The sequence below is a fragment of the Lethenteron reissneri genome, unplaced genomic scaffold (genome assembly GCF_015708825.2).
Source record: "Lethenteron reissneri isolate LAM-NWPU_2019-01 unplaced genomic scaffold, ASM1570882v1 scaffold_1931, whole genome shotgun sequence".
NCBI lineage: Eukaryota > Metazoa > Chordata > Hyperoartia > Petromyzontiformes > Petromyzontidae > Lethenteron > Lethenteron reissneri.
In genome coordinates, this window is record NW_026891698.1 from 272,649 (window position 1) to 344,577 (window position 71,929).

Here is a 71,929-nt window from a genome sequence, read left to right on the forward strand (position 1 = left end):
CTATAGTGTGGTGGGGTGTCCAGGCCTAGTACCGTGCAGAGCCTCCGGCCTCGCCTAAATTGTCCACCCGGCTGAGGCTGGGTACTGGGGCCGTTACCCCCCCCCCCCCCCCCCGTGCTACAATAATACTGTCTAATCGCTATAATTTTATTATCTACCGACTCTATAATAGTAATTGCACACATTGGGGTGGGGGGGGGGGGAGTGAAGAGGACGTGAAACCTAGATGAATTTACCTCAGAGTCGCGTGTTAATGCGTGCGCATATTTTTAACGGGAATTAAAAATGGCGTCCACCCCGCATCGAATGCGTCGCTACCCGTTGCCAGGGGCAACCGCCGTGGAAAACCAAACGGACCAATCGTGTCTCGCAAATCCCTCACATTTCGTCCAATGAAACTGCGTATGGTCCGGCGACACACAGACAGACAGACACACACACAGACAGACAGACAGATTTGCGATTTTATATATATAGATAGACAACACGTTCTACTTAATAAAATAGACTTTTTAATACATGTTTTTTCTGACAACAGAGTGCAGCACAACATTAAATACGCAATACAATGACAATAGTTTAAAGCGATTTAAAACAGCCTGCCTCAGCAGCTTTCCCCCTCCTTTTTAAATCCTTTATATTAAGTTCGCTTGCGTGCTTGCTTGCTTACGACCGTGCAAACCTTTCGGTCGTTTTTTAACCCACTTCCCGTGATCCAATCGAGCTGACACACAGACCCGTTGTGCGAGACAATTAATGTTCGTGAAAAAAAATTCCAAAATTTTACACTGTTTAGGGAAAACTAATTAAATATTTAATTACCAATTGTTTAATACTGCAGACAATCATCTGACCCATAGGTGGCAGCCATCTCAAGCCAGAGGACGAGAGGACTCTAGCCGCCACGCATATAAAGGATTTAGAGTGAAAAACTTTGTTTTTACGGGTTATACTTATTTCTTCCTGATGAAGTTTTTTTGTTATTCTATTTTTGTTCTACGTGACTTTACCGAAAGACCCCAATAAAAAAAGTTATCCCGCGACTTTTTTTTATTTGGCCGTATGTTGTTGTTATTGCCCGCAATAAAACGGCTGGAAGCCGTAAGGAACTCAACACTCAATTGCCCTGTACAAGAATACGGAGTAAACCGTATGGGTTAACAGCGATGGGATGGCTGAGACATCCTCTACATTTGCATTTGCTTCGCGTAGTTGTTGTAGGATGTCACGAAATGACGTCACGGGGTACACGACCTCATCGGTGAACAAGTGACGTCACGCGACGCGGGCGTTCGGGAAAAAGGGCGGGAAACTCGCAACCGCAATGGCGGCGCAAGGAGGGGAGAGGGAGGAGAAGACGGCGATGAGGAGCCCTGAGGAGACGTCGGTGAGAGCGACTCCCTCGCCTCTGTCAGCACGATCAATCCACCACCTCACGACTCCTCTCTGCCTGCCTCTCTCTGCGTGCGAGTCTGTGTAAGGGTTCAGGATCTGTATCCATCCTGGAGGAATCCGATGAGCCGTGAAGCTCTTTGTCGCACCTCCACTGATCCGTTCTTCCACTGCGGTGGTGGCCGCCTAGCCAGCACCCCGCTCCAACCCGCAGTGGCCGAGTCGCTACTCGCCGCAGGCAGGGATATCAACATCGCAAGCAGCTGGGGTTGGCATCGTCCCCCTCCTGAGGGGAAATAAGTTCACGACTTTGGTTGCTGCGATGGCTGCTGTGGGAACGCGGCGGTCCAAACCTCCCCAGAGACGCGGCCTGCTGCTGAGGAGGGGACCGACTCTGTCCTCGGTGACCCCGCAGTGACAATCAACTTCGCCTTTAAAGCAATCAGTGGGAGCGTGTGGCATAGCTGTCAACCCATAATAATTATCAGTGCCCGACCTTATTAGGGTGCCAATTTAGACCTACAAAGTCCCATCACAAGGGAGAAACACAAACAAATAGACACATTTGTATTGCCCGTATTGAAACGCCTGTACACACCGCATGGACTTGAAAACTCAATTTCCCAGAACAAGAATACGGCTAAACCGTATGGGTTGACAGCGATGTTGTGGTGGTGGTGATTCCCTGTCTGTATTTCGATGCACAGAGCCACCGCTGTGGACTTGTCGCGATGCCGCTCGAGGCATTGGCGGGGCTGCGTTCTGAGTTTGGCAGCGGCCCCCTCGTGGTAGTGTCATTATAACTATCATAACTACTACTGTTACTACCACACCGTAGTATTATAACTATCATAACTACTACGGTTACTACCACACCATAGTATTATAACTATCATAACTACTACTGTTACTACCACACTGTAGTATTATAACTATAATAACTAATAATGTTACTACCACACCATAGTATTATAAATAGTATCACTACTACTGTTACTACCAGACCGTAGTATAATAACTACTACTGTTACTACCACACTGTAATATTATAACTACGTCTGTTACTACCACACAGTAGTATCATAACTACTGTTACTACCACACCGTAGTATTAGAACTGCCACTGTTACCACCACACCATAGTATTATAACTACTACTGTTACTACCACACAATAGTATTATAACTATTATCACTACTACTGTTACTACCACACCGTAGTATAACTACTGTTACTACCACACCGTAGTACTATCATAACTACTACTGTTACTACTACACCGTAGTATTATAACTAGTACAGTATCACTACTACTGTTACTACCACACCATAGTATTAAAATTAATATAACTACTACTGTTACTACCACACCGTAGTGTTATTACAACTACTTCTAGATTTGAAGCTTTCGTGATTGCAAAGATTCAAATTCTTAGGTTTTTTCGGTAAAATCACGTAGGTAAAACATTAAAATTAATCAAAGTAGAATAAAATAAATCACGACGTTTCGGAAGCAACACAAGCTTCCGTCTTCAGGTGGAACCGTCACGGCCCGACAGCTGTATCAAGTAAATGAGAGATTACAGGAGATACTACTCCGTATATATCAGGGGTCCTCAAACTTTTTAAACAGGGGGCCAGTTCACTGTCCCTCAGACCGTTGGAGGGCCGGACTATAGTTAAAAAAAAACTATGAACAAATTCCTATGCACACTGCATATATCTTATTTTGAAGTGAAGAAACAAAACGGGAACAAATACAATATTTAAAATGAAGAAGTAAAGTTAAATCTACAAACTTCCCAGTATTTCAATGGGAACTATGGGCCTGCTTTTGGCTAATGAGATGGTCAATGTCCGGTTCCATATTTGTCACTGCTAGTCGTAACAAGTGATGCAAGTGTGCATCCATTAGTCTAGATCTGGTTGGAGTTTTCAAATGTTTCATTCTGGAAAAAGTCTGTTCACAGACATAAGTGCTGCCAAAGATGGTTGCCATTTTGAGTACATGGTTCCTGAGATGAGGATATGTCTCAGAGGGGAGAGATGCATAGAAATTATGAAGGCTGCTTGACTTGAATGCATCTTTCAGAGAGTCACAATTCTGCAGTTCAGCCAGTTCCATTTGGTAAATTGTATCCACATTTTCAATGTCAATAGAAAATGGGTTACGGAAATGCTGTATGTCCTGTTCATGGAGATGAAGCTCTTTAAATCCAAATTGGAACTCCTTTTGCAATTTTTCCAGTGAATCCACACGTTTTGTTTGGGAATGCAACCAATGGTTTTTCCGCTAACAGATTTTGAGTTGTGGGGAGATGGCAGAAGTTTTCCTCCTTCACTTGTTTGATGAGGAGGCCTAATTTTACTTCAAATGCTTTGACATGTGATTGCATATCACAGATGAGCTTCCCCTTTCCTTGAAGTTGCACATTTAAACTGTTGAGTAGCTCTGTTACATCTGTCAGAAAGGCAAGGTGCCATTTCCATTCTGCATCATTGAGCTCTGGTACTTCTTTGTTTTTTTAAAGCAGAAAAGCTGTAATCTGTGGATGTAAGTCATAGAAACGTTTCAAAACTCTCCCTCGACTCAGCCAACGGACTTCTGTGTGATACAGAACATCTTCATAGTCAACATTTAGCTCAGACAGAAATGCCTGAAATTGTCTGTGGTTTAGTGCATGAGCTCTAATGAAGTTAACACAAGATACCACAAATTTCATAACCGAGTCCCACTTCAGTGATTTACTACACAGCGCTTGTTGGTGGATGAGGCAATGTATGGCTATTGGATGAGAATGGTTATGTTTGTCCATCTCTTGGTTAATGCGAGCAATTACTCCTTTCTTAGACCCCACCATGCTAGGAGCACCATCAGTTGTCACACTGGCTAGTTTAGCCCAGTTCAGCTCCAAACCATTCACAGTTTGGCAAACCTTTTCATAGATATCCTCTCTTCTTGGTTCTTTCGGTAAAGTCACGTAGAAGGGAAGTAATAAAATAATAAAAATAAAACATAATAAAATAATTCTCACGACGTTTCGGCCACAACGCAAGCAGCCGTCCTCAGGTGAAAACCAGGTCTGTCGGGGAGACAGCGTCTGAATGAAACAGCACACGAGCTTGGAGCATATATAAGCTGGGTTGGAAACGGGGGAAAGAGCGCCTTGACAAAAGAATTTGCATATCAAGAGGAATTTAGCATATTTATGGGAAATGCAGGAATGTTATTAGCACTACATATGCAGCACGGGCATATGTAGTACTAATCACATTCCTGCATTTCCCATAAATATGCTAAATTCCTCTTGATATGCAAATTCTTTTGTCAAGGCGCTCTTTCCCCCGCTTCCAACCCAGCTTATATATGCTCCGAGCTCGTGTGCTGTTTCATTCAGACGCTGTCTCCCCGACAGACCTGGTTTTCACCTGAGGACGGCTGCTTGCGTTGTGGCCGAAACGTCGTGAGAATTATTTTATTACTTCCCTTCTATGTGACTTTACCAAAAGAACCAAGAAGATGAATCCCTGCAGTCACAAAAACTTTAAATCGAAAGATATCCTCTCCTGTAGTTGTTCCTTTGATGCTTTGCAGAGCAGCAAGCTCTTCTGTGACTTCGAAATAGTCATTCGTCCCACGAATAAAAATTTGAAGTTGTGCAGAATCACGAACATCATTGCTTTCGTCGAGTGCCAAGGAAAAATAGGAAAGTTTTTTTTGTGGAGTTTTGCAAATGCTGATGCAAATTTCTCCCATTTCTTCAATCCTCCGTGTAATTGTAGGTCCTAAAAGACTCACTGTACTAAATAAATCGGCCTTCTCTGGACACATCTCTTTGGCAACAGAAAGAAGGCATTCTTTAACAAATTCTCTCTCCACGAATGGTCTGCCAGTGCACGCTATTAGCTTGGCAACTTGAAAACTTGCTCGCAGTGATGAAATATTTAGCTGCTTCTGCTTCACAAAAGTATTTTGCTGAGTTGTTAATGTATTTTTCAGTTTTAATATTTTATCTTTTCTCACTTCTCCGACCAAACAAGCATATTTATTTTTATGTTGAGTTTCATAGTGTCGACGTAAATTGTATTCTTTGAACACAGACACTATATTCTGGAATATCAGACACACAGCTCTTTCCTTGCACTGCATGAAAAAGTAATCATAAGTCCACTGTTCTTTGAATATCCTACACTCCGAGTCAATTTTTCTCTTTCTTGACATCATTGTTTCCTAGGGAGTCAAAATTGCTATTAGTAAAATACCAATATATATACAGCGCTACAAAAACAATATACCAGCAATAACTTTTCCCACACAGAGACATACAGACTGCACTGCCCATCAATGCAGTCTGATTGGGGGGAACTCCGCCCCCTCTCCCTCTTCCACCAATGACCGTCCTTCTCATGTAGAAAAAAAGTAACAGACAGGCAGCGGCGGCAAAAACACCCGGCGGGCCGGATAAATGTCCTCGGCGGGCCGCATGTGGCCCGCGGGCCGTAGTTTGAGGACCCCTGGTATATATAATGGTTGAGAGGGGGGGGGGGCAGGTATGGCCCACTTTTTATTATTATGGTAAGGTGCGGTTTGAGACTATGAATAGACTGCATAACAAAAGACTGAGCCTTTATTATGGAGAGGTTCGGTTTGTGACTACGCCCAGCCTACATAATAAAAGTGTGAAAAAAGAAGAAAGCTAAACCTGGTAGAAAGCTAAACCTGGTGAAACAACTGGCTGTCCATCAGTAACCTGCAATAGTTTTCTGTCAAATAAGATGGTTCAAATAAGTGTAGTTAAATCTTTTTTGCATGGTTAATCACATCTTTCCAATAATTAAAGGTGCGGCTTGAGACTATGAATAGACTGCATAACAAAAGACTGAGCCTTTATTATGGAGAGGTTCCGTTTGTGACTACGCCTGGCCTGCATAACAAAAGTATGAAAAAAGAAAGCTTAACCTGGTAGAAAGCTAAACATGGTAAAACAAAACTGGCTGTCTATCAGTAACCTGTAATAGTTTTCTGTCAAATAAGATGGTCCAGATAAGTGTAGTTAAATCTTTTTTGCATGGTTAATCACATCTTTCCAATGATTACTCAGTTTGTAACCATCACGGTTGAAATTATGTCTGTGTTTGTATATTTGTATGGCTTCGTGTACAAACCTTTGATGGTAGCCAGGAGGTTTGCAGAGAACCTTGGTCTCGGAAAAGACAATTGCTACAACTCGGTGGGCTCTCATGAAATTGTCTTTTCCGAGACCAAGGTGCTTGTAAACGTACACGAAGCCATACAAATATACAAACACAGACATAATTTCAACCGTGATGATGGTTACAAACTGAGTAATCATTGGAAAGATGTGATTAACCATGCAAAAAAAATGTAACTACACTTATTTGGACCATCTTATTTGACAGAAAACTATTACAGGTTACTGATAGACAGCCAGTTTTGTTTTACCATGTTTAGCTTTCTACCAGGTTAAGCTTTCTTTTTTCACACTTTTGTTATGCAGGCCAGGTGTAGTCACAAACCGAACCTCTCCATAATAAAGGCTCAATCTTTTGTTATGCAGTCTTATTTATAGTCTCACGCCGCACCTTTAATCATTGGAAAGATGTGATTAACCATGCAAAAAAGATTTAACTACACTTATTTGAACCATCTTATTTGACAGAAAACTATTGCAGGTTACTGATGGACAGCCAGTTGTTTCACCAGGTTTAGCTTTCTACCAGGTTTAGCTTTCTTCTTTTTTCACACTTTTATTATGTAGGCTAAGCGTAGTCACAAACCGAACCTCTCCATAATAAAGGCTCAGTCTTTTGTTATGCAGTTTATTCATAGTCTCAAACCGCACCTTACCATAATAATAAAAAGTGGGCCATCCCTGCCCCTTCCCTCCCCCCCCCCCCTCAACCATCTAACCTATATAATTCATTTTTTGTCTGTCTGTCTGTCTGTCCGTCCGTCTGCGTACGCTCCCTTCCGGGGGATTTAGCTCTCGGACCGTGGGGTTCGCCGAGATTAAATTTTGCAGGTGGGCACAACCCCGGCCCGCGGTAAACTTAGGCATTTCCGATTTTTCATCTCTAAACTTTAAATCGGCCCGATTATCGATTTAGTGCGATTTCTCTTTAGTTATTTATTTAAACCTTTACTTATTTATTTAATATTGCCGGCCGGCGCGGACCACGGCGGTTGCCCCTGGCAACAGGTAGCAACAACTTCGCTGCGGGGTGGACGCCATTTTTAATTCTCGTTAAAAATATGCGCACGCATTAACACGCGACTCTGAGGTAAATTCATCAAAGTTTCACGTCCTCTTCACTCCCCTTCCACCCAATGTGTGCAATTACTATTATAGGGTCGGTAGATAATAAAATTATAGCGATTAGACAGTATTATTGTAGCGCGGGGGGGGGGGTAACGGCCCCAGCACCCAGCCTCAGCCGGGTGGGCAATCTAGGCGAGGCCGGAGGCTCTGCACAGTACTAGGCCTCGACACGCAACTCTGTCAGGTGACGACTTTGTGGTATAAACTCGATTACCCAGCGTTGCCCGGGGGAAAAATACGTTTAAAATCTTCTGAAAACTTTAAAACATAACATACCAATGAAAATACAACTGTGTAATTAAAATTCTAAACCCGACCGCGCCAAGAATCGATTCTCTGAATCGCGAAAAGGAATCGATGGTTGTAGATTAATTTAGAATCGCCTTATTTCCGTTTAATATAAGTTGGTTATAGAGTTGATATAAACTGCTACGAATGGGAAATATCCGGCGTTGACCGGGGCTAAAATATAATTAAAAACTCCTGAAAACTTTAAAACATAACATACGAATAAAAATAAAACTCTGTAATTAAAAATGAAAACCTCCTATGCGCCAGGAATCGATTCTTTGAATCGCGCAAAGGAATCATCGAAGGTTGTAGATTCATTTAGGATCGCCCTTAACATGTGGTGAGGGAGAGAGTGGTGAGGGAGAGAGTGGTGAGGGAGAGAGTGGTGAGGGAGAGAGTGGTGAGGGAGAGAGTGGTGAGTGGTGAGGGTGAGTGAGTGGTGAGGGTGAGTGGTGATTGGTGAGGGTGAGTGGGGAGGGTGAGTGGCGGTTGTTAATGGTGATTAGTGAGGGGTGAGTGGTGAGGGTGAGCGTGAGTGGTGAGGTTGAGTGGTGAGCAGTGAGGGTGAGTAGTGATTGGTGAGGGTGTGATTGGTGAGGATGAGTGGTGAGGGTGAGTAGTGAGGGTGAGTGGTTGTTGTGAGGGTGAGTTGTTGTTGTGAGGGTGAGTGGTGAGGGTGAGTGGTAAGAGTGAGTGGTGAGGGTGAGTGACGGTTGTGAGAGGTGATTAGTGAGTGGTGAGGGTGAGTGGTGAGGGTTAGTGGTGAGCATGAGTGGTGAGGGTGAGTGTTGAGCGTGAGTGGTGAGGGTGAGTGGTGATTGTTGAGGGTGTGATTGGTGAGGATGAGTGGTGAGTAGTGAGCGTGAGTGGTTAGGGTGAGTGGTGAGGGTGAGCGGTGAGGGTGAGCAGTGAGGGTGAGTGGTGATTGGTGAGGGTGTGATTGGTGAGGATGAGTGGTGAGTGGTCAGGGTGAGTGGTGAGGGTGAGTGGTGAGCGGTGAGTGTTGAGGGTGAGTGGTTAGGGTGAGTAGTGAGGGTGAGTGGTGAGCGTGAGTGGTGAGTGGTGAGCGTGACTGGTGAGGGAGAGTGGTGAGGGAGAGTGGTGAGGGAGAGTGGTGAGGGAGAGTAGTGAGTGGTGAGGGTGAGTGGTAAGTGGTGAGGGTGAGTGGTAAGTGGTGAGGGTGAGTGGTGATTGGTGAGGGTGAGTGGTGAGGGAGAGTGGTGAGGGAGAGTGGTGAGGGAGAGTGGTGAGGGAGAGTGGTGAGTGGTGAGGGTGAGTGGTAAGTGGTGAGGGTGAGTGGTGATTGGTGAGGGTGAGTGGTGAGGGTGAGTGGGGAGGGTGAGTGGCGGTTGTTAGTGGTGATTAGTGAGGGGTGAGTGGTGAGGGTGAGCGTGAGTGGTGAGGTTGAGTGGTGAGCAGTGAGGGTGAGTGGTGATTGGTGAGGGTGTGATTGGTGAGGATGAGTGGTGAGGGTGAGTAGTGAGGGTGAGTGGTTGTTGTGAGGGTGAGTGGTTGTTGTGAGGGTGCGTGGTGAGGGTGAGTGGTAAGAGTGAGTGGTGAGGGTGAGTGACGGTTGTGAGAGGTGATTAGTGAGTGGTGACAGTGAGCAGTGAGGGTGAGTGGTGATTGGTGAGGGTGCGATTGGTGAGGATGAGTAGTGAGGGTGAGTGGTTGTTGTGAGGGTGAGTGGTGAGGGTGAGTGATGAGGGTGAGTGGTGAGAGGTGAGGGTGAGTGTTGAGGGTGAGTGGTGAGTAGTGAGGGTGAGTGGTGAGCATGACTGGTGAGTGGTGAGGGAGAGTGGTGAGGGAGAGTGGTGAGGGTGAATGGTGAGGGTGAGTGGTGAGCGGTGAGGGTGAGTGGTTGTTGTGAGGGTGAGTGGTGAGAGTGAGTGGTGAGGGTGAGTGGTGAGGGTGAGTGGTGATTGTTGAGGGTGTGATTGGTGAGGATGAGTGGTGAGTAGTGAGGGTGAGTGGTGACGGTGAGTGGTGAGGGCCAGTGTTGAGGGTGAGTGGTGAGTGGTGAGGGTGAGTGGCGGTTATGAGTGGTGATTAGTGAAGGGTGAGTGGTGAGGGTGAGCGTGAGTGGTGAGGGTGAGCAGTGCGGGTGAGTGGTGATTGGTGAGGGTGTGATTGGTGAGGATGAGTGGTGAGTGGTCAGGGTGAGTGGTGAGGGTGAGTGGTTGTTGTGAGGGTGAGTGGTGAGGGTGAGTGGCGGTTGTGAGTGGTGATGGGTGAGTGGTGAGCGGTGAGGGGTGAGTGGTGAGGGTGAGTGGTGAGGGTTAGTGGAGAGTGGTGAGTGGTGATTGGTCAGTGGTGATTGGTGAGGATGAATGGTGAGTAGTGAGGGTGAAGTTGAGTGGTGAGGGTGAATGGTGAGAGTGAGTGGTGAGGGAGAGTGGTGAGTGAGAGTGGTGAGGGTTAGTGGTGAGGGTTAGTGGTGAGGGTGAGTGGTGATTGGTGAGTGGTGAGGGTGAGTGGTGAGTGGTGAGGGAGATTGGTGAGGGAGGTTGGTGAGTGGTGAGTTGTGAGGGTGAATGGTGAATAGTGAGTGGGAGTGGTGAGTGGTGAGGATGAGTGGTAAGGGTGAGTTGTGAGTGGTGAATGGTGAGGGTGAATGATGAGTACAGTCAATATGCACTGCTGTTATCATACCAGGTACCACCACCACAATATGTACTCCTCTCATCATAGCAGATACCACCACAGCAGTATGCACTGCTGTAATCATAGCAGGTACCAACACAGCAGTATGCACTGCTGTAGTGATAGCAGGTACAACCTCAGTCGGTATACACTGCTGTAGTGATAGTAGATACTGCTATCGAGTTGGTAGATACCGCTATAGTAAATACTAAAACAGTCAGTATATACCACTACAGTCAGTCAATACTGCTACAGTCAGTATATACTACTATACAGTCAGTACATACTGCTACGGTGAGTAGCTACTAGAGTCAGTAGATACTATTATAGAGTGAGTAGATACTGCTATAGATTTTGTAGTTACTACTATAGTCAGTGGATACAACTATAGAGTCAGCAGATACTATACAGTTAGTCGTTACGAGTATATAGTCGGTAGATACTACTGTAGGCCCAGTAAATACTACTATGGTCAGTAGTTATTACAGTCACTAAATACTACTACACAGTCAGTAGCTACTACTGGCTCAGTAGATACTACGGTACAGTCAGTAGATACTACTACAGAGTCAATAGATACCACTTCCTCTGTTGTATGTAAGGTGTTGTTAGTATTTATACCTACGAGGGGTAAAGATATTTTTTTGAGGGGGGGGGGGGAGACCACAATTTTCGGAAACCCCACACTTTCTACAACTTTTTGGACTTGTGAAAGCCTCTTATATATTTGTTGGTGGAGAAATGTACAAACAGCCCACCGGTCTTTGACAATACCTTAGTATCTGTGTATATATATGTAAGGTTTTTAAGAAATATATTTTTCACCCGGGCAAAGCCGGGTACTTCCGCTAGTTATATATACGGAGTGGTATCTCCTGTAATCTCTCATTTACTTGATACAGCTGTCGGGCTGTGACGGTTCCACCTGAAGACGGAAGCTTGTGTTGCTTCCGAAACGTCGTGATTTTTATTTTATTTTACTTTTATTAATTTTAATGTTTAACCTACGTGACTTTACCGAAGAAAAAACCTAAGAATATTACAACTACTGTTACTTCCACACCGTAGTATTATTATAACTACTACTGTTACTACCACACCGTTTTATTATAACTATTATAACTACTGTTACTACCACACCATAGTGTTATTATAACTACTACCACACCGTAGTATTATTAAAACTATTATAACTACTGTCATTACGACACCGTAGTATTATTATACTAAGTATAATAACTACCACCGTAGTATTATTATAACTACTGTTACTACCACACCGTTGTGTTATAACTAATACTGTTACTACCACACATTATAACTATTATAACTACTACTGTTACTATCACACCATAGTGTTATGATAACTATTATAACTGCTGCTGTTACTTCCACACCGTAGTAGTAGTGTAGTAGGTTCAATGAAATGTGGACGACGTAGTCGGAGGCACACTTATTTATTAACCATTTCACTCAATACAGGCCAAGGTACACAACACTCGAAGGGGTATCGGTCCCTTCACCCATCTAACAGGGAGATCCCACTATATCTATCCCGGCTAGCCTACTCCCAGGTCCTCCACTACAGAGCTAGGGGAGGCTAGCTGATCCAGCTCTGGCCAAGCTAGGATCACGGCACCCTTAGTCACCAGACCGGCTCTTACAAGAGCATCGGCTCTGAGCTCTCGGGGCCACGCCACTGGCTTGCCCTGGTCGGTCCTTAGAAGGACAGCGATCCAGGGGAGTCCCAGGGCCTATCTAGCCGGTCTTCTTTCTTCACTGGCTTAAGCTAAACACTCAACCCTGAGCCCACCGGCTCACCGCATTATATAGCAACTCCCCTCCCGAGGGGTGGGGCCGTGGGGGATCACAGCGCAGTTTCCCCCAGGCTAAACGATGCGGACGTGGATGTAAGCATCCTTCTGCGTGCGGGCATAACCACCCCTGGTGTGTTTGTTCGCCCTCCCGTAACACCTCCACAGTAGTATTATTACTATAACGATTATCACTACTACTGTTACTACCACACCGTAGTGTTATGATAAATATAACTACTACCACACCGTACTAGTATAACTATTATAACTACGACCTACTAGCACACCGTAGTGTTATTTTAACTACTACCACACCATAGTATTATTATAACTACTACTGTTACTACTATACCGTATTATTATAACTATTTTCACTATTTTTACTACCACACCGTAGTAGTCCGGCAAAAATAATCCCCTACCTCCTCGTCGTGCCGGACGGTAATGCTGTGGTGGGCAGTGCCATGGGGGGATGGCCAATTTGGATTGGCTTTTCCCCTCATGGCATTTGTAACCACCACAGCATTCAAATGAGGGCTCTGGATTGGTACGAGGGACTGGTAACCTCTCCACCTTCAATTAATTAAGACAAAACCACGGATAAAATATCTAATTAATAAGCTTGTGCCAGAGGCCCCGGGGGGACAGGCGTCTATGACGTTTCCTGGCCAAACCCCATTTGGCGGAGCCAGGAGATTGAATGTTTACCCTCGGGGCTCCTCCAGAAACAACAAAAAGCCACTACGGATGGCCACGTGGAATGTTCGAACACTCACTGTGGATGAGAGGCTGCCACTTCTCTGTCGGGAGCTGGACCGGTACCGCCTGGATCTCTGTGGTATTCAGGAGGTCCGTTGGACCGGCTCTGGCTCCTGCCTCAATGAGGGGTGGACAGTCCTCTACTCGGGGCAGGAGACTACCAAACAACAGGGAGTGACTTCTTCTGAACAAAAGAATGAAGGGGGCATGGGAGCTTGGTAGTGAGGTGTGGGAAGCTGTAAGCCCCAGGCTACTTTGGGCTCGCCTTCCCATCAACCGGAGGCAAGAAGTGGTGGTCGTGGTTACTTATGCCCCCCCCACGAAGACGAACATCCGTGGAGGAATGCAGGCAAGGCCGATGAGTCAGATGCCTTCTATGACCTCCTGTCACAGGTGCTAGCTAAAGTGGCCCCTCGGGATCGAGTCATCCTGTTGGGCGACTTCAATGCCCGAGTTGGTCATGATGGCACCTGGTCTGGAGTGATTGAAAAGCATGGGCCCGATCAGCCCAATAACAACGGTAGGAGGCTGCTAGATTTTTGTGCAGCTTATGGGCTTGTAATTACCAACACGCTTTTCCGGCATCGGCGCATCCACACAACGTCATGGATGCATGCCAGGTCCAAGCAAGAACATCTGCTGGACTACGTAGTGACAGAACAGCGGATGGTGGCCCATGTCCTTGACATCAGGACCTACCGTGGAGCGGATCTGCCCACTGACCATCGACTTGTCATCTGTAAGATGCGCCTGCCATTCTTCCACTCAGGTGGTGGGTGTACACCCAGGATGCCATTCAATCCTAAGGTGGCATGGTCTCAGCTAGCAGATGAAAGTTGCAAGCGAGAATTTAATCATCACTTGCAGCTGGGGTTGGCATCGCCCCCAACTCCTCCAGATGTCGAGGTTAAGGATTATGACTCATGCAGCTGCAATGGCTGCATTGGGTACACGGTCCAGACCTCCCAAGAGACCTTGGCTGACAGAGGAGGTGTTCAGGCTGGCAGAGAAAAAGCGACAGGTCCACTCATCGTCTACAGCATCCCATATCAGAGAATGAGGAGGCTTACCGCAGCCTTCGCTCGGAGGTTCGGAGAGCCGTGAGGCGCTGCAAGGATGGGTAGTGGTTGCGGGTTGCTGAGGAGATGGAGTCTGCCTTAATGGCCCGCGATCACAAATCATTTAAGTCCATTAAAAAAGTTACCTGCAGTGCCACACCTATTATCATCATTAGGGGAAAAACGATGATCCAATTTCCAACCCCCAGGAACAGGTTTGCAGATTTGCTGAGCATTTCTGTGAAGTCCTGGGGGAGGAGAAATCCCTCGGCATGGAAAACATCGTGGGACAAAGTGGGGATGACCCTGCTGAGGCTGCGGTGTCTCAAATATTGGAAGAAGAAGTAACCCCTTGTGAGTGGCTGGCTGAGGTGCCATCTTTTGAGGAAGTACTAAAGGCGATCCAGAGTCTGAGACCATTAAAGGCACCGGGCAGAGATGATCTCCCAAGCGAAATGCTGAGGGAGGGTGGCGTTTGTGCACAGACTGCCCTCCATGATATCATAACAACAGTCTGGACCACCGGACGGGTTCTGCAGGATTAGAAGGATGCCCTTGTGGTCCCCCTCTTTAAGAAGGGGGACCGCACAGACTATAAGAACTACAGGGGCATCTCACTCCTCAGTATGCCAGGAAGGTCCTGGCAAGGATTATTCAACATCGCCACGCCAGGCATGCTGAGGAGAGGCTTGCGGAGCCCCAATGCGGGCCAGTTTGGAGGTGGGTGCACTCATGGTGGAGACGATAGACCATCCAGAATAAAATCTGGATGGTCTAGCAGCAGAGGGTTTTAAGGAAAGCCGCTTGGTTGGTTTGATTAAAGATGTTGAATCAGTCTATCACCCACCTACAAACTGGCCCGATTTCTGTCTGAGACCTTGCAACCCTTCACTGGTAAGACCACCTCAGCATTACTTAACTCGGCTCACTTGATGTCTTAAATTAAGGACATCTTACTATCGCCAGGTGATTTGCTTGTCAGTTTCGATGTGGTATCTTTGTTTACCATTGTTCCTGTGCCTGACACCATTGCAATCATTGAAGATTTGGTCCAGCAAGGACTGAATGCTGATGTACCGGCCCTGGTTAGACACTGCCTCACCAACACTTCACCTGGAATTGAACATTCTACAAATAAGTTGAAGGTACTCCAATGGGTTCTCCCTTATTTCCAGTTGTAGCCAATATTTTCATGGAGAAATTTGAGACAGATGCCATCCAGGCATCCAGCCTACATCCTTGTGGAAGAGATAGGTAGATGATACATTCGTCATCTGGCCACATGGCCTACCAGCTCTGGACCAATTCTTCAACCACAAATTTCATACACCCAGCCATCAAATTCACCATGGAGGGGGAAAAGGATGGCACGTTACCATTATTGGATGTTTTAATCAAAAAGAGACCTGATGGCTCAATGAGACACTGTCTACAAGAAAGCCACCCATACGGATGCCTACCTAAAACCTGACTCCCACCACCATCCATCCCAGAAGAATTCCCTCATCAAAACTCTATACCATAGAGCTCGTTGTATTTCCGACCATCACCACCTCGCCAGTGAACACGGAGCACGTACACCAAGCCCTCAAGAAGAATGGATATTCAGACTACACAATCCGTAAAGAACCATCTGAGAACCCAATCAAAACCATCACCTTGCCATACATAGCAGGGGTCACCAAAAATATTTCCAAAATCATTAGCAAACACAAGATCCAGGTATGATTCAACACAGTTCATAAAATTCGTGATTTGATCCCATCTGTGAAGGATGTGATCCCTGACATGCAATACCCCATTGTCTACAAACTAAGCTGTGTCTGCGGCAGCAGTTACATTGGGGAAACTAAGCGACATGTCTCGGACCGGGTTCGTGAACATAAGGCAGATCTGAAACACGGTAGGACCAATATCTCAGCCGTGGATGATCATTGTTTTAACGCTGTGGGCATTGGAAGGACGTTATTAACCAGTTTAGGTCATAACTGGCTGTGTTGTTCTCTTCCTACCTACCTATGCTAGCAGTTATTTTTGACTCTGAGTTACATTCACTAACACAGCCACCGTTAACTGTGTTAGTAAATGGCAGCTTGCCATCCTTTTCCACCTCCATGTGGCGATGTCTCTTTCCGAGCTCTCTCCGAGTTTACATTTACAAGCAAATTTCTTACATACTAATCTCTTACAATACAATGGCCACGCCCACAGCTTCGTTTGTCAAGATTTATCCGATCTAACTGTTGTATATGTTGGATTATGATTTTGATAAAATTAATAAAAATTTATAATTTTCCGAAAAATGCGTAAATCGCATAAATTATGTTAATGTGTGTATTAATATGCATACATTATGATAACCACGGAGATAATCGTAGTAATTTATGCGAATGCTTGCGATTATGTTAATGTGTGCAGTTATGATAATTAAGCTTAGTTTCGTTTATCCAGAGTTGTATCAATCAGGATAACACGATTATCATTGATTAAACATTTACTGATTATCTTAGCGTTTATGTTCTGTTAGGTCTCCAATTTCATATCTCATCGCAGGCTACCGTTTTTAGGAATAAGACAGTTTTGCATGGACTTGGAAGGAACACTCGATATGCTTCTGTGTTAACAATTTTATTCTAAACAAACATGTGACATTCTAGCATGCAAGTCAAAAACATACGTCAATAAATTCATGAGCAAGATTATGCAATTAACGAAAATGAATGACTAAAACACTTATTCATTGGCGAGATTATACAATTAACTAAAATGAATGACTAAAACCCTTATTCACTGGCGAGATTATGCAATTAATTAACGAAATTGAATGTTTTATATTTATTATTTTATTACTTCCCTTCTACGTGACTTTACCGAAAGAACCAAGAAGATGAAATTGAATGACTAAAACTCTTCTAACAACCGTAATTTCTACTTTCCCACCAGACATCTCAGTAGTTCCCCCATGTATCGAGCACAACCGGCGACTGGCGGAGTTTTAAAACAGGCATGCGACGATATTCATATGAAGGCAATAAAAGCAACTTATTATACCCCAGAGGCGAAAGTATAGTCAATAGATTCATCGGCAAGTATAAAATCCTTTTAACGAAATGTTTGAGACAAGGGTGGGTGGATGCGTGTTGTGAGAGAGTATCGGCTCTGCTTTGATTAATTCTTCGGCGAGATTCTATGACAAATAAACCGGTTTGACAAGATATTCTCTCTAAACGGTACGATTCGTAATGAAGATTTCGAGAGTTTGAGTTTGCCTCGACGAATCTATTGATCGTCTATGCGATGAGCAGAACAAAAGAAAAAAAAATTAACCCGTAAAAACTAAATTTTTCACTATAAATCCTTTATATGCGTGTTCAATGGGCCACAACCCAGCCCACATTGGTCTTTGAAACGGGCGGCTAGAGTCCTCTCGTCCTCTGGCTTGAGATGGCTGCCACCGATGGGTCAGATGATTGCATTGCACCATTAAGCAATTGGTAATTAAATATAATATTTTTGTCCTAAACAGTGTAAAATTTTCGAAAAAAATTTTCACGAACATTAATTGTCACGCACAACGAGTCTGTGTGCAAAATGTCAGCTCGATTGGATCACGGGAAGTGGGTTAAAAAACGACCGAAAGATTTGCACGGTCGTAAGCAAGCAAGCAAGTGAACTTAATATAAAGGATTTAACAAGTAAACTCGTAAAAACTAAGTTTTTCACTATAAATCCTTTATATGCGTGGCGGCTAGAGTCTTCTTGTCCTCTGGCTTGAGATGGCTGCTACCTGTGGGTCAGATGATTGTCTGCCAGTATTAAGCAATTGGTAATTAAATATTTAATTTGTTTTCCCTAAACAGTGTAAAATTTTGGAATTTTTTTTTTCACGAAAATTATTTGTCACACACAACGAGTCTGTGTGGAAAATGTCAGCTCGATTGGATCACGGGAAGTGGGTTAAAAAACGAGCGAAAGATTTGCACGGTCCTAAGCAAGCAAGCGAACTTAATATAAAGGATTTAAAAATAAATTCGCCTGTGGAGGACGCGGGGATCGATCCCGCGACCTTTGGCATGGGAAGCGAGGGCGCTACCAACTGCGCTACTCCGCCACGGCATGTGGAGGGGTTACGCTCTGGGCTCTTACACTGTGACGTTCAGCCAAAGCCATGAATGAGTTCTATTTGAATATATGTAAAATAAAAAAATTTTAGTGTAAAATTTTGGGAATTTTTTTTCACGAACATTAATTGTCTCGCACAACGAGTCTGTGTGGAAAATGTCAGCTCGATTGGATCACGGGAAGTGGGTTAAAAAACGACCGAAAGATTTGCACGGTCGTAAGCAAGCAAGCACGCACGCAAGCACGCACGCAAGCAAGCGAACTTAATATAAAGGATTGAAAAAAGGCAAGGAAAATAACCTCACTCTTATAACCGACGGACTCTTAATCACTCGATGGGCCACGATTCCTCATGGCCAGCTGATGGTTCATGTAATTGATAATCAGTCTTCTGATAATTGACTAGGGTTGATACGATGGTATGGGTGAAACAGATAGTCTCATAGGTAAGTGAGGCGTCGATGCGTGCGTGTGTGGGTCTATGAGTGGGGGAAGTTGTGGGTACGAACGACTTTCGGAGAAGGACCCTCTGGCTTGAGCGGGCTGCGGTGAGCGGCTCGCTTTCCGACTCCTCCCTCGGCTGACCCCGTACGGTGACTGACGGCGCGGCCGCGCTCGTTCGGAAGGCTTTGACTCTCTTTCTCCACTGCTGGACGATTGTTGAGTCGGCACGATGCTCGCCGTCGCTCTGGACGTCTTGTCTGTTCTCACTGGGTGTTGATCAGTGTGTGTATCAAACACACTGCGCATTCGATAGCTCCTTCTCTCTCTTGGTGGCAGCCCCCGGCTTCTCCACTGCTGGACGATTGTTGAGTCGGCACGATGCTCGCCGTCGCTCTGGACGTCTTGTCTGTTCTCACTGGGTGTTGATCAGTGTGTGTATCAAACACACTGCGCATTCGATAGCTCCTTCTCTCTCTTGGTGGCAGCCCCCGGCTTCTCCACTGCTGGACGATTGTTGAGTCGGCACGATGCTCGCCGTCGCTCTGGACGTCTTGTCTGTTCTCACTGGGTGTGATCAGTGTGTGTATCAAACACACTGCGCATTCGATAGCTCCTTCTCTCTCTTGGTGGCAGCCCCCGGCTTCTCCACTGCTGGACGATTGTTGAGTCGGCACGATGCTCGCCGTCGCTCTGGACGTCTTGTCTGTTCTCACTGGGTGTTGGTCGGTGTGTGTATCAAACACACTGCGCATTCGATAGCTCTTTCTCTCTCTTGGTGGCAGCCCCCGGCTTCTCCACTGCTGGACGATTGTTGAGTCGGCACGATGCTCGCCGTCGCTCCCTCCTTGATCGCTGTCAACTTCACGCGGACACTCGCCCTTATTTCAGGCGGTGTTGCTCAGGCTCTGGACGACGCGGCTTTGCGCGCTCACTGGCTTGGAGCGCTCTGGCGATGAACGATGCTTCGTTCGTTGTCAGCGTTGAGAGGAGATGGAGGCCGAAGCCCCGTGGAGATCTGTGGTGGGCCCGAAGCCCTGGAGATCTGTGGTGAATGGATTTTTCCTCGGCTTATATCGGGAAAATCCACTCAGTTTTCCCGAGTTGTTCAAAGGCCGGGTCATGTAACTTTTCCTTTGTTGTGTGCGTTTCGTCCGTGTGTGTCATGTGCGTGTCCGTCCGTGTGTTTATTAGCTTTGAAGACACAGCTGTGTAATCATTCTGGAAGGAGGGGTGGGCTTCCTCGCGAACTGGCGTCACATAAGTTATCCATTAATCAGACCGACGATTCGCGTTCGCACCGAGTTATAAAAATCATAATCCACGTTTTTGATTATGAATAATATTTGTCGCGAAAACCTATGCGTTAAGCAAGCTTAATGATCCCCTCCCTCGCTCTGGGCGTTATATCCTTTGTCTCACACAGCTTAAGTTGTTTTTGGTTTGGAAGTTGAAATGCGACTTATTTGCTGCTTAGTTTCATTGTGATTTGATTGTAAGTGACTCCATGCATGTCGTAGCCGTGTTCACGGTATTTCATCGTGATTTGATCTCCCTATGGGAAATGTTATTTGCTTCGCGTGCGAAAATCTTGCTGTCCGTGCTGCGGGGAGACAAAGACGGCTGTGCTGCGTCATTGGAGCACCCTGACGTGTGTTTATTTATTTATCTTTGGAGGCATGTGTTAATTTCCTTTCTGAGCTGTTGCCCCGACCTTTATGAGGGTCATTTCCTGGCTTGTGTGTGTGTGCTCCGTGGAGATCCTCTCGGGAAGACAAAGACGGCTGTGAGCTGCTCGCTTTCCATGGAGTGTTGCGTGTTGGTTAATTATGATAGACTTCTCCGCCCTTAACTCTCCTAGGAGATCCACTTTAATTTCGTACTTATTATTTGGCTTCTTGCTATTATTTAATCTGATATCCCGGGCTAGGGAATTTGTTTTTATTTATTTTTTTAGGAGCGACCCTGACTGCCATAATTATTCTTTGATGCTTCGGTCCGGCCGCGTAGAAATTATTAAGGGTACCTAATGTCCGCATGGAATTAATACATGAGGATTCAAACCCGTCTGTGCTTCTTGTTGTCAATGTTATTTCTTTGTTGAGAATATAATTATATATGTTTCGTGGCCTGGTTTTGTATTGTAAAAGGGCCTTTGAAGGAATAGGTGTTATCCTAATAACCCTTTGCGACTTCCCCCCCCCCCCCTTTTGTTCTTGTGTGGACTTTATGACATTTTATTGCCCTCTCTTTCATGCTTTCTGGCCTTTGAAGCGTGGTGTGCACGCCAGTTGGAAAACGGGTTTTTGTTCGTCTTTGTTCGCTTCCAAGTTGCCCCGTGTCTATTAAAAAAAATGTATTATATATGTTGGCAGAATAATTCTTAATATTAATCTAAAAAAGGGGTATATACACAACATGACATTTACATGCAAATTTAATCTCTAGCCCCACCCACTGACCCTTGGGCTACACCCATCTCAAACCTTTATAACTCGCTGCCTTAGTAGTGCTCCCGCCATATATATTTTTCCTGCCTCAGCAGCTCTCCCGCTATATTTTTCACCTGATGACGCTTGCTTGTGTTGCGATCGAAACGTCGTGATATTATTATTATTTTTATTATTATTTTTCTATCTACGTGGCTTTACCGAAAGACCCAAAGAATATGAATTCCTGCAGTCACGAAATCTTTAAGTCAAGTGTTATTATTATAACTACTGTGGTTACTACCACACCGTAGTGTTATTATTAGCACTACCATTACTACCACACCACAGTATTATTATTACTAGTACTACGGTTAATACAGCACTACCGCTTGGCCGCATCACGGCCAAATATTATACATGCACACACATGTACACACTCATACACATGTACACTTACACACTCATACACACATGTACACTCAACAACAGCCGCCATTCCCCACTAAGTGCTGGTGATGTCACCACGGCGCCTGTGCCAGGCTAGGTGCACTTTGAGGCCACGTGAAGTGTCGAAGGTTCACTGACACGAGGTCACGGGACAGACCCAGGTGCCATGGGTTGACTGAGATGACTGTGTCCCTTACTGTGTAAACTTGCTGCATTTTAGCTGCCCAGCGCTTCGTTCATTGTTGTGAGCGTCGCTCCTCTGCCCTGAGATGTTGTTTAGGACGACTGCCTCCAACTACCCAGTAACGTCTTTCACAAGCCTCCTCCATAGAGGCAAATCTTAACACCGCTGGTACCAGTCTTCGGCAAGTCCATTCAGCTCTATATCCTCCCGTACTGCATCAGTCCATCTCTTCTCCAGCCCGTTGCCCTTTTAGCCCCCTCTATCTGGACAAACAGAAAGAGCTTGGGCATGTGGTGGTGGCGCATGTGGGCTACATGACCCAGCGAATGCAATGCTGCCTGCCGGAGGAGCTCTTTGATTTAAGAATTTGTGAGCTCACACAATCCAGCCTAGTTAAACCAAGGATGAACCGTAGGCAGGCCAGCTTGAATGTTTCTAACCGGCGCAGATGTTACATTAGGGGGGTCCACATTTCACAAGCACAGAGAAGGCAGGGCATGGCTGTGGCTGAAACGATCCGAAGCTTCGTCTGGAGCGACAGACCAGGTAGCTTCCACACAGCATTACACAGCCGACCAATAGAGAATGCCGTCTGACTGATTCAGAGTGAGACCTCTGCTGTCAAATTGCAGCTGGTAATAAGCACACTGCCCAGATATGGAAAACTCCACTTTCCACTCTCTACAAATGCTCCATTGTATACGTGCACACTTGTACATTTACACACTTGCACACACGTGCACAATTGCACACATGTACACGCATAAAGACTAAGGTCTTGTAGCCTATACAGAATGTTGGTTCAAGTGCTATTAGTGAGCACCTATGAAGGATGGCACTGCACACAAGGGAGGTGGTTTGGCCAGCGCCACGGCCGGCCGCCTTCATCTCCCCCGTGCTGACATTCACTACACACCACACCAGGTTCTCGTATACATCTGAATCTAAGTAAGTTGGTACATTTTTAAATGCGCAACTATTATAAGCCAGGTGATCATGACGAGGAAGATGGAAAATTGGTTATGATGTTTGCTGTCGCCATTCTTAACCGCGAGATTGACTCGAACACGGCTCGCTGGGTCCAAAGCGTGGTGCGCTATCTGCTACACGAGCGCCGATGCCCCTCAGTTGTTTCTGTCGCGGTTGTTGCCGCTGCTGCTCGTACCTGTCACCCTCATCATCGTCCTCCCTTGTTGTCGTTGTTGTCTCGCAGCGATCCGGCGTCCCGTTTGGCAGTCGCCCGCGGCGGGCGTCCCCGTACTTCCAGACCCTCACCGTGTCCGACTCCCAACGCCCCGAGCTGGCCTCCCTGAGTTCGCGGGAGGATCTCGACCACTGGTAAAACGGTCGCGGCCGGCCCAAGTTCGAGTACGCGTTCTCCCTTCTTACAGTTGGCCCAACTCGGAATTGGAGCTGGGGAAAACGTCCCTAAGTCGGCAGCCTCTCGCCACCAGTGGGACGGTTCAGAACTGGTTTCTAGTGCATTGTACACGATACCCGCTTGACGACTTGAGACTCAGTAAGGTAAACAGAAGGCAGCTTTAACATTTTGTTATTATCAGTCACCCTTTCACCCTTGTCTCTACACACCAACCTGCAGCATGTTCAGAACTCATCCAGCTGACCGTTCATCAACCCACCCTGGCCACCTGCTCCCCGTCAGCTGTTCCCTCAATTGGTCATTCGTCCAAATCGGCTGGCAGTGATCCAGCGCTTTGGAGGCAAGAATTGGTCACTGGGGAGACGGAGTCAGCCGGACGTAGTTCTGGCCACCCACTCTCTTCGTGTGCCCGCTAATAGCACTTGCCCCAACAGGCTGGTTAAGGAAATACAGGGGATCTTTGATTTGAAGCTTTCGTGACTGCAGGAATCCATCTCTTTGGTTCGACGTTTCGGGAGCAACACAAGCGTCCGTCATCAGGTGGGAAAGCACGGTCTGCTGCTGAGGCAGACTGTTTAAAAGGTTTGAAATGGGTGTAGGCCAAGGGTCATAAAGAAGTGGACGGGGCTAGTGATGTTAATGTGAGAAATTAGCATTAACATAGCCACTTCCGTGCCCTCGTCAAGGAGGCCGCTCTCCTAGCTTACATTTACATGCTAATTTCTCACATTAACATCACTCGCCCCGGCCACTTCTTTATGACCCTTGGGCTACACCCATTTCACACCTTTTAAAACAGTCTGCCTCAGCAGCAGACCATGCTTTCTCACCTGATGATGGACGCTTGTGTTGCGCCCGAAACGTCGTGATTTATTTTATTTTATACCTACGTGACTTTACCGAAAGAACCAAAGAGAGGGGATCTTTGTCTTTGTGTTTCCTTATGTGCTGAATAACAGGGGAGATCAAGGATACCCCAAGACAATGCTCACACACACGGACGATGGCACGGATGTCCAGCCATTGGTGGAGGTTAAGTGGATGACCGCAAAGTGGCACACATCACTGAACATATAGATACCACTCATCGCCATCATCGATCACTTTGGCTCATCATCAACAGCCCCATACATAGCTCACTACAGCACTCACCATCAGTCACCTAACTCCATCCCCAGTCATCACTCACTTATGTGAGCGACATGTGAAGGAGTGTGTGATAGTGGACAAATGTGAGTGACTATGCGAGTGCAGGGGATCAAGTGGTTGAATTTAGGCGATTGACCGTATGTTCAAGTAGTGCCTTTGTGCATGTGTAATGCGGGCGTGAACGACCTCCCGGAGGTGACGTCATGAGGGGAGGAGTTAGGTCACGTGGGGGAGAGGGGTCAGGTCTATAGGGAGAGAAACCGGAAGAGGAGGGGGAGTGACGGGAGACTAAGAACGAGGTAGGCCACGTAGGGCGAGAGCGGGAGAGTGGCGAGATCGCCACGTATGCGGGGAACGAGGTTCGGCACCGTCGGCCAACGGTGACCGACCCGGAGCAGCGAGGAGGCTGCAGGTGGCAGCGGGGGGTCTGCACACGGAGTTGGCAGCGGGAGTCTGCACACGGAGTTGGCAGCGGGGGTCTGCATACGGAGTTGGCAGCGGGAGTCTGCACACGGAGTTAGCAGCGAGTCTGCAAGGAGAGGAAGGAGGCTACAATAGTGATAGCAGCCGGGGGCTGCAAGCAGAGTATCTCTAAGAGAGTGCCGTGAGGGTAATTACGAAGAACCCAAATAAAGGACACGGAGTCAGAGAGAAGCGTCCGAGTCTTTTATTACACTGGAGTCAGAAGTGAAACGGCATGGCGAAACAACTCAGAAAAAAGAATATTCCGTCTCCGGCATCGGCTTCATCTTCCGACGACGAAGATCTTCCTCCTGAAATCGGCCTGACTCTGGCAGAAGAAGAGATCCGTGCTGGGATGAGTGCGGGTCCGGGGGTCCAAGATGTCGTCGTGTCGGCGGACCCGTCTGCTCCAAACGACGCGGATTCAAGATGGACCCAGATGGCGGAGCAACTCGTAACTCTTAAGAACGTTATTACGCAGTTGTGTGACCTTGTCATGCCAAGGGCGGCGTCGGGAGGAGACGTTGGTGGTCAGCAGGAGCCCGGGTCGTCTTCGATGGCGCCGCCATCGGCCACACGGCACGAAGACGCCATCTTGGGTGTGGCGCACGACAAAAAGCGGGAAGCCGCCATTTTGGGACCGCCGCGACGGTCTGCCGCCATCTTGTCGACACCGCGTTGCGACGCCATGTTGAATTTGCCACCGGAGGAGTCAGCGGCTGAAGGAAGCAGGCCAAGGAGTCGCAGTCGTCACTTAACAACTGTCAAGGAATTCTCCATCGGTGGCGATTGGAGTGCGTTCGCCTGTAGATTTTTGGCAGCGGTACGCACAGCGAGGTGGACGGACGCCGAGGCACTGGAGGTGCTTCCGACTCTTCTTGATGATGAGTCCGTTCGTTTTTTTCGCTCTATAACAGCTGCGAGGGGTGTTCGACGAAATGGCGGACGCGTACGAGCCGCCGGATGACGCCCATCGCCGGTTCGTGCAACGACAACGCGCACCCGAGGAGTCACCGGTAGCGTATAGGGGCGCCGTGTTGGAACTTGCTATGGCCGCTTACCCGGAGACGGAGCCTGACCTGCTGGAACCTCTCATCCTGGGGAAAATGTTGGAGTTGTCCCGAGATCTCGGCATTCCTATGCCGGTGTGCGGTCACGAAAAGCTCACGTCCCGGGCCGCGGCCAAGTGTCTGGACGCCCAGTTTAACCTTCGCCGCTGGAAACAAGTCACGGCGTGGACAGGTGGTCCTGTCGTCGAGGGGGGTGCCTTAGGGTGGGACCCTAAAAAGGCCGTGTACGTGCCGGATGGGAGCAGCCAGCAGGAGCTGTCAGCTGCCTCTGCTCCGTGGCCGGCCCGGGGTGGGCCGGGGCCGCGGGCTGCGCCGCCGGTACGGCCGCGTCGGGACGGGGTGCCCGCTGCGCGCCGCAACGAGGTCGAGTGCTTCCGCTGCGGGCGTCGGGGCTATTATGCCAGGGACTGCTGGGCCCGCGTTCCGGGTCCGCCCCAGCAGGAGGCCTCGACAGCGGATGCTCCCAAGAAAGATCCTACAGCACAGGCAAGTCGGTGCGCACCAGACACCCGGCAAGGCCTGACACCTCACTCATCGCCGTTGTTGTGCGACGCGGATGTTGTTGAATACGGGAGGCCATTATCTGCGCCTTGTCGCTCGGTAACGCAGTGGCGCAAGCTGGCTCGGCGGGTTGTCGCGGCCGCTACCGGTTCGTCCACTGTACCCGGGTTGATCCAAGGGGTGGACGTGCGTATTTTGGTGGATTCCGGTGCGTCCGCGACCATCATTTCGGATGTGATATTCCACCTTTTGAACATCCCACCGGGGGCCGTGAGGCCAGCTTACGCTTCCTGCGTCGCTGCGAACGGGGGTAGCATGGGCATCGTGGGCCAGGTGGACGCTAACATATCTATCGGGGGAGTGTCGGCCTCGGGAATCGTGTTAATTTCGAGGTCCCTTGCGGTTCCTTGCCTGTTGGGTACCGATTTTTTGGCCACAATGCCCATTCTAATTCGAATCAATGAAAACTGCATTGAATTACCGGGGGGCCGTAAAATGGCATTTTTACCGTCCGCCTGGGGGCGACCTGCTCCTGTCGCCCAGGTGCAAGCGTTATCGGAAGTTTCTGTTGATATTCCACCTGGCTCGCAGATGCTTATTCCCTTACAATATCGGAAGCCGGTGCCTGGTCGGCAGGGAGCTTTTGGGGTTTTGCTGTCGCCGTCCGCCGCTATTACGGGCGGATTGGCGCTGGTGGGGGCGCAAACTATTGTTCGGCCAGATCAGCGGCCATTTTTGCAGGTGCTTAATGCGAGTACTGAAAGCGTGTGTGTGCCGGCTGGTACCGTTGTGGCACATGCCACTACGGCGTTTACGGCTCAGAGTGATCTGCCCAACGGGGGGCTGGTGGCTGGTGTTTCACACGATGGAGCGGTGGATGATCGTTGGATCGCTGAATTGTGTGGGGAGAATTCAGCCCTTTCCGGCGAACAGCGTTGTGCGATTCAAATTATTATCGAGTTATTCGGATGTGTTTAGCTCCGATGATTTGGACTTGGGACGCACCTCGCTGCTTTATCATCATATCGACACGGGGGACGCTGCCCCTATTCGCTTAAACTCGCGTCGGATGAGTCCGGCTGAGCGAGAGCATGTTCGAGGGGCAGTGGATGACATGTTGAAAGCGGACATAATATCTCCGTCTAACAGCCCATGGGGCGCGCCTGTTGTGTTGGTTAAAAAGAAGGATGGCAAATTGCGATTTTGTGTCGATTTTCGTAAGTTGAATAAAGTGTCGGTAGCAGATGCGTACCCCCTGCCGCGTATGGACGATTCTCTCGACGCCTTGTCGGGGGCCAAGTTCTTTTCAACGCTAGATCTCTCTTCGGGCTTCTGGCAGCTCCCCCTTGACGAGCCCTCGAGAGAAAAGACTGCTTTCCGTACGCCGCAGGGGTTATTCCAATTTAACTGTCTTCCGATGGGGTTGAATGCGGCCCCTGCCACTTTTCAGAGGTTGATGGAGTTGGTATTAACGGGGTTGCAGTGGGAGACATGTTTGATATATTTAGACGATATTATCGTCTTCAGCCGCACATTTGATGAGCATTTACTGCGGTTGGAGGCTGTATTCACCAGGATGCGTTCTGCTAATTTGAAATTCAAGCCAAAAAAATGTCACCTACTGCAACACTCCGTTCGATACTTGGGGCATATTGTTAGTGCGGACGGGGTGGCCACAGATCCGGAGAAAACTGCGTGTGTCCGTGATTGGCCAACCCCGGCCACGGTGGATGATGTGCGCCGGTTTTTGGGGTTCGCCTCTTATTATCGGAAGTTTGTTCCAAATTTTGCTACGATTGCGAGGCCTTTGCATCTCCTTACGGGGAAAGGACACAAATTTGTTTGGGGACCGCCGGAGGAGGCGGCGTTTCGAAGCCTGCGTGATCTATTGGCTACGGCACCGACGTTGGATTATCCGGATTTTGAACATCCCTTCATTCTGGATACGGATGCGAGTGACACTGGCATTGGGGCGGTGTTGTCTCAGTCTAAAGGTGGAGTTGAACGCGTAGTGGCGTATGGTAGTCGGGTTTTGTCTCCCGCGGAAACCCGCTACTGCGTCACTCGCAGGGAACTTTTGGCTATTGTTTTTTTTCTCCGCCAATTTCGACCGTATCTGTACGGTCGGTCGTTTATTGTCCGCACGGACCATGCGGCCTTGCAGTATGCTCTTAAGATGGACCAGCCGTCCGGCCAATTGGCAAGGTGGCTGGACACGCTGCAAGAATTTTCCTTCCAAATTCAACATCGGAAGGGTGTGCGTCACGCTAATGCGGACGCGCTTTCCAGGTTGCCGCAGCGATCCCCTTGCGCGTGTGCGTCGGGGACGCATAGGTGTGGACTGATTCAGCACCCCCTCAGCCTGTCGCGCTGGCGGTTGATGTGCCTGAAGCTCCGCTTAAGCCGGGACCAGTTGATGGGGGACCGGCTGATGGGATTTTGCGTCTCCCGAGGTCTGTGTGGATTCAGGAGCAAATGTTGGATGATTCCTTGGTAACGTTACGAAAGCGATCGGAAAAGGCGAGTAGGGGACTCGGCGCGGGTGGTGCGCCGGAATCCGCTCTCCGAGATGGGTTGCTGATGTGGAGGGAAGGGATACAGGAACGCTGGCGTCTGGTTGTACCGGCATCATTGCGGTACGAATTGATTAGGACTCTGCATTGTGACACATTTTTACATCTGGGGGTGCAGAAGACCCTATTGACGCTGCAGCGAGACTATTATTGGCACGGCATGTCGACAGATGTCGTCGGTCACGTTCGCGCGTGTCCCGATTGTGCCCGCCGGAAGCCACCTAAACATCCATATGTGCCGCCGATACAATCTATTCAGGTATCTCGGGTTAATGAATTGGTGGCGTTAGATATTTTGGGACCCTTTCCGCCATCCGCTAGGGGAAATAAGTATTAGCTAGTGGGTGTGGAGTACCTCTCCCGCTGGCCGATGGCCTGGCCTTTGCCAGACCAGTCAGCGGCATCTATCACAGACGCATTTCTATTTGGGTATGTTATGGACAAGGGGGCGCCAGAGAGGCTCCTTACAGACCAAGGCCGGAATTTTTCGTCTAAATTGTTGGGGGAGGTGTGTGCGGCTCTTGGAACTAAAAAGATACGGACATCCCCCTACCACCCACAAACGGATGGTATGGTGGAACGGTTAAATCGGACCCTGTCCGCCATGCTGTGCCATACGGTCAGTGAAAAACAATCAGATTGGGATTTGCATATCCCTGGGGTGCTTTCGGCGTATCGCATGACGCCGCACGCGGCTACTGGATACTCGCCGTTCTTTCTCATGTACGGCCGTGAAAACGTGCCGCCGATTAATGAGCAGTTGGGAACCGGAGCGAGGGGACCTGCTAAACCTCTTCCTGATTATATTCGGGATAACGTTCGCCGTGTCACTGAGGCGAGGGAAGGAGCCCGCGTGGCTATGGCCAAAGCCCAGGCCCGGAACGAGCGGTGTGCTCGACGTTCAAAGGGGGAGTGCCCCTGGAAAACGGGGGACCTGGCCTGGCTTCATTGCCCACAGGTGCGGCCAGGTACCTCTCCTAAATTACATAAACCATGGCAAGGACTGGTCCGCCTCATTGAGGTTCCCAACCCACAGTCGGCGCGTGTTCGGGTTGGTTCGCGACGCTGGTTCGTACATACATCTCGGTTGAAGCCGTACGTTGCCCCGCGACCTGATGCGTCATCTCCTGAGGTTGCCTTGCCGGGGTCTGTTGCTGCCAACTCGCCCCTGCCTGTGCCTGCTGACCTTGCAAGAGCGCCTGTCGTACCCCTTACAGACAAGCCGGCCGTGACGCCGCAGGAGGGAGGACGCTCCGCTCGCGGGGTGCCGACCGGGGCCGCGGAATCTCCGGGACCTGCAGCCCTTCCTGCCCCGCCACGGACGAGATTACGGGACGCCTCTGAACGGGACCGGGACGGTGGCAGGCCTCCAATGGCGACGGACGAACTTGCTCCTGTCGCCCTTAAAACCCTGCCACGCTCCCGCTCGGCGGGAGGGCCGCCGACCGTCCGGGACGGTCCGGCTACCCGTACTCGCTCGAAATCCCTCACATTTCGTTAACTTGTGTTGTGTTCTTGTTATATTGTTGTTGTATGCTTCGTGTCCTTTAATGTATTGGTCTTTTACGCTCGCATTACTTGTTAGGTTGTTGTTCAGCCGAGGTCGGCTGGATTTTCTCTACGGGGGAGGGTGATGTAATGCGGGCGTGAACAACCTCCCGGAGGTGACGTCATGAGGGGAGGAGTTAGGTCACGTGGGGGAGAGGGGTCAGGTCTATAGGGAGAGAAACCGGAAGAGGAGGGGGAGTGACGGGAGACTAAGAACGAGGTAGGCCACGTAGGGCGAGAGCGGGAGAGTGGCGAGATCGCCACGTATGCGGGGAGCGAGGTTCGGCACCGTCGGCCAACGGTGACCGACCCGGAGCAGCGAGGAGGCTGCAGGTGGCAGCGGGGGGTCTGCACACGGAGTTGGCAGCGGGAGTCTGCACACGGAGTTGGCAGCGGGGGTCTGCATACGGAGTTGGCAGCGGGAGTCTGCACACGGAGTTAGCAGCGAGTCTGCAAGGAGAGGAAGGAGGCTACAATAGTGATAGCAGCCGGGGGCTGCAAGCAGAGTATCTCTAAGAGAGTGCCGTGAGGGTAATTACGAAGAACCCAAATAAAGGACACGGAGTCAGAGAGAAGCGTCCGAGTCTTTTATTACACATGTAAGAGTGGAGACCAGCATTGCAGAGCACTGCGCTACAAACCTAGCGACCCGAGTTCGATTTCCGCTCATGGTCAACACCAACAACGGTTATATGAACCGGTCTTGGGCCTTCCCTTGGCCGACTCAGCCTTAAATGAGTACCAGGTGCGGTGTGTAAACATCAACCCCGGAGAGACAAAGGCGATCAGGGAAGTGCTGGCCACATCACCCCCTCGTGTGCCGTCCCGGCCTTAACAGATGTTCGCTCGCAGCATTTGCCCCAGCAGTCTCTTGAGGTGATAGGAGGAATCTCTGTCCTCTTGAGTTGGTGACCAAGCGATCGTTTGAGTGACGTGCCTCCCTGCCCACACGTCGCCACCACAGAGCGCGGGTGGCACGGCCCAGGACTCGGGTGAGCTCAGCCTTGCGGTTGCGCACGGAGAGCCGGAAGGGAACCCCAATGAGGACGTGGAACCTATCGGCGACGTCTTCTTTGGTAACGAATGCCCTCCCCCTCCACTCCACTCCCATAACTTCTCAGTTTCCTCATTCCGAGTGGAGCAACGTCTGACAACCCTTGTGTTTTCCTTGTCCCCAATTAGACTGTCAAGAAACGCTCAGCATCCTCTTGAGCGAGTGGAAGCAGCGCATGAGGTGCGGTCTTGGTCGTGAAGCCAGTTGCGCTGATGCTACCGACGGCAGTATCGCGCTTTTATTCTGCTCTCGGCTTCACGTGGTGCTCATGAGGGCCCAGCATTCCACCCCACTCCCTCTCCAACAACTCAACTACTCTCAATGCGAGGCCACTATTTGATTCCGGACCAGATAGTTTGTATGGCCTCGTTATCATTCGTATCGTTTCTCAATTTGTGTGCTCTGTTAGCCCCGGTGTCTTATTGACCATCGCCACCATGGGCCTAAATGTAAAAAAAAACGATTGGAAATAATTTCTCACGCGCGCAACTTGGCGCTTTTATCAGGTGCGTATCGCGTGGTGTGATTAACGATCGTGTGGTTAGGGTCGGAGCTAGTTTTGTGTTGTTTATTAAAGTCAGGGCCATGGTCCGTTCGGCCCAAGTGCGTGTAGAGTGCAGGCTCCACTCGGCTCGGGGTGCTGCTGGTGCCGCCACGCTCGTAACGCTGGCGCTGGCGTCTCTCCGCAGCTTGAGTGAGCGCTACGAGGAGGAGATGGTTGTGCGAGCCGAGGCTCTGGTCAATTCCGGCAGGCGGCTGGTACAGAGTTACGAGCAGGAGAAGATCCGTCTCGCCGACGAGCTGCTCCATGTTCACGTGCTGCTCTCGGAGGAGTGCCGAGACCCACGCTCGCACGGACGGCTGGATGACGTCGCGGCCGCCGAACCGCCGAACCACCGACTCGACGGACGACCCCTGACCGACCGCCAGCCTACGGGTGCCCACACCGAGTAAATGACCCAACACGCATCATCCTGACCCACTGACCAAATAACTTACAGACCGATAACTCGCCACCCCATCCTATGACCCAATAAAACGCTTTCGCAAAGCGACAATATATATGAACCCGACACCCGACTTGCCCACCCTCTGACTATAAGACACCGAGGCCAATACAATACACCGACTTGGTGAAACTCTAACCCATCAATCGATCCATTTGACTACAAGCCAATCCACCGGATCACCAGCTGACTTACTGATCCAATAAACACTCTAACTGCCAACATACTGATCCACCAAATAACCCTATAACCTTGTCACCTAAGCTCAGACTAAAGACCAGCTGACCGAATAATCCACATACCGACTGTCCCACCAGGCTATCCCCACTGAAGGAGGAGTCGGTGTTATAAGTTAATGTTGTGTTTTTGTTCCGCGTTTAGGCAGCACTGCCATTACTTTGCCATAAATGTATTTAAACTCAGGAGTGTCTGTACACTCATCTTTACCAAATGGAAGCTGCTCGTGGTGGAAACTAGTTTAACGCTAATGGATTTGACTAAAACCACTCGTACATAAAACCAGTTGAAAAACTATCCTGACATGTTTCTAAATTAATACACACCGCAAGGAGGGTAGTTCCTTAAACACAATGCTCAAAGTGGTCGAGTGACATGGACGTATATTTTCCTGTACGTGCATTACACGTAATTATGTTCTCCTGTTAACGAGGGCTAATCCAAGGAAAATGTGCACAACGCACGCTGCGCTCCCACGGTTTCGTCTTTACGATGAACCGTGCTTTCCATGTCACAGCGATCTGCAGGTTCTGCGCTTGTTTAGCGTGAGGCTGTAGTCATCATTCTTTGGTTCTTTCGGTAAAGTCACGTATAAAGAAAAAATAATAAATTAAATAATAACATACGACGTTTCGATTGCAACACAAGCAATCATCATCAGGTATAATGAAATAGCGACATAAAATCTAACCAGAAAAAATTATAGACAGACATATAAGCAGACAGATATCACCAAGATACACACAGCGAGCAACACAGGTACAGAGAGGAGTGATCGTCTCTGTGGGGTGGCCTTAAATAGACAGAGGGGGGCGGAGGCAGCAAGAGGGAGGGGTTAGAAACAAAATTTACATGTCAATGAGTACAACAAAAGGAGTGAGCAGGCTTAGGGGGAGAAAGAGACACACTAAAATTAAATAACCTAGCAAAGTATCGAAATGTTATGTAAACCGACACAGAGAAACACACATGATTGCTTGTGTTGCAATCGAAACGTCGTATGTTATTATTTAATTTATTATTTTTTCTTTATACGTGACTTTACCGAAAGAACCAAAGAATAATTCCTGCAGTCACGAAAGCTCCAAAGTTAAGGCTGTAGTCATCGTTGCGATGCCGCGAGGGAGTCCGCTGAGTGAGCTCCTGCGCCCCATTGTCAATCGAAGGCTCGCGTCGCTAAGCCGTGTGCCGCCAGGCTCGTTCGGAATACGACGGTAGCGTCGTCTCTCCCTAGGTGGCTGGGAGGGCTCGGCGGGTTGTTTAAAAGTTCTTGGGAGACGCCGCTGTGTTTACACAACCAATGGGGGAGCGACGTAGGCTCGGAATGAACTCAGCAAAATGATATCACTTGAGAAGGCTGCAGATTTGTGTCTATGTCATTGTCTCGTTACCAGCTTTCGGTGAACACTTGGGTGTCACGTGTTGCACTTTATCATTCTCGCGACAGACTGCAAAGGCTGAAGTGGAATTTCCTTACACATCCACAGGTTAATCCTGATTAAAATTTGGAACGCCACAATATACGCACAGATACACGGTAACATTACCCCCGTATTTCCAATATTTCTATAAACGTGCTCTATTCAAGACACCTATTAACTCTTATCAGTGACACATTTAATAGTCATGTATTTTGCTGGCTGTTTTGTGTGTTTAGGTCTTTGGGAATGTCTGTCATAAACAGAAAAATAAAATGAGTTCCTTGAGTGTTATCCCCTGCATATGCGTAGACTTTCTTCGGGCACTCTAGTTTCCTGCCACACACGACGACCAATTCAGCTCCTGCCCTCGCCCTCAGGACCCTCTTGGAGATGCAGCTTGAGACCACGAATCACTGCACCGCCGCTCCCCGAATGCAGGATTTTGCAACATTCGTCAAAAATAAAATCCATTCCAGTCATTCTCAGCACATTTGACCATATTTCACCATGCTGGTGAGTGCGAGTTAGCAAAGCATGGGTGCTGGGGGATCGGTCCAAATGTCGCTCGCCACTGATGCGTGCCGTGGATGGGAATCGAACTCGGGTCGCCAGGTTCGTAGCGTGATGCACTAAGCACTGCGTCACCGCTTCCCAAACGCAAATATTGCACCATGTACTTGTACTGTGCAAAACAAGTGTTGGCACACGCGCATGTCCTCCCTTCTTACATTTGCCATGACGCTTCTCTGAATCCCCTTGCTGGCAGGTGCTCAAGTCATCCACTCGCTCACCAGAACACTGTCATGGGGCAGCTGCAGGGAAGAGGTTTCTGATGGGGGGGGGGGGTATCTTTTAAACTGCTAGGCACGCCCCCCAATTCTCCATTTCACAGCCTCGAGACGTTTTGCACATTTGTAGATGGAGGGCTTTACATTCCTCGCTCTACATTCCCCCCAGGATGCTACTATAGGCTGGCTCGGAGTGGGAAATATCGGCGTAAGGCACTACCACTAGAGCGTAAGGTATGCCTATCCATAATGTCTCAATATTGTCCTCATGATCTTATCTTATAAGTTTATAAACAGATTTATGCAAAATTATGAGGACGAAATAAAGAGAGATGGATGTGGCGTGGCAAAAATTTTTCCAGTGCAGCGATCCGAAGCGTTCCAGCTGAAAGTAAACATTGAGCGTCGCGATGGAGAGAAAGAGCAGTCTAATCACAAGAGAATGAGCGATGAAGGGACCGCTTTCTACCCCTTGTAGCAAGCAACCCTCCATTCTCACGCCTCTTGATATTTCTCCACTGTCTATCAATGCTCACAACACGCTCGATCGATTCTTTCCTTGTTTTTTATTTGTTCTCGTCGATTCTTTTGCATGGAAGCCCCCGTTTCATCTAACCCGGTGCTCTCCTCCGTCCCGTGGGTATTCAGACGTGACTCGCCTCCTCTCGTGGAACGTCTGACCAGTTTCCAAGTTCTCCATTCGGTGGCCACACTTCCCCTACAAGGTGACCCTGGCAGCGCGGACCCAGGAAGCTGCGATCCTCCGTGAACGCACCAGCGCTTTGTTTCAGCATCTTTCTCTGGAGGCTTCCTGGGCTCCAGAGCTCCGGGAAGGTGGGAGGTGGCAGGTGGGTTCCAGGCAGCGTAGGCCGTTCTGGCCTTAGTGACGGAATATGGAGGGTGCTTCGGGATACAAATTAAATGTAATTAAATCAGAGTTGATGCCCCAATCATCTGGGTGGCCCAAAAGTCAGGACACAGGGTTATTGTATAGGCTGGCCCAAAAGTCAGGACATAGGGTTATTGTACAGGCTTGCCCAAAAGTCAGGACACATAGGGTTATTATCGTACAGGGTAGCCCAAAAATGAGGACATGTGAAGTTATTTTTATACAGGGTGGTCCAAAAGTCAGGACACATTGGGTTATTATTGGATAATGTGGCCCAATATTCAAGACACATCGGGTTATTTTTTTACTGTGTGGCCCAAAAGTCAGGAAACATCGGGTTATTTTTGTATGGGTTGGCTCAAAAGTCAAGACACGTTGGCTTATTTTTTATACAGGGTGGTCCAAACGTCAGGACACAGGGTTATTATACAGAGTGGCCCAAAATTCAGGACACAGGGTTAATTGTACAGGTTGGCCCAAAAGTAAATCAGAGATATTTTTGTACAAGGTGGCCCAAATGTCAGAACACATCGGGTTACTTTTGTATGGGATGGTCCAAAACTCAAGACACGTTGGGTTATTTTTAATCAGGGTGGTTCAAAAAAGTCAGGACACAGGGTTATTAGACAGGGTTGCCCAAAAATGAGGACACAGGGTTATTGTTTAAGGGTTGGCGTTTAAGGCTTGGTGTTCAAGGTTTGGTGTTTAAGGGGTTGGTGTTGAAGGTTTGGTGTTCAAGGTTTGGTGTTTAAGGGTTGGTGTTTAAGTTTTGGCGTATAAGGTTGGCGTTTAAGGGTTGTGTTTAAGGCTTGGCGTTTAAAGGTTGGCGTTTTGATGGTTGGCGTTTAAGTTTATCGTTCAAGTGTTCGAGTTTGTGTTGGTATTTAACGCATGGAATATGAGGGATGGCGTTTAAAGGTTGGCCTTTAAGGGTTGGCGATTAAGGGTTGGTTGTTTCAGTGTTGGTGTTTAAGGGTTGGTGTTTAAGGGTTAGCATTTAAGGGTTGGCGTTTAAGGGTTGGTTTTCAAGGTTTTGGTGTTTAAGGGTTAGTGTTGAAGGGTTGGTGTTTTGTGGTTGGTGTATCAGTGTTAGCGTTTAATGGTTGGTGTTTTGGGATTGGTGTTTAAGTTTTGGCGTATAAGGTTGGCGTTTTAGGGTTGTGTTTAAGGGTTGCCGTTTAATGGTTTGTGTTTAATGTTTGGCGTTTAAGGGTTGGTGTTTAAGGGCTTGTGTTTAATGGTTGATGTTTATGGGTTGGCGTTTAAGGGTTGGTGTCTAAAGGGTTGGCGTTAAGGGGCTGGCGTTTACTCGTTGGTGCTTAAAGGTTGCCGTTTAAGGGTTGATATTTAAGGTTTGGCGTTTAAGGTTTGGCGTTGAAGGGGTTAGCGTTGAAGGGGTTGGCTTTTAAGGGTTGGTGTTTAAGGGTTGGTGTTCAAGCGTTGGTGCTTAACGGTTGCCGTTTAAGGGTTGATATTTAAGGGTTGATATTTAAGGGTTGGCGTTTAAGGTTTGGTGTTTAAGGTTTGGTGTTGAAGGGGTTGGTGTTTAAGGGTGTTTTTTTTTTATAAAGGTTGGTGTTTAATGGTTGGCGTTCAAGGGTTGGTGTTTAATGGGTTGTGTTTAATGTTTGGCGTTTAAGGGTTGGTGTTTAAGGGTTGGTGTTTAAGGGTTGGTTGTTTCAGGTTTGGTGTTTAAGGGTTGGCTGTATAAGGGTTAGCATTTAAGGATTGGCTTTTAAGGGTTGGCGTTTAAGGGTTGGTTTTCAAGGTTTTGGTGTTTAAGGGTTAGTGTTGAAGGGTTGGTGTTTTATGGTTGGTGTATCAATGTTAGCGTTTAATGGTTGGTGTTTTGGGATTGGTGTTTAAGTTTTGGTGTATACGGTTGGCGTTTTAGGGTTGTGTTTAAGGGTTGGCGTTTAATGGTTTGTGTTTAATGTTTGGCGTTTAAGGGTTGGTGTTTAAGGGCTTGTGTTTAATGGTTGATGTTTATGGGTTGGCGTTTAAGGGTTGGTGTTTAAGGGTTGGTGTTTAAGGGTTGGTGTTTAAAGGGTTGGCGTTAAGGGGCTGGCATTTACGCGTTGGTGCTTAAAGGTTGCCGTTTAAGGGTTGATATTTAAGGTTTGGCGTTGAAGGGGTTGGCGTTAAAGGGGTTGGCGTTTAAGGGTTGGTGTTGAAGGGTTGGTGTTCAAGCGTTGGTGCTTAAAGGTTGCCGTTTAAGGGTTGATATTTAAGGGTTGATATTTAAGGGTTGGCGTTTAAGGTTTGGCGTTGAAGGGGTTGGCGTTTAAGGGTGTTTTTTTTATAAAGGTTGGCGTTTAATGGTTGGCGTTCAAGGGTTGGTGTTTAATGGTTTGTGTTTAATGTTTGGCGTTTAAGGGTTGGCGTTTAAGGGTTGGTGTTTAAGGGTTGGTTTTTACTCAAAGTATCACTCGGCCTCAAGATTTGCATTGAACTGCCCATATAGGACTCACCACTGTGATCTCTACATTGGGTCAAACTTAACATCTCTCAATGTTCGACGGCTTGTGCATCAGATCTTATTTATTCATGATGTACTTACAAAAAAATCCGCAGATTACCTGCTGGATCTCCTCTTTGTTTCAAAGAACAAATTTGACCTAAGATCTTCGCTCATTTACCAGCTTCACATTCCCTATTGCCGTACAAATACTGGAGGAAGGGCCTTTGCTATTGATGCCCCCAGAGTCTGGAATGCTATTGCCAATAAACTGCAACTTGAATCACTACCTATGAGATCTTCATTCAAAACTGCTCTAGAGGAGTTGTACACCCCTAGCTGCCACTGCAATTCAGTGGCCTAAAATACAATGTTTCGCTCCGGATGATCGCTGCAAAGTATGATCTGTGTTTTGATTTAGTGTGCTGATCTTAAAGGTGCATTGAAAAATGTTGATACTCCGACTGATACTTCTGCTGTTGTGGAGTGACTCATGCAGCCAGCTATGGCTGCAGAGTTTGGTAGTACATGTTGTTTACATAGTTTATTGTGAAAATTCGGTCACAGTTCCTATGATCACTGTTTCATTGCTTTTATGGCTTTATTTTGGTGATTTTCGAAAAGTTTTTTGGTTTGTCCATGTTTGTTTGTTGTAGTACAGAGTTAGACTAATGGCCTTAATCTAAGTTGTCTTGTGGTTGTTGTTGTTTAACTTGCATCCCACTGGGATTTTTGCACACAGTGTTGGTGTACGGTGCTTTTTATGCAATATTTTTCTGTCTTTTTTTGGATTTTCTATTTGCACATAGTCACTTTAAGATGTTTTCTTGTTCATGTTTTTGTTTGTTGCGGTTGCACCCGATTCAAGAGCCGAATGGCTCACAGGGCTATACCGCGTTTAAGATTTGGTGTTTAAGGGTTTGTGTTTAATGGTTGACGTTTAAGGATCGGCGTTTAAGGGTTGGTGTTTAAGGGTTGGTGTTTAAGGGTTTGTGTTAAAGGGTTGGTGTTTAAGGGTTTGTGTTAAAGGGTTAGTGTTTCGGGGATGGCATTCAAGGGTTGGCATTTAAGTGTTGGTGCTTAAAGGTTGCCGTATTTAAGGGTTGGTGTATTAAAGAGTTGGCATTTAAGGGTTGTGTTGTATATGTCGGGTTATGAAATTTTGATAAAAATAATAAAAGTAATAATATTTCAAAAAATGCGCTATTCACATAAATTATGCTCATGTATGTAATTATTTGCATACATTATGATAATCACGGAGATAATCGTATTAATGTATGCGAATGATTGCGATTATGTTAATGTGTGCAGTTATGATAATTAGGCTTAGCTTCGTTATCCAGAGTTGTATCAATCAGGATAAATAGATTATCTTTGATTAAACATTTATTGATTACCTTAGTGTGTTTATGTTATGTTAGGTCTCCAAATTCATATCTCAACGCAGGATACAGTTCTTATAAATAAGACAGTTTTTGCATGGACTTGGAAAGAAACACTCAACATACTTCTGTTTTAAGCAATTTTAATTCTAAACAAACATATGACACTCTAATATGCAAAGGCGAAAGCATATGTCCATAGATTCATGGGCGAGATTATGCAATTAACGAAAATGAATGACTAAAACACTTCTAACAACCGTAATATCTCCTTTCCCACCGCACATCTCATTAATTCCACCGCGTAATGAGCATATACGGCAGTAGGGAGAGTTTTTAAAACAGGCATGCAGCGATATTCATATGAAGGCAGTAAAATTTACTTATTATACCCCAAAGGCGAAAGTATACGTCAATAGATTCGTGATGAGGATTTCAAGAGTTTCGTTTGCATCGAAAAATCTATTGGTCGTATGTGCGATTAAAAAGATATGAAGGAAAACAAAACCAATAAAACTAAGGCATTAAATGACTTATTCTAATCCGTGACGAGCCGCGATGCCTTCACGGCCAGTCGATGATCATTGTTTATAATTGGTCTTAGGATTGGCTAGGGTTGATTCCATCGTGTGAGTGCGTGGAATTGTCCTCTTGGTAAATTCTTGTATTTAAACAGACGCTGTCTTGAGTTTGAGTGTAGGGGAGGGAATACGAACGGCTTTCTCTCTCCGCTGATAGATGAGCGGCGTCAGCCCGACGTTGTCCTTGGGGAGGCTTGGTCGCTAGGTGGCGCCAGGCGGCCCTGGTGGGGCTCGGTGCTGGCAGGTGGGCACCCGTCTCTGTAGCTGTTGGCAACGGCGATGCTCGTTCACTCGTACGTTGGTGGCCGGCACCTTTGCGCTCGATGATGGACGACGCGGCTGTGCGCGCTCGCCGACTCTGGGTGCTTTGGCGAAGAACGAAGCTCTCGTTCGTTGCTGGGTTGACGTTAGGTTAACGTTGAGTTGACGTTGGGTGTCTTCGCTATTGCTCGAGAATGATAACTGAAATCTCTGTCAGTTTCATTCGCACCTCGACGGCTCGCTATTCAGCGAGCCCCGTCATACTTGCTGATTTTCTTGAGTCTTCTGTGTTGGTGGTGATGGTGTTGAGATGCTGAGATGATGGTGGCGCTCCTCCGTTGGTGGTGATGAGCGAGATACTCGATATGTGGCTGTGTCTCCCTTTTTATCTGAATTTCCTCCCTTGCGTTTCTTGCGAGAGGAATTTTTTTAAAATAAAAATATATGCGTATTCTGTTCTGCTCTTACCCCGTGGCCATGAAATATTGCCCCCCCTCCCCCTTTTTTTTCAACCTTTGGTGACCCCGAGCGGGTGGTTTTCGTCAAGTTTATGTCTGTTTCCGTTGAAACCAAGACGTGAAGTCCCCTCCCCTCTCGAGCGAAAAACAACCCAAGAAACAGGTGCCCTCTCGGCCCCTCCCTGCGCATCTCTTGCGAGAGAAAAGCAAACCGAAATAAAAAACAGACACCCTCCCGACCCCTCCGCGCGACCGCCCTGACCCCCCACTCCCTCTGAGTGGGTCATCCCGAGGCCAGACCCCTCCACGGATTTATGGCGGGCCTGTTTTCGTGCCGAACCGTGGAAAGACAAAGGTGGCCGGGGCTTGGTTCTATGGGATACATATTCTTTTAGTTGTGCGTGGTTGACCTATTTTGACTTTCTATTTTTCTGGATGACCGTTGTTCTAATACTTAATAATTATTATTCGGTTTGTGATTTACCACGGTTATTGCCATGTATACTCCTAGAGTTCATTGACATTTGTTGTCTATCTGTATACAGGGATGGCACTGTTTTACTCGAGTTGTATTTTAATGTCCTGAGGTTAAGTGTAACTAAGTTTCCACTTAAGCTTTCTTGACTGCTGGAATTCGTATTCTTTAGTTTTTGGTAAGGTCATGTAGATAGAAAGATACAATACAAAATAATATATGTGGTGAGTACGAGTAAAATAAGGAAATTACTAATAAAAAAGCCCCTATTGTAGGCTGCAGTCTTATACCGTTTGTTGATTTTTTTTGTTAAGTTTCTACTTTTTCCGTTAAGGAAAATCGTTACAGAAAACGCGAGTTGTAACAGTTGTTTTCCCTGTTCTGCACGTTATCTGTGCATCTCCAGACCGTCTTGGGAAGGTTAGGCCATCAATCTTTCGTCCATCTGGATATCTCTAGATAGTCTCTGACCTCTCTTTGCTCCGAAGTCTTGCCGTTTAATGGCCTTCCACGTTTTTTCAAATGCCTGGTGTGGCCTGTGAGGAGTAGCGGGTTGTTTTCATTATTTAATAAAAAATATATATGCTTTTTTTTGGCCTAATTATTCTTAATATGAATTTTTGGAAAAAGGGGCATAAATACAACAGTTGGAGTTTAACGGTTGGCATTTAAGGTAATGGCGTTTAAGGGTTGGGTGTTAAAGGGTTGGCGATTAAAGGTTGGTGTTTAATAGTTGACGTTTAAGGGTTGGCGTTTAAGGGTTGACGTTTAATGGTTGGCGTTCAAGGGTTGGTGTTTAATGGTTTCTGTTTAATGTTTGGCGTTTTAGGGTTGGCGTTAAGGGTTATGTACTCTTTGGTTCTTTTGGTAAAGTCACGTAGGTATATTATATTATACCTACGTGACTTTACCGAAAGAACCAAAGAGTATGGATTCCTGCAGTCAAGAAAGCTTCAAATCAAGGTTAAGGGTTATGTTTAAGGGTTTGCGTTTAAGGACCAACACTTAAACACAAATCCTTAAACACAAGGATTTGCATTGAGAGTTTGTGTTTAAGGGTTGGCTTTTAATGGCTGGCGTTTAAGCGTTGGTGCTTAAAGTTTGTTGTTTAAGGGGTGGTATTTAAGGGTTAGCGTTTAAGGGTTAGTTTTTAAGGGTTGGTGTTTTAAAGGGTTGGCGTTTTAAAGGGTTGGCGTTTAAGGGTTGGGCTTTTAAAGTTTGGTGTTTATGGGTTGGCGTTTAAGGGTTGGAGTTTAATGGTTGGCGTTTAAGGGTTGGTGTTACAGGGTTTGTTTTAAAGGGTTGTTGTATAAGAGTTGGTGTTTTAAGGGTTGGTGTTTAAGGGTTGGCTTTTTCAAGAGGTTTAATGGTTGGCGTTTTAGGGTTGTGTTTAAGCGGTGACGTTTAAGAGTTGTCTTTTAAGGTTTGGCGTATAATGGTTCGCGTTTAAGATTTGGTGTTTAAGGGTTTGCGTTAAAGGGTTGGTGTTTGAGGGTTGGTGTTTAAGGGTTGGTGTTAAAGGGTTGGTGTTAAAGGGTTGGTGTTAAAGGGTTGGTGTTTAAGGTTGGCGTTTAAGGGTTGGTGTTAAGTGTTATATTCTCTTTGGTTCTTTCCGTAAAGTCACGTAGGTATTTTATTTTATACCTACGTGACTTACCGAAATAACCAAAGAGTATTGATTCTTGCAGTCACGAAAGCTTCAAATCAAGGTTAAGGGTTATGTTTTAAACAATATACTCCTCATGGGAGACTTTAATGCCAGGGTGGGCTCGGATCACCAGATCTGTGACCGTGTACTAGGCCGACATAGGCTCGGTAAGCAGAACAGCAACGGGCTGCGGTTACTCACCCCATACTCCGAACAACACTAATGGCTCGCAGAGCAGATATCCAAAAACATCCTCCCAGAATATTAGTGGGGCTTCAGGAAAGACAAGCACCACCGACATGATATTTGTGCCACAACAACTGCAGGAAAAATGCCGGGATCAAAACAAAGACCTCTTAATAGCTTTTATCGACCTCACCAAAGCATCCGACACCATCAACCGCGAGATACTCTGGCAGAAGCTCATCAAACTTGGGGTGCTTCCCAAGTGTCATCGCATTCTAACACGTTCCTTCGGAGTGGGCAGGTAGGAACTTGGTTGGACAGCGAATTCGTGCACGAGAAACAGCATGCACGACAGACAGACAAATCATCCCTGGTGGGCAGTGTGGAAAATGTTCCTACCTGTGTAGTGGGTTCACTCTTGACACGGACGACGTAGTCGAGGCATAACGTTTATTTCAACACCGGGCAATGATACAACACTTGAAGGGGTAACGGCCCCTTCACCCGTCCTGAACAGGGAAGACCCCCGAGCACTATCCCCGGCTGCCTGCTCCCAGGTCCTCCGCTAAGAGTGCTAGGGGAGGCTGTCTGATCCGGCTATGGTTAAGCACGGATCACGGCACCCAGCCGACCAGACCGGCTCTTATAAGAGCATCGGCTCTGAGGCTCTCAGGGCCGCGCTTCTGGCTTGCCCTGTCCGGCCCTGAGAAGGACAGCGAGCCAGGGGAGTTCCAGGGCCTATCTGCCAGTCTTCCGTCTTCACTGGTTCAGCTTGTATACTCGACCACGAGCCTTCTGGCTCCCCGCCTTTTATACCAATTTCCCCCGAGGGGTGGGGCTATGGGGGATCCAAGCGACCACCCACAGCCTCCCAGGGTTAACCGTTGCGGACGTGGATATAGACACCCCTGTGTGTGGGTGTAGACACCCCTCTGTGTTTGTCCGCTTCCTCTCCCGTAACACACCTGTATAAAAGATAACTTGACTTGAGGTAGCCAGGCAGCCAGCCAGGTAGCCAGCCCCTTTAACTATTGGCCCCTCCCACTTTCTTTGGCACCTCCCCTTACCCCCCTCCCTTAGGCCCCTCCCCTGACCTCCCCTCCCTCAGGCCCCTCTGCTGACCCCCCCCTCCATTAGGCCCCTCCCCTGACCAACCCCCCATATCCTTAGGCCCCTCCCCTGACCACCCCCCCATATCCTTAGGCCCCTCCCCTGACCCCCCTTCCCTTAGACCCTCTTCTGACCCCCCCCCATATCCTTAGGCCCCTCCCCTGACCACCCCCCCATATCCTTAGGCCCCTCCCCTGACAACCCCCCCATATCCTTAGGCCCCTCCCCTGACCACCCCGCCATATCCTTAGGCCCCTCCCCTGACCCTCTTCCCTTAGGCACCTCCCCTCTCCATACCCGGCAGTAGGTCTCCACCAATCAAAGAGCTGTTTGTATTATATACATATATTTATGCACGACAGACAGACAAAAAATCCCTGGTGGGCAGTGTGGAACATATTGTTCTTACCTGAAAAACAGTTCCATGAAGGAATGCATGCCAGAGTGGTGCTTGGTGGACTTCAATCAGAGCCCTTCAACGTGGAGGTCGGGGTCAATCAAGGCTGTGTTCTGACTCCAGTGATATTCAACATGCTCCTTGCTGCCATCACAAGCCTTGCACACAACTCCCTCAACTCAATCGACAAAATCCAGCTACAGTATCATCTGGATTGAAATCTCTTCAACCAAAAACGCCTCCAAGCCTACACGAAAACCAGACCCCAACAGTTCTTAGAACTGCAATATGCAGAGGACCACTGATGTGTGTGTAAACCTGTGGCAGACAGAATGCATCGCTCCAGTAAGTAAAGTTTCCCACGTTTTAGGTAGTTCTGCCCTCTCCAGTTATACGTCATCCCTCTATGGGGACCTGGTTTTTAATGGAGGAAAGAATCAGACACTCACGAGGTCACGGGTGGTGCTGCGGTCAGAGTTCATGAAGGCGAAGGCCTGGAGTGCCAGACGCTTGTAGTGAGAAGCCAGTGGCAGGTCAGCGACACCAGGGAAGAACACACTGCACCAAGGAGACTGCACGGGGCAGCTGCACAGAAAAAAAAGTGCCGTTTACCCTCAATTCAAAGCATGTGTCATGCATCGGATTGAATGCACGTATCTTTATTTAAATCTGCACGCAAGGATGAAGGCCAGCTTTACAGTCAAGACATGCTCACGACCAGCAAGGCAGCCCAAATGCCAATAATGCAGTACATCTGTGCGATGCAACCATCACTGCATGTAATCGGCCTTGTACAAACCACCAGCTCTGGGAGGCAGAGGGTGGCTGTGTTAACATCCAGAACATCAACCCAAGGAGCATTGTGGCCATCGACATTTTGGATGGCACTGCAATATTGCTTAAACGATGCCAGTACTTGACAGTCACCATTACACGAACTGTTGTCATTGAAAGGGGATGTAATTAGCACAACTCTACTTACGTGGGGGAAGAAAGACAACCAATGTCTCGAACCAGGTTGCCTCTGCAGGTGGCAGTGAGAAGGTTAAGAGAGCACTACCCCGCCCAGCCTCACCCATCCACCACAAGCTTCCATTGCATGGTGTCGGTGTCATCTGCCGTGGGCGTGGCCCAGCAGTCCTTCAGGAAGAGCACCAGTGTGGGGTCAGAACGGTGCAGCAGTGACGCCTGCACGTAGAGTGGCGTTCCCAGAAGCACTACCAGCTGGTACTGCCAGGGCTGGTATGGCGTGGTGTAGAAGTTGTCTGGCAGTGTGCGGACATGGTTCACAAGGCATGTGGATTAGAGGTGGAAAGTGGACATTGGAAGAGGCAAAGCACAAATCCCACTATAACGTGTTAATTACTTTTGATCTAGGGCACATTATCCCAACATTTTTCTGGCATAGAAACCGTGGTTGATATTTCATTTGTATTTTCATAATAAATTCTGTCATCCTCACCTCCGATTAGCATGGTTGGCTACATACAGTGTATTCAACAGCATCTCTAAATGTCTGTAGATGTTGTAAGGGGGCACGGTTTCACACGGAGGGGTGGCAATCGGGTGCTAACAGTTGGCCAAGCTCTCCTCACATTTTTTGCCAATTGGTAACCAATGAAACTATTGACCATTCGTTTAAGCAAAGGTGACTTGCAAATGAAGCTAAGAAAGCCAGTCCAATTTCTTTTAACAATACCCTCAAGGAGACTGTTTTGGTTGATGGGTTGGGCAAAAAGACGCATTTGGTAGAGTCATGGGAATTAAATGGTATTGTCATCCCTTTGAATGTTGGCCCCACATTAAACATGGTTTCAGCTGGTAGCTGCTAGATTCAAAACCTCAGCAGAAATTAGCATTTGAAGTTACACGTCGCACCATGGAGAATGTGCAAGTCGTTCTAGTTGACTTATGGCTAATAATGAACTCTTGACAGGTTCACAATACTCTGCTAGCACGTCGTCCGTTTGTTGCAGTGGTTTGCAGTTCAAGTCCAGCAGCCATGCCGATTAATGCTGCAGATGCATCCAAAAATCTCATGCAGCCTGCATCAGTGGAAATTAAACCAGGGTTGAGCTATTAGCTCAGCACTAGATAAAGTAAGCACGACTTGCAGCTAGCTTCGAGCCAGAGATAATACGGAGAATAGACCAAAGTCTTCCCTGGGTAGAGCGACATCACAACCCGTGTTCCCCAAAGTGGCATTTGTCCGCTGAGAGCTGCACGGTGTGGGAGAGGGCAGCACTCACCAGTGAAGACCTGGAGCAGCAGGGAGAGGGGTCTAGTGGCCGTGGCTGGAGGTGGCGGTGGGAGAGTGCTCACCTGCACTCTAAGCTGCAGGTCTCCACTTCCAAGGAAGCGGCATTGAAGAACCATCCTGGTGAACAGACACCACCCGCCAAAGAAATGCGCCACGTCCTCCACTGCAGCAAGGAGATTGCAGGAGCGGCAGTGGACTGACAGGGTGTACAAATCAAGGGACCACCTTAGTACACGTTCCTTCGGAGTGGGCAGGTAGGAACTTGGTTGGACAGCGCATTTGTGCACGACAGAAAGCTCGCGTTCACGTGATGCACTCATTCAATCCGGGAGCGTACATGTTTGGGAGGGGCTGTGCACGACAGACAAATCATCTCTGGTGGGCAGTGTGGAACCGTTGTTCCTACCTGTATAATACCGTGTTTACACGAGCCATAAACCATATTCCTACTACTTCAGGAGACGTTAAAGATCCTGTGACGAAGAAGTCGCCCTTGTGCATTGAAGGTCCCAATTTGAAAATTAAATAATTGACTATGGAAGCACAGATTGGTCATGGTTCTGTCGGCATATGCTGCAAATATATAATGTTGCAGGGAGAGTGGCCATTGATGGGGGTGGGTCTCCTCTGCAAGGCTCATGCGTAACCCTCATGAGCACAGCACTTGCAGAGGGGTGGTGGCAGTGCTTACTTGTATGTGGACGACTTGGTGATTGCGACGTTTCCATCGACGCAGAGGTCCCGCTCGGAGACCAACAGTACCTCGTACACGAGCTCCCAGCCACTCCACTGGACACACCAAAAAGTAGTCCACAAAACGATAATGCCATTGAGTGATCAAGCAGAGGAATGATAACTGCTATTGGCCAAGAGTCCAAATTGCTCAAAATTAGCTACAAATTAGATATTAGGATCCCCCTAAATTCTGCTTTGGCGCTCGATTCATTTGACACTCAATCATAAAGTGACCCTACTGTTCTTTATCGACTCATGCATGATTGTGCTCGGCACATCAAGGAGTGGTGCATCGTGAAAGGTCTGATGCAACACTTCAGCAAGACCTATGCAAAGACAATCTACAGCAATAAAATAGCCATGATCGATAGCAGCATCTAACTTGAAGGGTCCACATTCTCCTGGTCTGACAGAGTTTGAAGAAACTGGAAAAACGCAAAACGAGACCAACGGTGGTAGACGTTTCTATGTTCTTCGTAAATCTGCCAAAAAACACATCACCTCGACATGTCGATTCCCAAATCATAAGCGGACGCTCTAGTGCAACGGATTGTCCACCTGGAAAATCTTTCGTTTGGCGAGGGCCGTTTCCCAAACCACTTCAAAATAATGCAGGTAACACCCCTCAAAAATGTTGGCTTGGGCCATAGTGATCCCACGAACTATTGCCCCATCTCAAAAGGTGAAAAGAGTCTAGGGTCAGAGTGCCTGTGAAGTGGTTACTTTGCAATGTTGCTGCAACAGTCAGATTCAACCCATTGCACTTGGTATACCCGAAGCTCCATAGAACGGAGGTAGCGCCACTAAAGATACCCAGTTATCTCTACAAGATCATACACGACTGGATCACATACGATGTTTTGACACCATTGACCGAAAGATTCTAAATACGGGCAGCCGAATGTTCGGTTTATCCAGTACGGCACTGGGGTGGATCGTCTCATACCGATATGGTCGATCAATTAATCAAGCTGGATGACGGCCATCACCTATGCCACACCTTGTTGGCATACCACAAGGATCCATCCTCGGGCCCTTCCTATTTTTAATCATAGGTCTGCATTTGCCAATATCATATTATCGCATGACAAAGTTCCATCAATATGCCGACGATACACTGCAGTGAAGTCAATATTTTTGATATGGAGCCTCAGGAATATCGAAGATGCACTAGCAGTCCACCAAACAGATTAATCGGAGGAACCTATCGGAGGTTCTGCTGGTTGGCATAGGAAACACATTTGTGGGATGATCAGGTGTGGCTGTCACCGACTCTAAGATTGGTTCCTACTCTTATAGAGCCTTGGGCACCATACAACCCAAATTAGTTCAATCAACCACCTTATGCAAAAAATCGTCAGGGCCTGGCATTTGCATATCAGGACTCTACAACATACTCGACCATCATTGAGTCGTCACAGCCAAGTGGCACATAGCATCGTATCGACAAGGTTTGATTATTGCAAGTCTCTATCCTACAGATCATCTGGTAGAAACATTAATAAGCTGCAGTGTCCGAAGCACTTTGGCACGTGTCGTTATGGGTACTGAAAAATCCAACCAAGTCCATCCAGTGCTTGCCAAGCTGTATTGCCTCTCGGTTAATAGGTGAAGTCGTATTCGATTAATTTATGCTCTATTGCGAAGTTTATCTGTGGCTACCAGAAGCATGACCATCAACCAGAAGACCAAATTATAATTTCGGTGCAAGAATTGATTGTTACCTCATTTGCTCAAGTCAAATCCTATGCAACAAGCAAAATGTACAAGCCACGACGAAGGTTAATATGGCAGCGAGTATACAACTGCACCAGGCATAAGTCCACTCGCTCACGAGTGAATGCGTTGGGATTGTTTAACGAAAGAGTCATAATCGGCTCCTGGATCCCATAGTCATAAAGAAAATTGCGTTAAAGAGCAAACCTTAATGACTGCACAAATTGGCTCATGTCAGTGATACTGCACATCAGCACACGTTCCCTCGTGGTGCATTTGATCCCATTCCCCAGTTGATGTGAAGGTTAAGTCAATTGCTATAAAGATTTAGGAGTGTGGTGAACCAGTCACTGGGTTTCATCTTGGTCACTGCACCACAAGTTACCCATTTAACTACATCAGGATGGGGGCAGGGCAAAGCCGAGTCCAGGAGCCCAGTACCTGCACAGTGGCACCACACGCTGCCATGGGTAAGTCAAAGACTGCAAGGTCTGCAGACACCAGCACGGGGCTGCACTGCGCACCACTACCGCCAGTCAGGTGCACGGTACTCAGGTCCAGCGGTGGAGACGTTAGGTTCCGAGACACAGGCACCACAAAGCGCCCATCTGTGGTGCACACTGGGTGGAGCATGGGGGGGGGGGAGGGTACTGGAGCGTTTGGTGAATCACGAAAAGGTGCCGCATGTAGCCCGTGATGATACAGCAAGTTCAGGGAACCAGCACAACAGGATGCTACTGTGCCAACACAGAACCTCACAGCCAGAGCCTAGTTTAGGTAGTGAACTATGGAACCTCTGGGTTTGAGTCGGCTACGTACCAGCTTCACTGTAGAAGCAGCGGCGTAGAGTGGGGTCGTAGCAGCAGCCACTCTGTGCACAGACGTCCATGCTCGGGACACTCTGCACATAGTTGCATGGGAAGTCCCTGCTCCGACCAGAGCACGTGGCGATCTCTAACAGTAGGAGCACAACAGGTCATCGTACAAAACCCCACGTACTTAAATAAAATTCATCGTTTGAGCCACGTGTCAAGTATGTGAGTGTTACTTGGCACATGACCAAATCACCCGGGCAATGCACCCAATCTCAGAAGCCAAGGAGGGTTGAGTGTACAGCAAAGATGGGCAAACACCGTGCTCAGCTGGCTGTAAAAGGCTATGGCAGTGGAGCACAATTTGTTGTATAACAGGTCAGTGCCCACTCAACCTTTGCTAACGAGGTGTAGCGTGGTGAAGCATGGTCAAATTAACCCTCAAGACCCAGGGCAGCACCAACCAGCAGTGCATTAGGAAAATGCGTTTATATGGGGCAACTATTGCAATCCGCCATTAGGGGAAATTGCATCGCAAAAGGATTCAAGCAGCAAGTTGGTCCAGTAAAAGCCAAGGGCATGAAACGTACTTGCAGGAAATGCAAAAGCACCAGGACAGATGATCTAGGTCGATGTAAAGGGAGTCGTTGACCCAGCAGACCCATTCTATAGCACCAAGTCATAGGTAGTGCAGTCTGTGGGCCCGACTAGCAGAGTTAAGTCAATGGTACTCACCTCCAGCTCTCGCCGATCTTAGGTTCTCAGTACAATCGATAGTGAAAGCCCAGACGAGTCCATTTAGCCCCTGCCGCATCTCCTGCAGCTCCACCTGGACCTTCCTCCTGCCGTACTGGTGAAATCAGCAGCTCTCAAATCGGACTCGGGGCCAGTGCCCCAGGAAGGCTCAAACAAATCAGTAGATTTAGTGCATCAAGTTTGGGTGAGGTCAGGTTGATGACAAGTAAAACTGTTAATAGGAAACCCGCCACCACCTGCCACCCAAATTAAGACAGGCAGACTGCACGTGGGGGTGCATTCCTGTGTAGCCGCACTCCCCCTGCACAGACTCCACATCCACAGCCTCATTCCGCACCGCTGGAGATATCAAGAACAAAGTTATAAAAACCTGTATTTGGATGGATTGTGCACCACAAGTTCATGTGGTCAACGTGACCTGCAAGAAGAACAACAAAGGATGGTGTCAGTGTCAACTCGAATAGGAAGTCGCCACAGTACCAGGAACGTCTCTAGGACACAGGATACTCAATACACCGCTGGAATTACGGTAATCCAAAACCTGCACAACGACCTCGTCTAATAGTTGCTAGTAAATAAGGCTGCGTGTCAGATTATAGCGACAAGATCTCCCAAGTAGTCAACGGAGGACTCAGGTGGGATATGCGGACGATGCGAGTAGAGAACCAGGAGTCACCAGGTTCAGTTTACAACGGAAGTCACCACCTTGCATTAAATGTTCCAATGAAAGGGAGAGCCCATTGATTAATAATGGAGTCACCCATCTAGTAAAACACACGCAGTTATTTTATGGAAGATAAGATTTGATTCTCGTCGTCTGTTGTATTAGACTAGTTGAAATGAACCCTGAAGCATGCTTTGAATCCCAGATTCTTAAATTTTCCATCGTTCATGCGAATTACATTTCGCAACGCAGGGGAAGCATTTGAGACCAAACAATTGGCCAGAGAATGTCATCCCCGAATCAATTTGATAGTATCCTTGAGAAGCGTCATATATGTTTTCAGTCATCATACAATGGCTCAACATGGTTAATTATGTTATCACGATTGAAGGGAAAGCTCGTGGACTCACTCCGTAAAGACACGGTAATCACTGTCAGAGGAGCTGCTCCATCCCACAGAGAAACCCAGAGTGGAGGAGAGGCATTGCTTCAGCAGACCTGGGGGAGGCAGTTCAGAAGTTGAGACGTCAACACCAACTACACCTTATGGAGAAATTAAAAAAACACAACGTGACGGTTTCTGTGTATACAAGTTAAGGCGTTGCATTGTTCTAATTTAGCGCAAATTCAAAAAGGTATGTGCACGACTTGACAGCACGAACCTCACACCAGGGATCATCAACCTGCAGCTTCGAAGCCGCAGGTTGAAACATGGCTCTTGGTATTTTGTTCGTAGACCCCTGCATTAGACTCTTGAAATTGTAGTGGAAAGTTGCCAAGGTAGACCCTGATATATGCAAATTATCGACACGAGTGCACAGTTCGTTGTTACTACAATGTGTAAAGGAGAGCCGACACAAGATTGCAGGGGTTTCGTCTTTTAATCCTTTTCTCCCATCCACACCTGTCCCCAGCCATCCCAATCTCGTTCCCGCCAAAGGCCCCCTCTTCCCGCCCGTTCTCCCCTTATATCTCCTCGATCACCCCTCCCAATAACCCTCCTATTGGTGGAAATCCTTCCCCTGACACCCCTACATCACCCCCCCCCCCCCCCCCGAGAAAAAAAAAACGTCCTCGGTTCTGCCTCCCCCATGGACCATTTAAGTCTCCCCATGCCTCCCACCACTGACAGTGATGACAGACAGCCCTTAACCCCCCTACAACCATACAATGCAATAGAACACAACAAAATCAATTGCGCGGCCTGCCCAGGTCTCCAGCCAGCGTCCCGTAACAGCCCGGACATCCACAGGCAGCAGCTACCGTGGCGACCCCCTCCTTCGAAGGCCCTCTCGTCGCGGTCCCTGGTTCGGTGGTGCCGGTGTTGCCTTGCCTGGCGCCGCTGTCTCTCCGACCCCTGCTCGTGCCGCCGCTCCATCAGGCCTCACATGGGGTGCTGTAGGTGACAAGGGAACACAGGGCACCGAACCCCCTGCCGGTCGGCGCGTGGTGGTCAGCGACCTTGGCCTGGGTCGGGATGATGATGATGATGATGTTGGCAGTGATGTTGGTGGTGATGTTGGTGAAGATGACGGTGGAGAGATGTATGGCTTAAGGCGGGTGGGGTGTACAAACCATCATCACTTACCCAGTTGGACCTGGACGCACTGCGGTCGGAGTGCTTTAATGACCTCGACTGGCCCTTTCCAGGGTCGGTGCAGCTTTGGTGAGAGGCCAACTGGCACCTGAGGACAGTGTAGCCATGCCTGGTCCCCGACTTTAAAGGGCTTGGCTGTCACTGTCCTCTCCTGTATGCGTACATTACTCTCTTGACTCGTGGCCGATGCGGCCTCGGCTGCTTGGCGGGCCTCTCTCAAATAAATGAGGGAGGTCTTTAGTGCCTTCGGCCATGCGTCAGCTCTTGCGGGAATGTCCGTCAGCTGCACCTCAATAGGCGGAACGGGATCCCGTCCGTACATCAGGAAAAACGGTGAGAACCCCGTCGCCGCGTGCGGGGCCACCCTGTACGCCGCTAAGACCGAGGGAATGTGGAGGTCACAGTTGGAATGGTTTTCGTCCACCACTTGGGACAGCATGGCCGCTATGGTGCGGTTAAGCCGCTCTACCATCCCATCGGTCTGGGGATGATACGGAGATGTTCGGACCTTTTTAGTGCCCAGGATAGAGCAGATGTCCTTCAATAGCTGTGAGGAGAAATTCCTGCCCTGATCCGTGAGCAACCGCTCCGGTGCCCCCTTATCAAGGACATAGCCTCCCACGAAGGCATCGGCGATGGTCTGTGCCGTTTGGTCCGGGAGGGCCCACGCCATCGGCCACCTCGTGCAGTACTCGACTCCGACCAACAGGTATTTATTTCCCCGTGGCATGACCGGCAGTGGTCCCAGGATGTCCAACGCAACCAATTCGTTGACCCTGGTCACCGTGATGGGCTGTAGGGGCGCCCGGCTTACCCGGGGTGGCGGCTTTCGCCGCGCACATTCGACGCAGGTAGCGACCCATCGATGCACGTCAGCAGTCATACCTGGCCAAAAGTACCGACCCTGTAATGTGTACAGTGTCTTCCGCCCCGCCAGGTGCAGCAGCTGGCGACCGTGTACGTCCATAACCAATTGTTGACGCAGCAACTCCGGAACTACCAGGCATCGCCGGCGCCCTGTCGGGTCCCATCGCATGAGGAGGTCCTCCCATACGATGTACTCCTCCCCCCCTGCCTCTGCTGAGGCGCGTAGCATACGCAGTGGGGCTTCCTCCAGCTGTAGCCGTCTCCAATCGTCCAAGGTCAGCCCCAGGTCATGGTCGGTCAGCTGGACCTCACCCTGTGCGCCCTCCGCCGTGCGTACGGGAGCGATCACCGTCCCCTCCGGCTTCGCCTCCTTGCAGCGTGCCCCGCCTGTGGTGCATGCACAAGGGCCCTGGGGCGCCAGTCGGGACAATGCGTCTGCGTTGGCGTGTCTGGTCCCTTTGCGATGCACTACTTGGTACCTGTACTCCTGCAGGCGCTCTATCCATCTGGCCAGCTGGCCCGAAAGCTGGTCGATGCGGAGCGAATACTGCAAGGCCGCGTGGTCAGTGCGGACCGTAAATTTGCGACCATACAGGTAGGGTCGGAATTGCTGCACGAAGTGAACGACTGCCAGAAGTTCCCTACGTGACGCAGTAGCGCCGCTCCGCTGATGAAAGCACGCGACTACCGTAGGCGATAACCACCTCCCGACCCTGCTGGACTTGCGACAAAACACTGCCGATGCCCACATCGCTGGCCTCCGTATCCAGGATAAAGGGGAGGCCAAAATCCGGAAAGGCCAATGGTGGTGCATCTGTCAGACGTGAGCGCAGCTGCTGGAATGCCTCTTACTCCAGAGGGCCCCAATAAAACCTCTGGTTCTTCGCCGTCAACACGTGCAAGGGCTTGGCAATGGTTGCGAAGTTCGGTACAAACCGGCGGTAGTAAGAAACGAAACCCACAAACCGGCGTACCTCTGGAACCGTTGTGGGAACAGCCCAGGCCCTCACGCAGGCCGTCTTTTCCGGGTCTGTAGCCACTCCAGACTCACTGACGACGTGGCCCAAGTAGCGTACCGACGACTGCATAAGGTGGCACTTCGACGGCTTGAGCTTCAAGTTCGCGTTCCGGAACCGCAGGAATACCTGTAATCGGTCAATGTGTTCCTCAAATGATCGGCTGAAGACAATGACATCATCCAGGTAGATGAGGCACGTTTCCCATTGGAGGCCTGCTAAGGCCAACTCCATTATGCGTTGGAACGTCGCCGGCGCAGTCTGGAGGCCCATAGGCAGGCAGTTGAACTCGAACAGGCCCTGTGGTGTCCGGAACGCTGTTTTAGGCCGGGAGGCCGCGTCTAGTGGGACCTGCCAGAACCCGGACAATAAATCCAGCGTACTGAAAAATGTTGCTCCCGCCAGTGCATCCAATGAGTCGTCGATACGTGGTAGGGGATATGCGTCGGCCAGCGTGACGGCATTGAGGCGTCGGAAGTCCACACAGAATCTCAGTGACCCGTCTGACTTCTTGACTAGGACCACCGGTGCCCCCCAGGGACTCGAGGATGGAGAAATTATGTCGGCCCGCAGCATCTCCTGCACCGCTCGTTGAATGTGGCCTTTTTTTCCATTGGGCTCATTCTATATGTGTTTTGGCGCAGGGGTGCGGCATCTCCCGTGTTAATGTGGTGCTGCGACAGATTTGTGCGCCCTAGGTCGAACGGTCCCCGGCTGAACACGTCCGAGAACTCATGCAATAACGAATGCAGCTGCTGTTTCTGGTCGGGCGGCAATCCCGGCTCAGCCCCCGCCAGCTGGTCCATCCACGATTCGGCCCCTCTGTCCTCGGACTGGCTGATGCTGCCTACAAGCTCGGGCTCTGTCCCTGGGGCTCCTAGTGACAAGGGACTAACGTGGGCCAGAACTGTTCCCTCCTGCACCGTCGCTGTTCTATCGGAGGTGTTCAGCACCTGAATGAACAGATGCTGGTTCCTCTGTACAATAGTTTCGGCTCCCACCAGCGCATGGTGATCCATGGCAGCTGACGCCGGAGACACCAAGATGGGTGAGTCTGGTCGGGCTGTCACGAGGGGGGACTGATATCGCAGCGGAATTAGCATCTGGGCTGCCGGGGGAATGGAGACAGACTTACTGACCAGAGCTTGCACATAGGGTACACCCCGGCTGGCCCCCTCCGCCTTTAGGAAATGGAGATGCGTTCCCTGGACTTCCACCCGCCCATTGGCCAGATCGATTTTCATTGGCATCCGCCTCAGAAAGTCCGTCCCCAACAGGCAGGGTACGGGCAACGTTGCGGAGACAAGGATGGGTCCTGCTACCGAAAGCTGCCCAATCTGTATCGGGGCTTCAACCTGGCCCAGGAAGCCCATGCTGCCTCCATTTGCTGCAATGAACATTGTCTTGACGGGGACTAAAGGTCGGATTTTATCCGGCAGCATCTCGTGTGTAACGGGTTCCGGAGACACTTGTAGAGGTAACTTCTTTATTACAATCCAACACCACTCCAGCACTCCAACTCTCCAACAGTCCTGATACTCTGTTACAGCCTAGGTACACAGCCTAGATACTCTACTTTGGCTACGCTCTGGAACTCACCCTCACAAGGTCGTAGAGTCGGGAGTTCCAGAGTCCCATCACTGGCTCTCACAGCGTCCCAGGGTCCTCCGATGGCTGGTCTTGGGTCTTGGGTCTTGAGCTACGACTGGCCCTGATCGTCCAGGGAGCTCCCCTTTTATGCCTAGTCCCCAACGATGGGTGGGGCCGTGTGCGCCCCCAGATATCCCACAGAACACACACAGCCCCCCCCTTTGGCGGCGCCAAGGGGCTTAAGCGCCTGGGAACCCAACGCCTAGTGCCAAGAGGCTTAAGCATCTGACCCGCCTGGGAACCCAGCGCCTGGCGCCAAGAGGCTTAAGCGCCTGGCCTGCCCAGGGTCCCAGAGCCCCCAGCAGCCCCTCCCTTCCTATGTCACTACATTACCCTCCTCTATGTAGCCTCCAGCCGTCCCGGCTGTCAATAATTAGAAAGTTTAAATTAACGAAAGAGAGAGAAAAAAATACGCGAGCCTCAACAGGAAAAGAAAAGAGAACAAGAAAGCAACCATAAATACCATAACCAACCTGTACAACTTTACACTATATACAAGCGTCAATCAACAAAAAGGTGAAGCAATGACACGTGAACAAACGACCCGCGGCACACCTAGCCCTCCTCGGGATCCGCATAGAAAACGGGGAATTAACAACAACAAATATACAGATTCCGACGCGTTGGATGCACAACCACCGCATGGATGGCAGGGTTCCACACCACCCTGCCAGCCTCCCATCCGTCAGGTGGAGAGAAGGCGAAGACCAACATGTCTATCACCCCTCTACACACACTTATTCGGACGTCTGTCTACGTCCCGGGTCGAGAAGTCGTACTTCAGGGCCGACCCATGTACTGGGCAAAGAAGTCGCACTTCAGGGCTGCTCCAGTATCTACATTTTAAAATATATATATAAAATTTACATGACACTAACAAAATAAATCTGCCTGCTCCTGTCCATAAATGGTGGCCGCACGCGCAAACCGCATCTCCAAGGCATCCCGTGCTTGCATCCCAGCAGCCCTCAATGAGAACCACCACCGACATTACATGTCAACCATTAGCACCCCCCGCCTTTCCAATGTGGCGTCTCCATCCTAAAACCCCGCACGTCGGCCATATTGGGGGGGAATTTCCGTGTTACCACCCCACCGCCTTTCCGACGCGGCGCCACAACCAGTAGCACGCGTCGGCCATATCGGGGGAACTTCAACCCAGTCTCTCTCCAAGACTCGCATCGCAGCATATAGCTGTACCGACCGAGCTGAGACGACCCAGTCTCTCTCCAAGACTCGCATCGCAATATATATAGCTGTACCGACCGAGCTGAGACCCAGTCTCTCTCCAAGACTCGCATCGCAGCATATAGCTGTACCGACCGAGTTGAGACGACCCATCGTTCACTCCCTGCACAACATGCACCCTAACAACTGAGGGATACAGTCCCAACTTAACGGGACAACTACACCTGAACACCACGAATCTCCAGCCCACTGTTTCAACGCGCCTCGGAGTGTTTCAATCTCCGGGCCGTCAGGTCAAGCCGTCAGCGATTCCATGACGGGACCACACTCTCCGAGCCATGTGAGCGCACAGCCCACTAGGCTAGACATGCCACGGAGTGTTTCAATCTCCGGGCTGTCAGGTCAAGCCGTCAGCCATAGCATGACGGGACCACACTCTCCGAGCCATGTGAGCGCACAGCCTACTAGGCTAGACATGCCACGGAGTGTTTCAATCTCCGGGCTGTCAGGTCAAGCCGTCAGCCATAGCATGACGGGACCAAAACTCTTGTGTTAGACACGCAACACCCGCTGGGCCATCCTGGTCAGGATCTGCACCCCAAGATATTTGAGAGCCAGCATGACAATTCCAAATCCTTGGCAGCATGTCACCATCTCAAGATAAATGCCCCATACAGTATATGCATCGTTAACAATGACAGCACAAGTTATACATTAACAATCACGAACAAAGCTCAATACAAACCATACATTGTTAACAATCACAAGCAAAGTTTCGCACACACATTGACAACACTCACGAGCGAAGCCCCACACAGTTTACCAAACAACAATCACGACTCCCCGACGACAACGAAGAAAATGTCAACAAAAAAATCATTAACCCGGATCGCGTAAATGGACGAAGTGTCAGGGGCCTGGACTCCCGACCTCCAACCTTTGGCCAGAGCAGCAAAGGCGGCGACCAGCGTGTCGGTCGATGTGCCAGCCCCGGCGCTGGTTACAGTAAGAATGGCACCCTCACTGTCCGGTTGCAGCACTGATGACGCGGTATGCCAGGTTGAAGCCAGCTGTCGTCCAGCGGTGAAGGTCGCAGCGCTGATGACGCGGCATTGTTTGGTTGGACCACGCTGGGCCTGGAAGTGACGTTGCTCTCAGCGGTCATTGCTCCTCCGGTGGAAGTGATGTCATTCCCGGAAGTATCCCCCACATCCGCGGCGGGAATGCCGGTGGCGTCCACCATGCCCGTGGCGGCGGCGGTGGGCTCGGGCGAGCGCTGCGCCTCCTCTCTCCCTCCCGCCATCGCCCGCGAGCACCGCATCTCGCCCAGGAGGGAGGCGGTGGCGCAGAGCAGCTCTGCGAGGCGAAGCAGCGCCTCCTTTATCCCTGCTCCCGACGCTGGAGAGGGGACGGTCGGCGGAGCAGACAGCTGCTCAGCCGGCGGTGCAGCGTCGCTGTCGGCCGGCGGTGCAGCGTCGTTGTCGGCCGGCATTTGCCGCCCCATCGCTGCCTGCTCCTCGACATCGCCGTCAGGACTGAAGGTACGTGGCTTACTTCTTGTCTCCATAGTCACTTCTGACGCCAAATGTAACGGGTTTTGGAGACACTTGTAGAGGTAACTTCTTTATTACAATCCAACACCACTCCAGCACTCCAACTCTCCAACAGTCCTGATACTCTGTTACAGCCGAGGTACACAACCTAGGTACACAGCCTAGATACTCTACTCTGGCTACGCTCTGGAACTCGCCCTCACAAGGTCGTAGAGTCGGGAGTTCCAGAGTCCCACCACTGGCTCTCACAGCGTCCCAGGGTCCTCCGATGACTGGTCTTGGGTCTTGAGCTACGACTGGCCCTGATTGTCCAGGGAGCTCCCCTTTAATGCCTAGTCCCCAACGAGGGGTGGGGCCGTGTGCGCCCCCAGATATCCCACAGAGCACACACAGCCCCCCCTTTGGCGGCGCCAAGAGGCTTAAGCGTCTGACCCGCCTGGGAACCCAGCGCCTGGCGCCAAGAGGCTTAAGCGCCTGGCCCGCCCAGGGTCCCAGAGCCCCCAGGAGCACCTCCCTTCTTATGTCACTACACGTGCATGGTGCTCGAGATGATCGTGGCTGATGCCCCCGTATCCACCAAGATACGTGCCGACACTCCCGCGATTTCACCGACCAGGACCGAGGTTCCTGACGTGGCCGCTACCACCCGCCTTGCCAGCTTCCTCCATTGTGTGGCTGAGTCCGGCCACTGACCAGGCGGCGTCTCGTTATCCTGTGGTGCATGGTGAGATGATGGGGGATGGATGTGAATGGACCGAAGATGGGGTTCCTCCCTTTGGAGTGCGTCGCAGCAGGGTGAACGCGCCCTTGTTACGTAGTGTGGGCTTCCCCCTGGGTTGCGGGCTGGGCTCTCGATGTGGTGCAAATTGCCCCCCCTTGGTGACGTAGGATGGGCCCCCCTCGTGGTGTGGGGGGACCCCCCATTGTAGGGGGCGGTGGGGACTGGGGGGTAGGCCTTCCTGTGAGCCCCTCCCTTCTCTCCTCCCTTTCCTTTTTCACGGGGGCGTGGTCCCCCTGGTTCCGTCTCGCTCCGCCGCAATGCGGTGGTGAGGCGGGCCGTGGAACTGCTCCAGGGCGCAATGTCAATTTTGTGGGCTGCCTCAGCCCAAGGGCCGTTGCCCCTGGCAACTCGCCAGCGTCGCAGGTAACTGGTGACGTCACGCCCGCCCGGGACGTCACGCCCGCCCGCGAAACCACACCCGCCCGCGAAACCACGCCCGCCCGCGACGTCACGCCTGTCCGCGACGCCACGCCCGGCCGCGACGTCACTGCCGGCCGCGACGCCCCCCCCGGCCGCGACGTCACTTCCGCCCGCGACGCCACGTCCGCCCGCAACGTCACCTCCACCCGCGACGTCACCCCCGCCCGCAACATCACCTCCGCCCGCGACGTCACCTCCGCCCGCGACGTCCCTCCCGACCTCGGCGCGATTCCCGGCGCGGTCCCTGGCCTTGGCACGATCCCCGGCGTGGTCCCCGGCCCTGGCGCGATTCCCGGCGGGGTCCACGGCCCTGGCGCAATTCCCGGCGCTATTCCCGGCGCGATCCGTGACACCACTTTCGGCCGCGACGTCACTTCCGGATGCAACGTCACGTCCGTTCGCGACGCCACTCCGGGTCGCGACGCCACTTCTGGTCGCGATGCGATCACCGGCCCCGGCGCTATCCCCGGCGCAATCCCCTTCCCCCAACCAGGACAGTGGGGACCGGGAACCGACACCGACGGCGCCCACCCCGAGGAGACTCCCGGTGAGTTCGCGGCGTCGGGGTTGTAATTGCTCGGCCCGACCGAGAGGCTGGGCGGGACAGCGTCACTCGCCTGGATCCTGTCGGCGTTCGGCCCCGGCGGGTTCCAGGTGGCGTTGGCGGCCTCCGGCTCCGTGCGGCACCCCCTCACCACATGCCCCTCTCGACCACAACGGTGGCAAACCCACGGGGCGTTCCGTCGGGGGGGCTCGGCGCGATGTTGTAGAGGCGGCTGCCAGCGACGCGGCGGCTGGTCGCGCCCCTGGTCCCTCTGCTCCGCCAGTCCGCGGATCGCCGCGTACACCTCCCGCAGCGATGGCTCTGGCTCAGACGTCGGGGGTCCGTTCCCAGCTGCCCCACAGGCAGCCTGTGGCGACGGTGCAGGTTCGGCGGTTGGTGTCGCTGGACCCAGTAGCGCCGCGGCAACGGCTCGGCTGTTCCCCCCCGCCACGCCAGCCACCCTGCCCACGGGTGGCGCCCGGCCCATGACCTGCTCAGTGGGCTTGGATGGTCCGGGCAGCCCACAGCGAGGTGCGTTCCTCCGGCGTCACCACGGGCATTACAACACCAGCGCAGCAAGCGTAGGCAATGAGGTGCTCGACCACGAGGTCCTCGAGCGCTTCTTCAGCCAGGCGAGGGAAAGCCCTCCTCGCCAACACGAGCAGCGCACCCCTGTAGGCTAAAGGGGATTCTCGAGCTCCTCGCTGGCGGTCCTGGAACCGTTTAAAGGCTCCTTCCACCGGGCAATAGATCTCCCCCAAAGCCTCGTAGGCCACCTGTAGCGTGGTCTTGCTGTGCGAGGGAAGGGAGGTGTAAGAAGAGAGTGCTTCTTCGCCAAGAACGGATGGCAGCGCTCGTAGTGCCTCTTCGTCTGTCCACTCGAGAGCATGGAAGGCAGCCTCGAATCGGCAGACAAACCCCTCCCAATCTTCTTCCTCGGCCACGAACTTGTCGATGGGCCCCAGCCGACGCGGCCGTCCTGCCACCTGCTCTCCATGTTGGGTGTTTAGCCCTGGGGGTTTTGGCGGGAGTGGCGGCGGCTGGCCTGACGAGGTTGGTTGCGGCTCGTGCCCGGCCGGCTGGTCGGCCTCCGGGTCCCGTGGCCTCTCCTCCCGTGGTACGCATGGGGGTGGGGGTCCCGGTGCTGGCGGGCCCCCCATAGGTAGCCTCTGCAGTAGCTCCTGGAGTGCCCTCTCCACGCGGGCCATGCGGTCCTCCATGGGGTCCTCCAGGCGATCCAGGCCCCCTGCTGCTGCTTCTGATAGCAGGCCCCCTTGTTGCCCGGGATGGGAAGGATCCCCGGCCCCTGCTTCCTCTTCTATTGGCTCTTTTCCGCGGGGATTCTTCTTTGTAGCCATTGTAGAATCCCACCGCTGCCACCAGATGTAAAGGAGAGCCAACACAAGATTGCAGGGGTTTCGTCTTTTAATCCTTTTCTCCCATCCACACCTGTCCCCAGTCGTCCCAATCTCATTCCCGCCAAAGGCCCCCTCTTCCCGCTCGTTCTCCCCTTATATCTCCTCGATCACCCCTCCCAATAACCCTCCTATTGGTGGAAATCCTTCCCCTGACACCCCTACAAATGGAAAGGAAGAAGGTCATGATGATTTTGCCACGCGAGTGTTACGTATAGGTCGTGTGCAGTCAAATGGTGTACAATTCACTATTTTAAGTATAGTTGTAAGAGCCGTGCCAATCAGTCATAATCCATAATTTTCGAAAGCGTTATTATCGTAAAAATGAACGTGCAAGGGAGAGTTAATGTCCCCGAACGCCCCCTTTTCCATGCGCTGGAGGATTATGAATCATCCCCGTGCCGGCCCGTGCCCAGCAGCCATCACGTCGCTTCACGTGACTACTGCAGCGCCAGACGCTCAAAGGCACCCCCCCCACCTCGTCCAGGCAGCGCTCTTGTGGGCAACTCATGTCGCCGGTAACGGTTTTCCAGTTCACCGAGAGACGCCGCCATTCTAATCTTGCACACGGCGGTGTCTGTACACACGAGGTGATATTGAGAGAATGAGCGATGTGGTTGTCATGTGGCTCCAACAGCAGCGCCCCCTACCACTCGGCTCCCCCAGCATCCGCGGTCCCAGCGACTGGCGAAACCTCGCGAGGACGGAGCCCAGGCAGAGGAAGCTGCGGGGAGCACGAGAAACGTGACCGCCAAGACGAGAGATCGCAGGGGGAGAAGGGAGGCACCCCCCCCCCCACTCCCAAAAAAAATTAAGTGGCCAGTAGCGACTTTAGTGAGCACCTATTCAAGGCCAGCACGGTGCACGATGGAGTTGGTGTGAACAGCGCCACACAAAGCCGCCTTTGGAACCCCTACAACCCACAATGGTGCAAGTGTAATGTAGTAACTTGGCGGGAGACGACTTAACGGGTAGCACACTTTTATTAACACCAAACTTGTTTGCACGTATGGCCAACTGTAGCCTAAGCTGCGCGGTTCCCCCGGCTACACACCCACGGGCTCTTCCGCCCCGTAGCTTCTCGGGAACCCACCCTGACTGGGGTATGAGTCTCGACCCCTGGGTCCCACAGCCTCGCCCCACATGGACGTCAGACCGCGGGTCCCACAGTCTCGCCTCTGAGCCGCACAGGGCCCCGGCCCTTACAAGGACAGCGGGACTAGGGGTCTCAGGGCCCTATCTCTCCAACTCCGTCTTCGATCTTCACTAGTTAACAACTCCCCGAGTGCTCCCGCGCGTCCCCCTTTATAGTCCTCCGCTCCCGGGGAGGCGGAGCCCATGCGGACGTCGCTGAGAGCACGCACCCCCAGTTGACCAATCACCACGCGCTGCCCCACGATCCTTTTTCCCATCTTGTGTCAGCGCACATAACCATGCACCACGCGCTGCCCCGTGATCCATCACTGTCAGCGCGCGTCACCACTATACTCCGCGATGTGGCCACACCCGGCACACTCACACACGCGCCCCCCTTGTCAGCGCGTACCGCCACTACATCACCCCCTACCACATAGCTCGCAGCCAGCCCGGCTGCTAAAAAAAATATCCTCCCCGTGTGTGCCCCGTAACACCAACAATAACCACAAAAACACAACAACATAACACAACACAACAAGAACTCCGCAAGCCCGTATGAATCAGAACACGCCACCGTAACAACAAGAACAATATGTACAAACCGGCGAGCGACAACAATAAACTATGTACAAAAATGACCCGTGCAGCGTCCCTTCATTTCCGACCGCCCCTTGAACGGGACATTAGACCGGGCCGAAGGGGAACGCCGCGAAGAGATGCAACCCCGGGCCCCCCTTTTTTTTTTTTTTCAGGAAAAGTGTCGCGTCTTAGCATGAGTCCGCCTGGCTGGTCCGTCGTACGGCACCAGACGCGGTTGACCGTCAGGTGGCGCCGGCAGTCCAGGAAGGCACGGGGCAGGCATCGGGGATCCGCGCGTGCCTCGGGGTTCCGGTTCCCGACGGTCAGCATCCGTCAGGTCCGAGACACCTGGGAGTGGGTCAGGCGGAGACACGTGAGGATCAGACTGCGACACATCCCTCCCCGAGTCGACGGCATCGCACGCTCGGTCGTCACGGCACAAAGGGAGGCCATGTGGTGCCGCGAAAGGTTTCAGACGGGAGGGGTGTACGTACCAACGGCGTTTTCCTCATTTAATCTGAACACACTGGGGTCGAGCAATACGCACAACTTCCACAGGTCCCCTCCATGGTCTCAACAATTTAGGGGACGTGGCCAATGGTGCATGTGGGCAGTGCAGCCAGGCCTTATCGCCTGGTTTCCAATTGTGCGTATACACCTTTCGTGCATGCAATCTTTCGTTAGCGATCTGGCGAGATCTCAAATTCAACCTCGCAGCCTCCCGCGCTTCAGCCAGTTTGGCGATATTAAATTTGATGTGGTCGTCCAATTTAGACTTCGCACGTGGCTGGGAAATCCCCAGTTGGGCATCCATGGGTGGATCGGCCTCTCACCCATACATGAGAAAAAATTGGGAAAAACCCGTCGCCGCATGGGGTGCCATTCGATAGGCCGCGAGGACCCCCTGGTACCTGTTAGTCCCAGTCAACCTGATCGTCACAGACCTGTTGGCACAACATAGAAGTAATCGTCCTGTGGAGACGTTCAACCATTCCATCAGTCTGTTGGTGGTACGGGGAGGTACGCACTTTTTTCGTACCCAACAGGGCGCACACCTCGCGCAACAAAACGCTCGAAAAATGTTTTCCCTGGTCAGTCAACAAGCGTTCGGGGGCACCTTTGTCCAAAACATAGCCCTGGACAAAGGCGTCCGCCACTGCCGCAGCCGACTGGTTGGTGAGCGGCCATGCCATGGGCCATCGGGTGAAGTATTGTACGCCAACTAGCAGGTACTTGTTACCCCTAGGTGTAACGGGAAAGGGCCCCCAGATGTCGAGCGCGACCAGTTCGTTCGTGCGCGAAACCTGGATGGACTGTAGTGGTGGATTAGCCGCTACCGGCGGCGGTTTTCTTTGAGCGCATCCCACACACCCCTTGAGGATGTTCGCCACGTCGCTCCCCATACCCGGCCAATAATAGTCCCGCTGGAGTAGGGCGAGCGTTTTATGAAATCCCAAATGCAGGAGTCGTTCGTGAGCAGCCAGAACGACCCTACCCCGCATAGCAGATGGCACAACGAGCTTATGACGCCGGGACATATTGTCCCACTTCATCAGGAGGCCCTGTCTGACCACCCAGGAGCCGACCCCCGTCTCCCCCACCCCGGGACCCTCTGCCTTCCGACGCAACGTGAGTAGGGAGCTGTCAGCCATTTGGAGACGGCCCCACTCAATAAGAGGCAACGCGAGTAACGAGTCCCCGCACGCGGGAGCGGCAGGTACGTCGACCCGTGGGGGGTCAGTGGCGGCGAGCAGAACTTCCACGGGGACGGCAACAGGGGTTTTACACCGCGCCGATCCCAGAAGACATGCGCATTCCGAGCGAGGCGACAACCGCGACAAGGCATCCGCATTCGAGTGCCGCAATCCCTTACGGTAAATGGTCGTGAATTGATAGTCTTAGAGGACCTCCAACCATCGGGATAATTGACCGGAGGGTTGCGCAACCCGCATTGCGTACTGGAGCGCCGCGTGGTCTGTACGAACAGTAAAATGACGGCCGTAGAGATACAGCCTGAATTGCTGGATAAAAAAGACGATCGCTAGCAATTCACGACGTGTCACACAGTAGCGCTGTTCCGCAGGTGACAAAACTCTGCTACCGTAGGCGACCACCCGTTCGACACCCCCAACCACCTGGGAGAGCACTCCCCCGATACCCGTGTTACTGGCATCCGTGTCAAGCAGGAACGGTTGCGTGAAATCGGGGTAGCACAAGGGAGGAGCCCGCACTAAGGCATCCCGAAGGGAGCAGAACGCAGCCTCCTCCTCCGGCCCCCAGTGAAACCTTACCCCTTTAGCCGTCAAAGCATGTAGGGGCCTGGCTATGGTGGCAAAATTTTCGACAAAACGGCGGTAGTAGGAGGCAAACCCTATGAAGCTGCGGACCTCAGTGACTGAGGTTGGCGTTGGCCACGAGCTGACGCAGTGCGTCTTAGCAGGATCTGTAGAGATCCCTGAACGGCCAACGATATGCCCCAAGTACCTCACCGATTCCAGAAGCAGGTGACATTTAGCTGGTTTAAATTTTAATTTTGCGGAACGCATCCTGAGGAACACCCCCCTCAATCGTTGGAGGTGCTCCTCGAAAGTCCGGCTGAAAACGATGATGTCATCGAGGTAAATCAAGCAGGTGTCCCATTGGAGTCCTGACAAAACCAATTCCATGAGCCTCTGGAACGTGGCGGGAGCGGAATGTAGCCCCATGGGCAATCGATTAAATTTAAATAGGCCTCCAGGTGTCTGGAAAGCGGTCTTTGGTTTCGATTCCTCATCGAGGGGCAATTGCCAAAATCCCGAAAGCAGGTCAAGCGTCGAAAAAAACCGTGCCCCCGCCAAGGCATCTAGCGACTCATCCATCCTGGGGAGTGGATACGCGTCGGCCATCGAGATTTTATTTAGGCAGCGGAAGTCCACACAAAACCGCAAGGACCCGTCCTGTTTTTTAACAAGGACGATGGGAGCACCCCATGGACTGGAAGAGGGCGAAATGATGTCGGCAGCCAGCATGTCATTAACAGCCGACTGCACATGCTCCTTCTCGGCTGGGCTCAGCCGGAAGGGATTCTGCCGAATTGGAGCCGCATCACCCGTCGCTATGTGGTGGCGCAACAGGTCCATGCTAAACACATCAGCGAATTCGAGTAACAGGCCCCTCAACGCTCCAAACTGCACACTAGACAGGTTACTAGACCCAGCACACAACGAGTCCAACCATTCTGTATCCTCCTCTGATGGAGGGTGCGGATCGAGGTTAAAATCCACATGTGCAACGAGCTGCTCATCCACGGGTAACGGCGCCGCGTGAGCAAGCACAGTACCCTGTGTAATAACAGCTGGTCGCGACACCGTGTTCAGAACCATAACGAATGGATCCCCGTCCGCCCGCACCATGGTCTGAGCTACCGCTAAATCGAGGCCCCCAACAGCTCTGTTTGACGGCCCCAACAGAACACCCTGTTCCGCCGCATCCACCCCGAAGGGTTTCCGCAACCGAAGGGGTACCAGCATCTGCGATCCCGGGGGCACTCGCACAGTCTGAGTTGCCAGCGCCTGGACCGTTGCACAAACCGTGCGTATTTTGGTAGGACTTGCCAAAAATGCAATACGCCGACCCGATGGAAGCTCAATACAGGCCTGATCGACGAGAATTTTAATGGGCATTTTAGCCAGAAAGTCCGTACCCAGCAAACAAGGAACTGCCAGGGAAGATGAAACCAAAATTGGACCCGCCAATTTAATATCGCCAATACAAATTGTCGCCCGAATCTGTCCGACAATTCCCAAAGAGCCCCCGTTCGCCGCGTAACATGGTACGTCCACCGGGAGTAGGGGTCGACATTGGACGGGGAGGATGTTATAAATAAGGTCCGAAATTATAGTGGCCGACGCACCCGTGTCCACCAGCACCCGGACCTCAACCCCGTCAATAAATCCCGTTACTACGGACGACCCGGCCGACGCAGCCACTATCCTGTGGGCCAACTCAGACCATTTGACTGCTCCCAGGCCGTGTACGAACCCCCCTCGCCGAACCAAATCCCCGGCCCCAATGCGCGGTCCCTCCACCGCGAAGCGGCGACCAGAGTGTGCTGTGTATGTGGACCGAGCGTGTGTGGTGCCGCGACTTGCCGGGGGTAGCTGGGACGACTTTGGCCCTTGGTCGTCGTCCGGACGTGGTCCCCGTGGCGCGCTGACGCGGGGCCCGGCACCCGGCCGCGACGTGACCCCGAAGGCCGCAGTTGTAACACATGACGAGAGACGTCACAGGTTTCGGTTGCTCCAGCTTGCGGGACAATCGCATGGGCGAACGACCTCCCGATCTCCAATCCCCCGGTCTTGCCACGGTGAAGGCCTCCTCCCGAGCCGGAACAGTCTGAGGCTCGGCGACCATCGAGGCAGGTGTCGCGATCCCCGCCGATGCACAGACGACCGTCCGCTTGCGCTTGAGGACCTCGTGTGCATGGATACTTGTAGCAACCCCCAAGGAGCAGATGTCCATTTCGTCAGCCGTATTGATGGGGACCCCCAGGTCGTGGGCCAACGCCAGCAGCTGCTCTGTCACCATGGCGTCCTTCCTCTCCTCGTCCATGCGGGGAAAGGCGGCATCCGCCAGGGCGAGCAGCGACGTGCGGTAGGCGAGCGTAGTTTCCCCGTCCACTTTACGCCGTTCGTAAAACTGGTGGCGACAGGTCGAGGGCGATCCAAACACTTTGGCCATGAGGTGTAGCGCGGCCTGGAGCGTGGAGCGGGACGATCTTGGGGCGGATGTGAAGGCCGCGAGTGCGTCGTCGTCCAGCGTCGCCGGCAGCGCACGTAAGGCAGTGGCGTCGGACCACCCCGACATTTCTTGATGTGCGAGAAACCTTCGCTGGAAGGCCCCCCAGTCGCCCCCCTCAGCCTTGAACGCCGTCAGCGTGGGAAGTCTTTTTTGGAAGACTTGGTCGTCCTCTTCCGATGGATGATTTTCCCGCGCGCCGCTGTGGTTGAAGAGAATGGCGGCTCCCTCGGCAGGTGCATGGTGGAGACTTTTGACGTGCGCTGATGACGCGGGCTGTGTAGAGTCGAGGTCCCCGACCACGTGGTGTCCACGCTTCCCGCCAATCGATGGTGGATCATCAAAATTGGCGCCAATTTCAAAATTTGAGGCGCGGAGCGCATTCTGGCGGGATCCTTCGGGCCGCGCTTCCTCCTCCAGCCTCGTCGTCGTCCTCCCGCCTCCAGAAGCGGTGATTTCCGCCAAAATAGAAGCGGCGGCGAGCAGCAACTCCGCCAGGTGGGAGTGTGCATCCTGGAGGCCGGTGTCGGACCCGAGCGGAGCGTCGGGTATCGCCGCGAGGTGCTGCGGCACCGGCATCTCCTTGTCCTCCCCTCCCGCGGCTTGTAGTTCCGGTACGTCATAGTCGTCTTCCCGATCTCGCTCGTGGGTACGGGTAGTCTTTTTAGTATCCATCCTTTTGAAGACAGGTTTACTTCTGACGCCAGTTGTAATGTAGTAACTTGGCGAGAGACGACTTAACGGGTAGCACACTTTTATTAACACCAAACTTGTTTACACGTATGGCCAACTGTAGCCTAAGCTGCGCGGTTCCCCCGACTACACACCCACGGGCTCTTCCGCCCCGTAGCTTCTCGGGAACCCACCCCGACTGGGGTATGAGTCTCGACCCCTGGGTCCCACAGCCTCGCCCCACATGGACGTCAGACCGCGGGTCCCACAGTCTCGCCTCTGAGCCGCACAGGGCCCCGGCCCTTACAAGGACAGCAGGACTAGGGGTCTCAGGGCCCTATCTCTCCAACTCCGTCTTCGATCTTCACTGGTTAACAACTCCCCGAGTGCTCCTGCGCGTCCCTCTTTATAGTCCTCCGCTCCTGGGGAGGCGGAGCCCATGCGGACGTCGCTGAGAGCACCCACCCCCAGTTGACCAATCACCACGCGCTGCCCCACGATCCTTTTTCCCATCTTGTGTCAGCGCACATAACCACGCACCACGCGCTGCCCCGTGATCCATCACTGTCAGCGCGCGTCACCACTATACCCCGCGATGTGGCCACACCCGGCGCGCTCACACACGCGCCCCCCTTGTCAGCGCGTACCGCCACTACACAAGCGAGACATTTCAGGACCGCATTTCTCCATGCAGGTCAGTTACCCAAAAACGTACACAAGACGTCATTATCCAGAGCTGTTGAGGAACATCCCTGAACATCACTCGGCACGCTCCTCCGCCTCCTCACCTGGTCAGGAGCAGTAGAAGGACTCGCAGTGTCTCCATCGTAAAACAAATACTCGGCTGCGTCGCCTCCCTTAGGCCACGGCATCCCTTTTATATGGAAAACCCTCAGCGATCCCGATCCCGATTGGATCAGATCCACCCACGCATTGTCTCATCAGTGAGATTTTATCGGAGCAGATGCACTCACCCTTTCACCAAGCTATTTGAGCTTTTTTTTATTCCACTAGTATCGCACTAGGTAATAAACCCCACGTCTTCCTCCCTTTCTTAGATGAGTGCAGAGCTGCTGTCTTACGAGAACTACCTCTACTACTGCCCGACGTCCAACACGGGCATTGTCCGCACAAACTACGTCGCTGTGCCGGTCGTTTGCCGCTATCCCAGGCGAGTTCACCAGCAGTCTCGTTTTGACGTTTGCTTCATTTAGAAGTCCAGCTAAACTGCTTGCAATTCTACCGCTGTCTTTAAAAACTTCGTGCCGTTTCGGTGGCTTTAGCTTTGCGAGGCCTGAATTGCAATAAAGCCAAAATGACAGCGAGTTAATCCACCGATGGAAAGTCTCCCTGTGCTCTCTGTCGTGGGGGTTTTTGTGCAAACTTGGGTTCACATCATGCGCCTGTGTCGTGGCCTGCCTCCAACATCCTGCCTTGCAATTGTCCACGCCTGAAGTGGTGCATGCATTGCATACTGTGTGAACCACGGTCCCCTGAATTATACTCCAATGCATAGCATTCATCGCACCAAGTCTCATACTTAATCTTATTTGGTCCTCGTCGGATATAAGTCTTGCACTTTGCGATGTTAAATGTACCCTGAAAATATGGTTCTGTATATCTTAGCTTGTCTACTTACGGCATTGCAATAAGACTCTGGTCATAATTGGTGCTGTTGAGCATCACCGACCTCTGCTCGTTGTAGAGAATGTGTGCCTGATCTCCTTACTGCAGGAAAGGAAACGTGTCCAGCAATGCCATCAAACACACATGGATCCCCTTCAGGAGCGCCAAGGTTATGCAGCAGCAGCTGAGCTTCACGCTG

At 50.6% G+C, this 71,929-nt stretch overlaps 1 protein-coding gene and 1 pseudogene across 1 annotated transcript; one reads left to right on the top strand and one right to left on the bottom strand.

Annotated features, from left to right (window-relative positions):
• The first annotated feature begins 1,307 nt into the window (after nt 1-1,307).
• On the top strand, nt 1,308-34,621 carry LOC133339601 (uncharacterized). The gene is made up of 6 exons (XM_061547725.1): nt 1,308-1,387; nt 23,141-23,265; nt 24,268-24,340; nt 31,576-31,687; nt 31,794-31,845; nt 32,355-34,621. Exons 1-6 carry the CDS (start codon nt 1,325-1,327, stop codon nt 32,617-32,619), a joined length of 690 nt encoding a protein of 229 aa, XP_061403709.1. The 5' UTR covers nt 1,308-1,324; the 3' UTR covers nt 32,620-34,621.
• A 10,442-nt stretch (nt 34,622-45,063) lies between these two features.
• On the bottom strand, nt 45,064-70,945 carry LOC133339605 (zona pellucida sperm-binding protein 4-like; annotated as a pseudogene).
• Between the last annotated feature and the right edge of the window lie 984 nt (nt 70,946-71,929).

What these genes read in the sequence shown, in the direction of transcription:
- LOC133339601 (XM_061547725.1), top strand. Translation starts at nt 1,325, where the DNA reads ATGGCGGCGCAAGGAGGGGAGAGGGAGGAGAAGACGGCGATGAGGAGC. An exon ending in TATCGGCGACGTCTTCTTTG is followed by an intron (nt 31,688 to 31,793) that starts GTAACGAATGCC and finishes GTCCCCAATTAG; the next exon opens with ACTGTCAAGAAACGCTCAGC. An exon ending in GAGTGGAAGCAGCGCATGAG is followed by an intron (nt 31,846 to 32,354) that starts GTGCGGTCTTGG and finishes GTCTCTCCGCAG; the next exon opens with CTTGAGTGAGCGCTACGAGG.